The sequence below is a fragment of the Lissotriton vulgaris genome, chromosome 1_1 (assembly GCF_964263255.1).
Source record: "Lissotriton vulgaris chromosome 1_1, aLisVul1.2, whole genome shotgun sequence".
Taxonomy (NCBI): Eukaryota; Metazoa; Chordata; class Amphibia; order Caudata; family Salamandridae; genus Lissotriton; species Lissotriton vulgaris.
The window spans coordinates 1,551,333,055-1,551,405,143 of NC_141685.1; positions in this window are offsets into that span (position 1 = coordinate 1,551,333,055).

Sequence of the window (72,089 nt, forward strand, 5' to 3'; positions counted from 1 at the left end):
CGTGGCTGAAGGCGATGTCCTTGCTGGATGAGAAGACGGGGTTGAGTGTGTGTCCGTCGTAGTGGGTGGGGGTGGTCACCAGCTGCTTGAGTCCGAGGTTAGCGAGGTTGTCCAGCAGGGTGGTGGTGTTGCGGTCGTTGTTGTTCTCCAGGTGGAAGTTGAGGTCCCCAAGGAGGATGTAGTCAGCGGAGAGGAGTGCGTGCGGGCTGATGAAGTCGGCGATGTCTTCGCTGAATTGTGTGCGTTGTCTCAGGGGTCATTAGATGAGGGTGCCTCTGAGGGTGGTCTTGGGGTTGATGTGGACCTGGAAGTGAAGGTGTTCGGCGGTTGTCAGGGTGTCGTCGGTGTTGGTCGTGATGCGGATGGTGTTCCTGTGGATGATGGCGATGCCTCCTCCGGTCTGGTTGATGCGGTCCCTTCGGATGATCTTGTAGCCGTCTGGGATGGCGATGGCGATGTCGGGCGCTGAAGAGGCGTTCATCCAGGTTTCCGTGAGGAAGGCGACGTCTGGTGCAGTGGTGTCGAGCAGGTTCCAGAGCTCGACGGCGTGTCTGTGGACGGAGCGGGTGTTGAGCAGGATGCACTTCAGGTGGCTGCTGTTGTTGCTCGTCTTGGTCTTGGTGGGTGCGAGTGTAGAGCAGGTCCGGATGCAAGTGAACTCGCAGGAGCGGCAGCTGAAGGGTCCGTGGTTGCGTCTCGGTGTGGCTCGGTAGCATCCCGAGAATCGGCCGGTGTTGAGTGCGTTGAGGGTGGCGGCGTCGTACGTCTAGCGGGTGGGCTGGGGTCTGCGGGAACCAGGGGTCCTGGCAATGGGCGCGGTCCAGGCGCGGATGGGCTTACCTTTGGCGCACCTTCGGCGCTCAGTCGGCGCTCCCGATGCGCGTGTCCGCTGCGCGGTCGCTGAGGGGGCGTCATAAGAAGGGAGCTGGGAGGGCGGGTCAGCTGGGAGGCGGGGTCGTGCTAGCCAATCGTCTGGCGTGGGGGCGGGGCCGCAGGCAGGCAGCAGCGGGACAAAAACGGGTGCAGGCAAGCGGGGGCTGGGGCGCTGCAAGCGGCGTCGGCTCTCAGCGGCGATGTGCTCGGTCAGCAGGGGGTCAGGAGCAGGAGAGGAGAGGAGCGTGGGGGCGACCAGGCCAAAGGCGCAGTGGTCACTCCCAAGTGGCAGGCAGGGTCCCCTTAAGAAGGGAGCCAGGAGGGCGGGTCAGCTGGGAGGCGGGGTCGTGCTAGCCAATCGTCTGGCGTGGGGGCGGGGCCGCAGGCAGGCAGCGGCGGGACAAAAACGGGTGCAGGCAAGCGGGCGGCCCAGCGGGGGCTGGGGCGCTGCAAGCGGCGTCGGCTCTCAGCGGCGATGTGCTCGGTCAGCAGGGGCTCAGGAGCAGGAGAGGAGAGTAGCGTGGGGGCGACCAGGCCAAAGGCGCAGTGGTCGCTCCCAAGTGGCAGGCAGGGTCCCCTTAAGAAGGGAGCCGGGAGGCCGGGTCAGCTGGGAGGCGGGGTCGTGCTAGCCAATCCTCTGGCGTGGGGGCGGGGTTGCAGGCAGGCAGCGGCGGGAAAAAAACGGGTGCAGGCAAGCGGGCAGCCCAGCGGCGGCTGGGGCGCTGCAAGCGGCGTCAGCTCTCAGCGGCAATGTGCTCGGTCAGCAGGGGCTCAGGAGCAGGAGAGGAGAGTAGCGTGGGGGCGACCAGGCCAAAGGTGCAGTGATCGCTCCCAAGTGGCAGGCAGTGTCCCCTTAAGAAGGGAGCCGGGAGAGCGGGTCAGCTGGGAGGCGGGGTCATGCTAGCCAATCGTCTGGCGTAGGGGCGGGGCTGCAGGCAGGCAGCGGCGGGAAAAAAACGGGTGCAGGCAAGCGGGCGGCCCAGCGGCGGCTGGGGCGCTGCAAGTGGCGTCGGCTCTCAGCGGCGATGTGCTCGGTCAGCAGGGGCTCAGGAGCAGGAGAGGAGAGTAGCGTGGGGGCGACCAGGCCAAAGGCGCAGCCCTGACATCGCCATAGCCACCCTGGACGGCTACAAGATCACTCGAAAGGACTGCGTCAACCAAACCGGAGGACGAATCGCCATCATCTACAGGAACACCATTGGCGTCACGACCAACTCCGAAGATGCCCTCACCACCACCAAACACCTACACTTCCAGATCCACACCGACCCCAAGACCACCCTCAGAGGAACCCTCATCTACAGACCCCCGGGCCCACGCACACAATTCAGTGAAGCCATCGCTGACTTCCTCAGCCCACATGCCCTCGCCTCATCAGACTACATCCTCCTAGGTGACCTGAACTTCCACCTGGAGAACAACAACGACAACAACACCACCACCCTGCTCAACAACCTTGCCAACCTCAGACTCAAGCAGCTGGTGAACACCCCCACCCAATACGCCGGCCACACACTCGACCCCATCTTCTCTGCCAGCAGCCACGTTGCCTTCAGCCACTCCACCGGACTACACTGGACCGACCACAGCTGCATCCACTTCACCTTTGAGAAGACCACATCCCCCCACCACCCGCAACAGATCCCCCGCAGATGCTGGGGCAAAGTCACAACAGACCAGCTAACCACATCACTGAGCTAGAACCCACCAATCAACACTACTTACACCAATGACGCAGCCCGCAACCTCACACAGTGGATCATCAACTGCGCAGACGCCCTTGCACCACTGAAGAACCCTTCAGGCAAGCCCTGCAACAGGAAAACCACATGGTTCACCGACGACCTCAGAGAATTGAAGAAATACTGCCGAACCCTTGGGAAAACCTGGTGCCATGAACAGACGACAGAAAACCTCACAGCCCTCAAGAACGCCACTCGTAAACACCACCAGCTGATCTGCACCACCAAAAAGACATTGTTCAAGGAGCGGCTGGACAACAACACACACAACAGCAAGGAACTCTTCAGCATTGTAAAAGAGCTCTCCAACCCTAGCGCCAGCAGCAACGACATCACACCGTCACAAGACCTTTGCAACTCCCTCGCCACGTTCTTTCACCGCAAGATCGCCGATATACACAACAGCTTTGTTGCCCAGACTCCACCCCCAGCCACCGAACCAACGCCCCCTACAACCAACCTCAGCGCTTGGACTCCCATCAGCACTGAAGACACCGCCCACGCTATGAACACCATCCACTTTGGCTCTTCTTCCGACCCATGCCCTCACCACATCTTCAACAAAGCCGACACCATCATCGCACCTCACCTACAGAACATCATAAACAACTCCCTCGCATCCGCCACCTTCCCAGAGAGCTGGAAGCACACAGAGATCAACGCCCTACTGAAGAAACCCACAGCGGAGCCTAAAGACCTCAAGAACTTCCGCCCCATCTCTCTTCTCCCCTTCCCTGCAAAAGTTATCGAGAAGATCATCAATAAACAGCTGACTGCATTCCTCGAGGCCAGTGGCTTCCTCGACCCATCTCAGTCGGGATTTCGAGCCAACCATAGCTCCGGGACCGGCCTCATCGCAGCCACCAACGACATCAGGACACTGCTTGACAACAGGGAAACAACCGCCCTCATCCTCCTAGACCTCTCAGCCGCCTTTGATACAGTCTGCCATTGCACCCTAATTACCTGCTTCCACAACGCCGAGATCCAAGGTAAAGCCCTGGACTGGATCACCTTGTTCCTCTACGACAGAACCCCGAGAGTCCGCCTCCTTCCCTTCCTCTCCGCAGCCACCGAGATCATCTGCGGCGTATCCCAAGGCTCATCGCACAGCCCAACCCTCTTCAATATCTACATGAGCCCCTTGCCGCCATCGCATGCAAACACAACCTCAACAGCATCTCATACAACGATGACACCCAGCTGATACTCTCCCTCACCAAAGACCCAGACACCGCCAAACTCAACCTCCAGGAAGGAATGAAAAACGTCGCGAATGGATGAAACTTAGCCGTCTGAAACTGAACTCAGACAAGACGGAGGTCCTCATCCTCGGACCATCCCCATCCGCCTGGGATGACTCCTGGTGGTCAGAAATGCATTCGATTTTTTATTGGTTTCTTCCATGCAGGCTAGCAGGGTATGACTGCCTATGTGGCTTCTGGTAAGTCCAACTAGACGTGGGCTATTTTCTGGAGAAAGCTTGCGTCTTCATGGTGGGCATTTATTTACTCCCTCTTGGCACATATGAGAGGAGGAACAACAGAAAAGAAACTGATCCTTGGTTCTCAAACTTGTATGCAGTGTATTATTTTTGCTTTTTTGTTCTCCTGGGTCTTGCCCATTCACTGTATGTCTTCTGTTGGTTGATCTCTGCATTCTGTTCCATCTAGATTGTCCCCCATGCATTGAAGTTCCTTGTTGAGGAGAACCAACATGCATCTTGAGAATCTCCCTTGGTTTAGCCTTTGGTTGGGTTTATTTGATCCTGTTTGCAGCTTATCCAAGCTTTTCCCTGGTCAGTAAGGTACTGATTTGATGATGCTTCAGTCCCTACAGGGAGGCAGGAGGATAGGAAGCTGGGATATTATCGGGCGAAGAAACGGCAGGAAACAGAATGTACTGGGCTACTTCTTAAAAGGCCCAGACCAAGTGCTCAAACAGATAAGCCCACAAACAAAACACAATTAGCTAAATTAACCAAAGCAAAACAAAATAAGGCAAGACAAAGTGAAATACCTAAATGTAAGCAAACCAAAGCAGGAGCAAGCTTTAAATGGAGGTCTCAGTCCAGAGGGCTTCCGCACAGCATACTTAAACTGGCAGCTGTAAGGACTGGGAGCAGTGTCCCCGTCTCAAGGACCTAGCAGGAGGGGGAGTTGCAGAATGACCAGGAGAGGTTTAGGGCTACTCACTGGCACTGCCATTTGCCATTGTGCAACATTCCGTACATCAAATTATTTTTTTGCATTTGTCAACCCGAGTGGGACTGTGTAATGATGAGAAGTCCACACGTTGAGTAGTATTTTGTGATGCTTTATTTCAAGTTGTAAAGAGAGACCCCACCAGGAGCATCCAGCATGGTACTCAGCCCAGCCAACTGTAATCTGTCAGGCAGATCACCAACATTCTGCTAGATGCATCACATCAACATTCCAATAGAGGTAGAGAGGGATAGCATAGAGAATACCAAGATACTACATCATCCTCTCTCCTTAAACAGAAAACAAAAAGCTTAAAACAGGGACGGAGAACAGGAGAAAATGAAAGCGAGTAAAATGAGCAAAAGGGGAAAAAGAAGAACAGTAAAGAGGAAACACCTTAAAAAAACATCCACCCTTCTTACACCATATAAACCATCCTCTCTTCTTACAGAACTAAAAGGAAGAAAATAAAGGAAGGCAAAAGAAAAGAGAAAGAACAAAAGAAACTTTCATTTCGAGAAGATGAGGAAAAGTAGAAGAGAAACTTCATCAAAACACTATAACCACTAAGCAAAATAGAATAACATAATGCAAGAGATAATAGTGCAAAAAGTTGCAATAAAAATACATCAGATCTGAACACATGTAAATCTGAACATATTTAGCAAAGAAAGCATAAATGCACAAAAATAGTAGACATAAGCTAAATATGAGGACACAAAACTTTTAAAATCTAAATGTGAAAGTGAACAAAATAGTGCTATAGGACTATAACCCTAGCATAACTCCTCTGAAGGAGACAAAAAAAATAACGCACACCCAAAAGGGCACAAAATAAAAATAGACGAGGTCCGTGTGGACAACTGACCTAGTGCCAGGTGGGACTAAAACCCACAACAACAAAATGGGACATGAACCCCATAGCAAAAATATTAAATTAAGTAGATGGGACTAAAATCCCCTACAAACAAATGGGAATGTAACCCACCGCAAAAAGAAAGAAAATGCGCAAGTAGGACTAAAACCCACTGCATGCAAATGGGACTTGAACCCATCGGAAAAACATTGTAAAGTACATAAATGGGACTAAATCTCATAGCAAACAAATGGGACTATAACCCCTAACAAATTAAACTAATGGGACTGAAACCCATAATAAGCAAATAGGACTAAGACCCAATGCAAATTAAACAGGTGGGACTGAAACCCACAGTGAGCAAATGGGACTATAACCCAATGCAAACATTTAGGAAACACAGATGGGACTAAAACCCACTGTAAGTAATTGGGACTAGGACCCATCACAAACATATAATCTACACAGGTGGGACTAAAACCCACTGCAAATATATCGAACATATTATGCCAACTGGCATACTGGGGTGATGGGACTTAAAACCCACCCCCAACACAAAAAAAAATGTTTCAAAAAGGAAATGGGACTAGAAACCCACCCCTATGCTAACCACAGCCAGAAAGGAGAAAATATGTGGAAACTAGCATAATAAAGCAAATAATTCACATAAACCTTATAAATAAAAGATTTTTCAAAGAACAGTTACATATGCCCGTGAAGAAAAACATATTCTTTACCCCCAATTCTAAGCGAAAGCTTGTAAAAATGTAATGACAGTGGCCTGTAGGGAGGAGAAGAACAAAACTACACTTAAAAGCAAAAGAAACTAAGCAGAACTCTTGCCACCCTGCGCCCACACAGTGCTATTCTAAGGTATGTAAACATTGCATTAACAGAAAATAACGAGCTGCTAGATGAAAAAAGAACAGCACAAGAGTGCAAACATTAATGTTTTAAATCACCGGAGCTTGATACTTGCCCCAAGTCTTAAGAAACAGTGTTGGTTGTGCAGACAAGTACAAGATAGATGTGATACATCAAACCAATGATTCTTCGCCTCCTTCAGATTGAAGTATCAAGTCAAATGGCATTATGCTTTCTGCGCTGCTCCCATCCCCTCACAATTATCTACAACTTGCAATAAAATAACTAATAGCAGTTTTCGGCCATTAGACCTCTTCTCCACACCAAGCTTCTTCATAATGTTGGTGATTCCTATGATGTAATTACTGTGATGAACAGACTCCCCATTAAAGTCGAACTGGTCAACATGTTGCTTCTTTCCGAGAGCAGACCATCCCTACTTTCACAGGATCAGCTAGTTCTTTCAATCCTCCAGCCATTAGCTTTTGATAGGGTAATTTTGAGGGCTTTCTGCTAAACTCATTAGAGGGGACTTTCTTTCTCTGAAACTTTAAATCTGAGAATAATTTAAAAAAAATGTTTCCTAGCTCAGTCCAGCCATCATTAGTGGGATCTTCAAGGGTCAAACTTGGCTTCCTTATACAGCCTTGATTTATCTCTACCAAAATGTTAAAGCAGAATTACTCTGTAGTCCTATGTACGTAGATGGTTGGAATGAATGGCCCACTTTTAGTAACATTCTGGATATCATAAAATAATTATATGAGAGTAGCAATGTGAGCAGTACATATTAGAGCCAGGTGTCCATCAGAGGAAAATGGTCTGACGAAAAGAATAATGATCCTGTAAATTGCTTACAGATTTTTGTTGCTACATTCATGCATTTGTCTAAATACTTGCTTTCTTCTCCATGCTTAATTTGAGTTGGTGTTTGCAAGGGGGGCCCACGGACACACATGTTCGTGGACCAGCACTTATTTTTCTGAATATGCCATGTTACATTGCATGCTTTTTTAAGCATACCATTACAATGCGGTCATTACAACGACCGCGTTGTAACAACACATGACATTACAATGCAAGCCATGACAATAACTTGTTCTAGGAGGGGGTGCTGGATGTTGGAAGTATGTGCAACAATAGGGAAGGTGTTTAGAAGGATGAAAGGCGGAGTGGACTCACAGGATTCTAAACTGTAACCATGTTGTAAAACTGAGATTCTTTGAGTGGATTCATTAGTCCACCGAGCCATCAGACTGAACTGTCTGGAGGTAAACCATCTCATAGTAAATACTGCCCTTATATATTCTAAAACACCTGCCAATTGCAGAACATAGCTCAACACATCTCTAGTATGTCATAGTTGTTTCTTAAATGAAATTATAAATCGAGTGTGCAGTTCTTAAATTCATTGGCTACAGATTTGATGGAGTTACAGAAGTAGCACCTATATTTAGAACATAACTAAATGAAGTATTCTTAAAATAACAAATGACTTTCACATCAATAGATTTGTTTTGTATAATGAGAGTTCCAATTGAAGCAGTATATCAAAATTAGGGCTCCCGGTTTTATGGTATTTATTTTTTCTACTTTTCCGTCTGTATTTACCCATATTTATTTTTTGCTAATTTTGTCTGTATTTATCCATTTCTATTTTGTGTTTTCTGTATAAATGAAGCTGCCATAGGTATTTTTTCACATTTATTTGACTGATAAATGTACATTCGCATCTGGATGTCCAAAAGGTTTCAGCAGTATACAGTGCAATAGCGTTATATCAAAACACCTGCATTGCAGATTAGCATAAATAACTGTAGATCTGCACTTAATTAGGCTTAATTAGGAAATGTATTGTCTTTTTTCATCTCCCCTACCTCTAAATCTGTACACCCACTGACCTGGCACTCATGATTGACAGTAGAAAAAAACATCCAAAGAAGACATATTTTCCGTATTTTTATGTATTTAAAAATAAATACTGACAGGAAAAAATTGTTTTCTGTCTGTATTTATCTGTAAAAATCAGTAAAAACAGAAAACTGGGAGCCCTAATCAAAATCCATTGTGTACGCCAGAATTCTTTGCACATATAAGGTTACTGTTCTCAAGTAAAGAACTCTCAGAGCATGCGATTTTGGTTCTCTAAATTTCAGCCAATCTCAGGAAACACATGTTTCGTCCTACCAAACTTCTTCTGGCTATAAATCACGCATATTAACATACTAACTACCCATTTTAATTTGAGATGAGACATTCTTATGCAGAAACCATGTGAACCATCACTATCAATCAAAATGTCCAAGGCAAAAGGACATAAAAGAAAGATCTTCCACTTCCTGTGAAACTAAAGTTAGCTCATCTTTAATTTAGAACTTGATTATTAATCTGAGCGTGAGAAACTAACAAAATATCATGCGCCATTAAACTGTACCCAAGTTGCATAAACAGGTGATAAGGCCAGCAGGGCCATACTGGGAACCCAAAGCAGCCCAGCCAATTTTGACAGCCCATCTTCCAGCTGCTTTTGTTACTTGTACCAATATAGCAGTACTACTGCAAAACCGACCCACTGTACAAAAAACAGCACCCACCACTGCAAAATCTGCCCCCACCCTTCAAGCCTCCTGGAAAATGCCTGTAGCCGCTATGGCCGGTCGGGCCCTGAAGGCCAGTGTGAAGTGAACACTACCATTGGACAACTGCATGCAACAAAGTTGCAAAAGAAATATACCTCTATGAAGCAAGGCAGGCTCATTCAGGTGTACATGGTAAAATTGATATAATTTTGAAACTGGGCATGTTTGTCCGATATAAAATCGTAAGCATTGTTCTGCATCGAAATCATTGCTACGGTTAAACTGGAAAGTAATGCTCACTTCCGAGGCAAAGGTGCTTTAAGTCACATCTGGATATCAAAAACAAATAAGGAGCCAAGGCCATTTTGTCAACATCTTTAAGACTTTAGCAGTGAGTGATAGTCACATTTTATTTTTTTAAATGACCACCACACCATGGGAGAAAACTCCCTTAGTTTTTTTTCCAAAACAACCCTCCACTTTGGGAGTTTTTTTTTTAAAAGTAACACTTTGTAAAAGTTTGACGGCCACCGATCTTGTTTGACAGAGACATCCGTCAAACTTTTACAGCATTGACATGGAGGACAAAAACAGCCTGCACTGGCGAAACTATTTTCTTCCAGTAAAAGCGATAATCTATTTGCTATTACTTTAGCTGAGATTTTGTTATCGCAGTATATTAGTGAGTCCTTATCAGGGTTAACGGAGGCAAATTGGATAACATTATAATGCATGCCTTGGCTTTGCCCAACATAAATACCTGAATTCATTGAATCACAGAAGGCCAGACGTGCCTCAGGTCGCATATTTATAAGCACCTTTAAGTGTTGGTCAGCTATTTACTTCTACTCTTTGTTTACTTAGTATGATCTGGCATATGTCATTAACATGGGTGGGAGGTACTGTGAAACACATCTATAAAAAGGTAGATTCTGGGGGGCATGGCTTAGCACCCACGGGGCATGGCGGCTTTCAGGTGAGGCTCCCGATGCGACGCAGAGGTTTACTGCCTACAGTCAGCCAATCACACCGAAAATACACTCTAAACGCATTGGAGGACTCCGGGACCATCATGCGACATTCAGTGGACTGCAGCTCTGACAGAAAGGCTGCAATTATAAGTTTAGTCCGGCTCTCTGTGCAGCGATAAAAAGGCCGGCATTTAGTTTTTATTATTGGCTCACGGAGCTCATGGAATACGGAGATGGCTGCTGTCTTCTTCAAGCAGATTAGAACTCTCCCTTAACACTCTGGATTTTTCTTAAAAAGGAGAGATCGACTTTGCTATGATACCCAAGGAAATGTGCTGAGATTTATATATACACCCCTCTGTGGATGTTTACTGAGGAGATCTGTTATGGCAGCCATTTTGTGTTTCACACTATCAAACCAGTTGGTGAAGTTTACATTTTTAATTCATGGTTTTCTGGATTTCTTTACTCAGGCTTTCGAGAACATGTGCGCCTGTGCATATTAATCACCCCGTATACATGTTGGTAAAGTGTATTAAATCAAAGAGTTGTGTTTTTTTCAGAAACCTTTTCTCTCACTGTTTCACCTGCTCTCTCCACTCCTCATTTTATGTTTGCCCATGCAGAGCACATATGATACATTCCTATATGGTTTGCATATAGATGCCTGCACGTCTTTTATTGATAGGTTGACTTCATGCTTGCCTGGTCTAGTGACTACTGTGCTATTGCTACTGCAAGTGTCTTTTGTAACTTATGGGCAGACTCAAAGGAACTCTTTCTGTGCATTCCAAACCAAAACATTTTTTTTAAAGAATTCAAAACTTTTTTGTGAATTTTCCAAATTACAGGATACTTTGGCTCCTCCACCGTTGTGTTCTGGGGCAATGATGGACTCCAATCCTGCATCCTCAGGGAAGGTACTCACCAAGCGCCTGAAAAAGGATCCTCCGTCCCCACCTAAAGCGGTATCGCCAGTCTCTATGGAGCTGTTGCTAGACAAAATAAAGGCACTTTGATCTTTTGTGGAGGAAACCAATTCTAAAATACAGATTCTTACTGACCAATGGTCTAAACTTGATACAAGGCTAGCGACAGTAGAAAACAGCATGTTATCTATGGGAAATACTTTCACTACTGTCACTCAACTCAAATCACAAGTCTCTTCGCTTCAAAAATAAGTCGAGGACCTTGAAAATCACAATTGGCGGAATAATCTTTGCATTTATGGTCTGGCAGAGGGAGTCGAAGGAGCGGACTCTCTCACGTTCTTCAAGACCTTCCTCCCTAAGTTGCTTCATCTACCAGAGGATTCAGTTCGTAACATACAGCGAGCCCACAGACTGGGCCATCCTTCACCCACTGCTTCATCTTTTAGACGACCGAGAGGAGTCATCCTATACTTTTTGGAATGTTCAGATCTGTTAAAAAGTTTTAGCAGCGGTCAAATCAACTCAATGAATAACTTGGTCTAGATCCACGTTGTTTTTTGCACAGGACTATACCAAGGCAACTGCAGATAGACGTAAGGCATGTCTCAACATGCGAGCTGATTTTCGTTCAATGGGGGCCCGTCATGGCCTCTTTCATCCATGCCTCTTCAAAGTAACATACAATACCAGAACCACAAAGTATGAAGATCCGCTCTGCTTACAAACCTTCATCAACTCCTGCAAGATGGATACTATGGAGGCATCAGGATCCTAGTCATGCTTATTGCTTAATCTAATTGTTTTTTTCTCAATTTCCTTCCAGGTTCAATACATTTTGTTTTATTCCTTGTAATGTTTTACAATTCTAATTCACTTTTCTCTATTTATAAAAATTTGTGCCAGTTTTAGAACGTATTACGTTTTCTGTTAGTTTTAGATAGCTTCACAGTATATGCCAAATTATTGCGTCAAATAAGCTACTCTGCTACGCAATGTTATTCTTTGTTTCATTGTGGGTTATGTTCTTTGTGTATAAGATGTTGTTATTTATCTTCACAGATATCCCTCCTCGGCGGTGACTCCCTCTGCGTCTCGTCGTGTGGTCTTGCCCGGTTGTACTGTCTGCTCCATGTGGTTCCACCCTCTCTCCCGTTCTGTACTACCCTCATATCCTCGTTCCCTTTTCGTAGGTATGTTATTTGTTTTGTTCCTTGTTATTTGTTTTGTCTTGCATTCTCTTCTTATCTTCTCTTTTGGTGTCTCATTTATTTACATTTCTCATCTTATGTCTTTATCTATTAATACGTTTGTTATTGCTCAACTCCTTGTGTTTCTGTCTTTGCATTACTTAACTATTATATTTCTTTTTTCTTGTAGTACCAGTGCTCTTTATTCTTGGTTTCCATCATCAGGCTTTCCTATCTTCCTCTCTCTTGTGTCTGAGCTTACTATTTTTTTTTCTCCATTCTCTTTATATATTTACTATGGTGGCTTTAACGAATCAGATATATATATCATATCGCTTATGTTTTTTGTTTTTTTTCTAACATTTTATGTCTTTAAAACTAGTTTCGTGGCACGTTAGGGGATTACATTCTCCTATTAAACAGCAATGAGTCTTAACCCATCTAGCTAAATTAGATTCTGATATATATTTTTTACAAGAAACGCATCTTACAGAAGTTGAATCTTTAAAGTTAAAAAGAGGTTGGGTAGGGGAAGTTTTCTTTTCTCAAGCGGACGGCAAACGTAATGGAGTCATGATACTTTGTCGGAAATCACTTCCAGTTAAACTCATATCACAAGACTCAGATGCAGATGGTCGATGGTTAATGTCAAACTATCTCTCAAAGGTGTTCCTGTTTCTCTTCTTAATATTGACGCACCCACTGGAGGTGATACTATTTTCTGGCACACCATAGCTAAGCAGATTACTCATTGCATAGAAGATAATGTTATATTGGCGGGCGGCTGTAATCAGATTAATGACCCATTTGTGGACAGATGTTCTAAAGTTTCTTTTATCCCCAACAAGTCTCATAAATTTTTTGTTCACACAATCACCCAGCATAAACTCCTTGACGCATGGCGTTTGTGTAACCCGGTTACCAGAGAATACACTGTTTTCTCGCCAGCCCATCAAACTCAGTCATGAATTGACTATATATTTGATTCACATAACATCTTGCAAGCTCTCACGCATGCAGAAATTGGTCCTATTCTCTTGTCAGATCATGCCCCTGTCTCAATTGGACTAGACATACTAACTAAGAGTAATGCACCTAGAAGGTGTTGTTTCAATAATTCTCTCCTCCTAGATCTAGTTTTTACATCTTCTTTTATTGCCTTTTTCAATGAGTACTTTGTTTTAAATCACAGTGAATCCCTATCAATCTCAACTGTTTGGGATGCTTTTGAAGCCTTAGCAAGGGATTTTATTGTTGGATATGTAGCTAAGAAATGAAAAATAGCACGCAAAATTACAAATGATCTCCTTCTTGACATTAAGAGATTGGAACATAAGTACTACACATCACACTCAAAAGAATGTTTAACAACTCTTATAAATGCTAAATTGCAATTTAACAACAAATGTAGGTAAATAGTATTTACCGATTCGTAAACACCAAATTTTACCGATTCGGTATTTACAAATCGTTAAATGCTCTGTAGGTATTTTTACAGAATAAATTACCGAATCGTTAAAATTCGTAATTACCGAATCGGTATTTACTGATTCGGTAATTGCCATTGATTCCTATGGGCCTTGAGGCTTGTGTGCCATGTGACACACATACATGCCCTTAGGGTGTACCTGCACAGATGTGCATGTACACAGGAATTCGTTATATACCATCAAATAGTATTTGATGGTAAATAACGAATTCTTAAGGGCCTGTGGCACTGTTTTCAGTGCCACCTACATCTAAATTTACAGATTCGGTAAATTTACCGATTCGGTATTTTACTGATTCGGTATTTTAACTAAGCATGGGCGGAAAATCCGTTACGCTCGCGGATTTTCGGTAAATTCGCAATCCGCGAACGCTCGCGAATTTACCGAAAATCCGCAAATTCGCACGCAGCGGATTTTTTTTTCTTGGTGATACAATTTTGCGGCGTGCGGTGTAAGTTCGCAATTGCGAACATGTAGGTGCGGCCTGCAGCAACAATCTCGCACTCGAAAAATTACAAAAATTGCAATTCTGCACAAGAAATCTACTAGCAAGCAGCATAGACCTTCTGAAAATGATGATTTTTATCAGAATATCTCCTCAGGTTGACATTTGCCTGCACTTGTTTGGATTTGAGGCCTTTTGATTTTCTTTGGATAACTTTTGGATTAGAAATCAACTTTCTCATATAAGCTTGGTGGGGCATTACAGTTGCTGTAATGCTGTTCTGCAGAAAAACGAGTTTTGCAAAAGTGAAAGCAGGTTCAAAAGTTCAAACTCATCATTAGTAACCGTTCCCTGTAGTGCTTCCTGACAAGGGCCCCTCCAGAGTTCAGTTGCTAGTTGCAACAATTGCATGACCCTGCTCTGACCCTCACAGCAAGCTCATAGAATAGCTACAAGTAGGCCACAAAGGTCCTGGAAAAAAAAATTGCACTGCAACAGAAAGCAAATTACAGATAAGGAAGCAGGTGCCAGACTGGAATTTTAAAACAGTGACACATTAATAAATCAACCCCAAATTAATTCATGTCAGTTGAAGCAGGCAGGTGTGCTTGCTTTTTCCCCCATAATCTACAGTGATGATGAACCAGAGGGTGGCATTGATGTACCAGAGGGTGGCATGAGTAAAACAGAGGGTGGCAGGGGTGAAACAGAGGGTGCTGGGAACCTGTGATGATGAACCAGACGTAGAAACAACATAATCGTGACCGTTGCGAGCCGACATGTAAGTTCGCAATTGCGAACTGGTACAAAACCCTTGCGAACTGTCAGAAATCCTTGCGAACACAAAAAAAAATCTCAAATTCGCGAGAATTCGCGGATTTTGTGGATTGCGAGTTCGCAAATTCGCAAAATTCGCGAACGCCAGATTCGCAAAATTCGCCCATGCTTAATTTTAACAAATCGGTAAATTTACTGAATCGGTACACTTTATGCCCCCTACATGTCAAAAACCAAATACCGAAATCGGCCGTTACCGACCGGTATTTGGCGACCTACATCGGGCCCTATATCTTTTAAAGTCCAGTTCAAAATTTTATGGAGGCAAAAACAAAGCAGGGAAAATACTGGCTAATTATTTAAAAATTTGTCACAACAAATTGAATATTGAACCTATATACGATGAACATTCTGTTCTAAAATTTAAAGATGCTGAGATATTGAATGAGTTTTCTCTTATTTATAAATCCTTATACACATCCTAAACACATCTGACCGACCAATCACTGTCACACTTTTTTCCCAATATCCAAGAAAACTAGCTTTCTCCTGTTGACCTCTCTTCTCTGGAAGTAGACTTAACACAACTCCTTAAAGCACTCCAACATCTCCCTAGACAGCATTGATTACAATTTTCTTTCCAAAGCATTAGCTATATGCTTAGACTCCTATTTACCAAACCTATTGGATAAAGAACAGTCTGGTTTTGTTAAGGGGCGTGTCATAACAGATAACACACAACTTTTCTTTAATATTTAATCTAAATCACCCAACCTAAAACAACCCCTTGCAGCTATAGCATTGGGCGCAGTTAAGGCGTTTGATAGAGTTGAATGGAATTACTTGTTTTATACTCTCAAATGGTTTGGCTTCGACCCTAAATTTGCGTCTTTGATATCCCTCCTCTATTCCAACCCTCATGCTGCAGTTTTTACTAATGACTTAATTTCTTCTTTGTTTGATTTAGGCAGAGGGGTACGTCAGGGTTGCCCCTCTATCCTTTTTCTTTTTAATTTAGTTCTAGAACCATTTCTTTACAAATTGCGCCAAAACTCAAGTTTATATGGTTTTCAGATGTCTAACTCCCACATTCAACTTGCAACTTATGCTTATGATATTTTGATTTTCATGTCAAAACTGAAGAGTCAATTCCTGTTTATGTAGCAGAAGGGAAGTCTTACTCTCTAATCTTCGGATATAAATTGAATAATGACAAATGTGCGATATTGCCCTTCACTGAGTACACTTTTAAGTCAGATTTTAGCGCATCTAATTTCACTTGGAGTCCTGACCATATTAAGTATTTAGAACTCCACTTCACCGCTTTAATATCGGACACAGTTATATTGTGCATGAATAAGTGTATTCAAAAAATTGCAGAATTGACTACTAAATGGCATCCTCTTTTCCTATCTTGGTGGGGACGCTTAGACACCATAAAGATGATGCTGACACCCATAGTCCTATATACTATATCTAACATCTCAATCACTGTACCTGCTAATTTATTTAAGAAAATCAACTCCATTCTTCCCTCCTTTCTCTGGAGCAATAAGAAATCTCGAATGTCTTCATTAAAACTAACTAGACCTTAATCAGAAGGCGGAGTTAATTTCCCAGACTTTCCGGCATATCAGAAGGCTTTCCTTTTGCGTCAAGCCTCCTTTTGGTTTCTTGACTCCAAAGATGAATGCCCTCTATGGACTTCACTTTAAGGTCGATTCTTATCTCCTTTTTCCTTTCGTGAATATCTTTTTTTTCTCCCAAACCTCTGTCCCTCTTTACCCCCATAATTAAGAATACCTCCAAGCTCCTGGAGTCAACTTTTAATTCCACTAATAATACCTCAAATTCCATTCTCAACTCACCAATTTGGCACAATAGGAACATACTCATCCATAATAAGCCTTATTTTTGGAAAACCTGGAGACAGAGGGGACTATCATGGGTTCTTCAATTGTTCTCAGGTCCTGACTTTCTATCCTTCACCTCACTTAGCACATTATTCAACCTACCTGCCTCATTCATTCATAAATACAACCTACTCAGGGACGCAGTGATGGATACATATGCCCAGCTTTCTACTATAACTGATACTCATAGTACTCTAGATACCACCTCACACCTCTACACTTTGTTACAGTCCCGGCTAAAGGCTTCCACTATTTATAACTATCTACAAACCACAAACTTAGACAGACCGTAATCCAACATTGAAAAACCATGGGAGCGCGATCCATGACATCATGGCTGTTATCGCTCTAGACCAATATTTGGATCAAAGTACGTAAATCTTGCAGAGAAGCCAACACAACACAAACACTGTTCTTTGTGTATAACAGACTTTTATTCACGCCAGTCACTTTAAGTAAAACTTTTCAACTGTACCGGATACTTGTTGGACATGCTCGTCTCCAAATGCTGATTTATTCCACATGTTATTTTACTGTCCATGTGTATATATCTTTTAGCAGCAAGTTTGGTCCCAAATTAATCAAATTTATGGTACTAAGTTTACTTTTTCCTTTATTCATGTTTTTTAGGAAGTTTATCACATATTTGGGAAAAGTGTACGTTGAATACCAAAATCATTGACTTGTCAATTGCGGTTGCTTTTCAGCAAATCACCACAAACTGGAAAGACTTTACAAAAATTTCTTATAAAGCTTGGTGGTATGCTGTGTGTCATAAACTTAGATTAGATACCTCCTTTGTTTATCCAATACAATTGGCAACAAAACGCTTAAATCTATGGTCACCTGGTATAATGTATATTGATGCAAGCGCTAAACAATTCACCATGCCACAGTCACTCCAGCAGGAGGTCCTTAAACCACCTTGATAATCCCAAACGTTCTTAAAGCTATTTATACTCTACTGATGCTCATATTCCACTTTTATTGTTTTACTATCTCTTTGTTACTTTTCAGCCCGATCTGTGTGATCTTTTTGAGATGGATTTATAGTGTAATGACAGAAATGTAATATTTTGTATTGTATATGACACCTTTATTGTTTCAAGAAACATTTTCTGAACTTTAAAAAAAAGGTAGATTCTGATATCCCCGCATCCGATAAGTTACACCCCATTTGAGATGGTGCATCAAAGATTTCCACATGTAATTTTCCAGATCCTGAAAGTTAACTGAGACTAAATCTTTGCCCTTGGGAGAAAGCTAACTTTGCGATACGTATCAGAATTGTTGACCATATGTTTGCTTCCTAGTTCTGTGTGCCTAAGCCCAAGTGTGTGGTTCCTTGTATACCTGCATCAGGGGCGCAGAGGACCATACTTTCTTCTATCGGGAATTGACATGATGGGTGCATTACCCAAAGGACTTTTTTTTTATTTCTTTAAATGATTGCAATATTTGAGTTAGTGCAAGTGCATCTGGATTTGAAGGGGTTGCTACATAAAAAGTTCAAATCTCTAACCACATATAACAAAGATGCGTTTTGGTTTTTCGCTTTTTTGTCAGACTTACAAAAAAGACAGTAGCCAGAGCAGATCCTGCCCGACGAGCAGGGGACACACACTCTTGACTGATCTACAATGGAGGTACTGTTGCATGTAAACTGGATGAATATCTCTAAACCAACACAAACTCCTGCGTTATAGTTACAGGATATATGCCTACCAACATCACGTTGATCCTACTCACTCCCTTAAATGCATACATTTTGGGCCGATCATGCAGGCTTCCTACATCTAGCCCTTTATTTTTTCCTATTGGCAAATAGTGCTAAGAGCACTTTTACTAGTACTAGAGCAGATGACTGATCAAAACGTAGAAGCTAATTTACTTATAACTCTCCTGGGCTATGCCCGTGATGCACAAAAGACCATTAGGTGCTTTACAGCACTGGCACTAGTACTAGTCAAGAGCACAGTAGACCTATGTAGGAGAAATCACAAGACACTTTGGGCATATTTTTAAGCCTCTGGCACCACCGGAGCGTCACTTTTTTGACATTCTGGTGGCGCTCTTTGCTAGCCCATATTTACAAGGCTGTGCTAAGCCACTTTGCGTTACTTAAAAAAACCTTGTAAATATGGCCAGCTGCAACAAAGTTTTCTGTGGCAAAAGAGCATGCAATTGGTGTTGTTGTGGTCGATCCCAGCAACACCCATGGCTTTTTGACACTGCTCCAGATTTACAAGGATCTGTAAATCTGAGGCAGTGCCAAAAACTAACGCCTTTCTAAAGGAGGCGTTATTGTGGCACAAGAGGAGAAATACTTTTATTTCTCTTCGTTTTTTGCTCTTTCTATGTGTGCTGCATTCTGCAGCACACATAGAAGGAGCAAAACGACATTAATGATTGTTTATCTGCAGTAAGGGATCCCTTCCTTCACAAACAAAATCGTCCCTGTAATTCAGGCACCGTTGCATCATGGTGCAAGGGTGCTTGCATTGGTGCTAGGGGTGAGCACAGAGATGAGCAATATTCTTGTTATTATGACACATCCCTGCATTTTGAAAATGATGCAGCTAGGCACAGCAAAAGTGCTTGCAGCACTGTGCTGTGTCATTTAGTTGTAAATATTTCCCCCAGAGTGAACAACTGGCTTTGTGACCTCACAGTCTGCAACGCACTTACCGAAACCTTTGCATTGGTGCTTCCAATAACCTTGTGAACCGCGGATATTAGGGACCTGCACCACACCTTCCAGGGCCGGCGGAATGCGGAGGCTCACACGGTAGACCAGGGCAGTGATGACTTTGCAGAACCCAAGCGCCACCATCCCGGCCCCTTTGTAGCTACCAATTTCTAGCCCTTCCTTTTTAGGTTGAGCTAGACAATGCAGTAGTAATTTCAACAATGGTTCTTTCAGGTATCCAAACAATTGCTTTAAATCATATGCATGCCTTCAGCAGTAATCAAAACATAGCTTCAATTAATATGCTACATTAATTATCTTTAAAGTGCAAAACCAAACACAAGAAAAAGGGTCAGAGTGATTTTTAATTAAACAGTTATTTTTTCTTTTCTTTTTAGTTTTCAACTGACACCTTCCGTAAGAGCATAAAAAGCAATTTTTACTTTTTTCACAAAATACAAAATACGGCGCAACAATTCGAATCAGTGTAAGAAGTGACTTAGCGTGAAATATTGTGACATTGTGACATATAAGTGAAGGTCTATATACAAGTGAATGAGTGATTATGAGAAAGAGGGGAAAGGTTTTAAAAGGCCAATTCCTATCTCGTTAATACTCGAGACCAACACGCTATTTCAATTAGCTATGGTGTGTTGGACACGGTAAGTTGGTCCTTTGGTGGTTCTGTCGACGTTTCGACCCTATGGACACCTTATTTATGGGTCACTGGCGGGTCTTCTTCAGGACGGGGACTGGGAAAGGATTATTGCGCCTGTTGGTTTAAAAGGGATAAAACCATCAGGTTTGGGTTTTGCACAAGGAATTATTATTGGAAGACGTTGTTACAATTTATTACCAGGTCTTCACCGAGCAGACATCCTTATATTCTACTTTGTGCGGGTGTCTTCAGCAATCTTGAATCTAAATAATCAAACAATTAATATTATTGGACTAATTACTCCACATTAATCATATAAGGAATTGGATCAAGCCTCACGAGTGTATTACACTCACCTATTAAGGATATCCTGTGGCATTAATCAAGGATATTTCTATTTGTAGGATGGCTTTTCTCTCTAATCACCACGATCGTTGTGCATTACTTTCAACAATCTGCAAATTAATATTATTTACAAAGTATTAGTGGAGTGTTTTTCTGGTATTTATCCAGGAATAGAAGTCTTTCAGTTCCATTGAAAGACTTCTATTCCTGGATAAATACCAGGAATAATGATATCCAATTTACGATGACTAGCACCTCAGAATCCATTGATTTCTTGGATCTTACATTTAAGGTTGAAAATGGTCAACTGTATACTGATTTGTTCCGCAAACCAATGGGAAGAAATACACTCCTGATGTATGGATCACATCATCCCAGGAACCTAAGGGACAATTTACCCTACGGACAGTATCTGAGGGTAAGAAGGAACTGCTATAGACGACAGGACTTCTTCCAGGCTGCGGAAGACCTGACATTGCGACTGAGGAAACGTGGATATCCATCGAGCTTGCTTAAAAAAGCAAGAAAACGCGCATGGTACCAACCACGTGAACAATTGCTGGAACCAAAGGAGAAGACGGATGGCACGAAGAACTTAGTATGTGTAACCACATATAACACTAAAAGTGCGGATATTAAAAAAACTATAAAGAAGTACTGGAACCTGGTGGCGAGTGACCTACAGATGGAGGAGCAGCCACTATTTGCATTCAAACGAGGAAGAAACATCAAGGATGTAGTGGTCAGCACTTTTCTCAATCCGCCTAAGCAACAAGACCTAAGAAGTATGTTGAATCTGCCTCCGTTGGTTGGCAACCACAAATGTGGCAGTTGCAAGGTGTGTGATCTCTGCCAGGAAGGATCTAGTTTCACACATAACTCCAGAACATACAAATTGGCACAGTTTACGAATTGCAACAGTACCCATGTGATATACACCATCAGTTGTCCATGTGGGTTGCTTTACGTAGGACAAACTACACAAAAAGTCAAAATAAGAATTTTGCAACATATGAGCCGAATTAGATGCAACACTATTGGGGCCCCACTAGTTGAGCATTATAACACCTATAAACATAAGCCTGATGAGATGGAGTGGAGAGTTGTGGAAAAGGTAACCGTAGGCCCAAGGGGTGGATCCTTAGCGAGGGCAATGAACTATAAGGAGTGTAGATGGATACATTCTTTGAACAGTGTCTCACAGGGGCTTAATGAGAGAGAAGAAACAGCGAGACAAATGGGACAGCTGTGAATGTTTGGCTATGTGTATATCTGCTGTCTTATTTTTGACCCAAAACATTTCTGAATAGTTTAGCTTAAAAGTATTACACTGTTTTCGCTAGCACAAAGGAAAAAGAAATATAACGTTGTATGTTTTTCAAATATAATGTACATGGATCACGTTAACTGATTGTTTATATTAATTGTGGCGAAACAAAAGGCTATGGAAGTGTTTTGATTTTGTCATCGAGATGTGTTAAGTATCCTTTTCACTAAATTCCTCTGTGTCTCGACTTAAAGATTGAACTATCTTTTCTTCTAATCCTCCTTAAAATTGTCGTAATCTCCCTCCCGAGTACCGAATAATGAATAATGCATTAGTCCCAATACCTCGATTTAAAATCTCTAAAGCCTTTCTTGTAAGGATTGCCTAGCAACGAGAGGCGTCTTGAAACTGACTCGGGCAGAGGTGTTTCTAACACAGACGGGCTGACGTCACTCTGACGCGTGCCTTGTCTCGCGTTATGTTGCTTGGCAACGCTGACGTCCTCGAGGCGAACGCGGAAGTTGATAACTACCGCCTTCTGGGACCCGCGTTGAACTAATCGGCACTGCTCAGCCGAGCAGACGAGTTTTGAATCCCAGCTTGACGAAGGAAACGGCACCTTAAAAGTAAGCGCGGCAATCTGCAGACCTACACAGATTCTAATTCGGTCTGTGTGGTCAAGTGATTTGACGGACTTTTCCGTTTTTTAATATTACAGAAATCCCACATTGAATGCGAGATGGCATAATGATGGCAGACAGCAACCTTGCATTATTTGAATATAGAAACACGCAGATACAAATGGTGAGTGCTGCTAAGAGAACATAGTGGGGTGATTAACCATGTTTATACTTTCCCAATGACCCCTTTTTTTTTTTTTTTTTTTTTTTTAAAACACTCCACTAATACTTTGTAAATAATATTAATTTGCAGATTGTTGAAAGTAATGCACAACGATCGTGGTGATTAGAGAGAAAAGCCATCCTACAAATAGAAATATCCTTGATTAATGCCACAGGATATCCTTAATAGGTGAGTGTAATACACTCGTGAGGCTTGATCCAATTCCTTATATGATTAATGTGGAGTAATTAGTCCAATAATATTAATTGTTTGATTATTTAGATTCAAGATTGCTGAAGACACCCGCACAAAGTAGAATATAAGGATGTCTGCTCGGTGAAGACCTGGTAATAAATTGTAACAACGTCTTCCAATAATAATTCCTTGTGCAAAACCCAAACCTGATGGTTTTATCCCTTTTAAACCAACAGGCGCAATAATCCTTTCCCAGTCCCCGTCCTGAAGAAGACCCGCCAGTGACCCATAAATAAGGTGTCCATAGGGTCGAAACGTCGACAGAACCACCAAAGGACCAACTTACCGTGTCCAACACACCATAGCTAATTGAAATAGCGTGTTGGTCTCGAGTATTAACGAGATAGGAATTGGCCTTTTATAACCTTTCCCCTCTTTCTCATAATCACTCATTCACTTGTATATAGACCTTCACTTATATGTCACAATGTCACAATATTTCACGCTAAGTCACTTCTTACACTGATTCGAATTGTTGCGCCGTATTTTGTATTTTGTGAAAAAAGTAAAAATTGCTTTTTATGCTCTTACGGAAGGTGTCAGTTGAAAACTAAAAAGAAAAGAAAAAATAACTGTTTAATTAAAAATCACTCTGACCCTTTTTTTTGTGTTTGGTTTTGCACTTTAAAGATAATTAATGTAGCATATTAATTGAAGCTATGTTTTGATTACTGCTGAAGGCATGCATATGATTTAAAGCAATTGTTTGGATACCTGAAAGAACCATTGTTGAAACTACTACTGTATTGCCCAGGTTCTCAGGGATACTGGGTTACCCCGTAAGAATTATTCGAGCTAGACAATGCAGGCTGTTTTTTCAAGACGTGCTGTAATCGGTGTGTGGGCTTGAAGTCCATTCCCTTTCTTGTCGTTGCTTTTCATTTGTCTATGTCAGTGTCCTTAAAAATCCCTGCTTGCTAGTGGTCATTTCTGCCTCTTTGTCCCTCCTTTCTCTCTTCTGTTCCTCCCACAGAGCAGGGACTTAGTACTGTCTCATACCACTGTGGTTCTTTATCTGTTTCTGGGGGGACTATTTATTCTTGGTTTCCAGCGTTACTGTTTGTCTGTGTTTAGCCTCAGCGCCTTAGCTGCTTACATTCAAATATAGCATTCTTCCTCCCAACTCCTCTTAATGTCACAGTTGTGTAACTGCTACCTTTTTTACTGCTGCCTCCCCCACCGTGACTCCCGCTCTGTTCCTTGTTTTAATTTGCAGCCTGCATATTTGTTTTCTAAATGATATTCTCCCCTTGCCACTGTTTTCTTCAGCTTGTTTCTGAATATTCCTGTTCCACTGTTTTCTTACACTCTTGTTTAACATGTTCCTTTTGTTTGGGTTTCGTGAACCTTGTGCATGACCTTTTGTATGGCTTTCGAGTCTTGGTGGGAGGCTCAACATCCTGTAATTGTAAGGAAACCACTTTATCTCCCCATGCCTAGTGAAAGCTTTTTTACATGTACTGCCTTTTTTGTCACATATGCACGTTTTTTCCAGAATGGTCCACAAGCAGGAGTGTCAGGAGCAAATTCATCAAGTTGCAAACCTGTTGGCTCCTGTTAATTTCATCTAGGTCAGTGATACTCAAAGTACGGTCCGTGGGCCGCATGCGGCCCTCCTGACCTTTACATGTGCCCCCTGTGCTGCAGCAGCGCCGGGCTGCTGTTTCCTTGACTCAGCTCTAACATTAAATAAACATTATCAAACAGCAAGCACTAATTTAAAGGTTAATTGTAAGCCTGGGCGGAGTTTTCGGAGTTCCGCATTGCGGAACTCCATGAAGTACAAAAAGAACTCCCCGTGCTACGTGGAGTTCTGCAAGTGGCAGAGTGCTTTAGAAAAATGCAGTTTGCAGTAATTTTCAGCGCTGGGTGTTTGTATGGGCTGTGAAATTATTGCGAACAGCATCATGTGTAAGCGGGCGCAAGTGGTCACTGATTCTTTTCTGCCACTCAAGTAGATTTTCTACTCGTGCGGCAGCTTTCTCAACACAAACTGACAGTTTCTCAACTGCTCACAAACTTGTCATTGAATGAGGAAAAATCTAACTGAGAGGTGGATTTTCCTCGCAATTTGATGCAGAAAACTTTGCAAAATCTGCGAGCGGAGTTTACTGCCCAGGCTTAGTTATTTGCAGTTAAAGAAAGAAAGTAATTGGACCCTTAACTTTAGGAGAGCCTATATTTTTAAAGACAGCAAACTTGTGAAAATGTGATAGTCTTTTTAAAATTCAAAAAGGGGTTTATAAACCCATAGAATCATTTCAGCTTCGTAAATCAGGTTCTAGCAGTGCTTTCAATAGTATTTTTTTTTAAAGGTGATGGTATTCAACACTTTAGAAGCGTTCATGCTTCCCGCCCCCATCCCCTAATCCCGGCAACAATGACATTAGTGATTACATTCAAACACAGGTGAAGGCTTTGTATAGCCCGCATCCTGAAGTCATGTATTTTGAGGTCCTCTTATATGCGAAAATGAAGAAAAAGGATGGAAATTGAAATGCAATAATTGCCCTGGCTCACACATTTTGGTCAAGTGGGGAAGCCTGGATTCATCCCAGAGTTTCTGATTTCACATTGTACAATTGTTTTCATCCACTAGATGTACACGCTTCTCTTCCCCATTACCCACTTTACTCCCCCCCTGCGCTGGCATTAGTGCGGCCCTCGGCCACACCAAAGACCAAACTGTTCGGACCCCAAGAAAATGTTTTTCTCGTGCCTCACTGAGTTGCAAAGTGAGTAGCGTACGGCAACAAGTTTAATGGTCGAAAGACTTTCTTTCTTTCAGAAACTGAGTGCGCCGGTATATTGTTTTCATCAGCCACAACTCGTTTGCAGTCACTCTATTCCTTGGTAACAAATTGAACAGATGTTAGTGACATTTAAAAATGTATCCGTTGAAGTATCCTTTTGGCTGTGTTTTTTTAAGATATTATACTCACAGTGCAAAAAAATCTGCTTCATTTGGAATAAAAGAAATTCTATTTTATATTTTATCTATTGCGTCGGAATACTGTTTTTCTGGTACATGACTTGCTTTTAGACTCACTCCTGCCTGTTTTTACCGAGTGACTTTTTTTGCTACATTTAGCACATAAGCACTTTCTAATGTTTACACCTTACATTCTTTGTAAACTGAGAACGATACAAGTCTGCAATCCCAGAACAAGGTTCAATACTTCCTATTTTGAGTTAAAAAGGCAAAAGGATGTCATTAGTATAACTGTTACGCGGTGGTAAGACTGGCATATGTATGTTTTTTAGTGGAACGTAAATATGTTGCGAATTGCCCTAAATCACCATTGGGAAGCTTTCCGCAGTAGGGGACTTACTTTTTAAGATGCTTATTTATTTGGTGTAACTCGCAAATTACATTACTGTTTTGGGGGTTTATTTAATGTTTTGCATTATTGTAAAAGACAGAAATATTTATTTAGGTACTGGTTCTGTTCCCAAGTAGCGTTAAATACATTGCGCCTAGAGCACCGTTTGTGTTAAACATGTAGCGCTTGGTGTGTGTCAACCATGCCACAGTTGGGCTTATATAAACTTTTACATTACTGTACTGTAAGAGACAGAAATATTTCTAATATAAATGTTGGAAATACAACATCCATCCCATCAATTACACATGACGTTTAGTGAACTCTGTGTAAAAGACAGGCACAAATAATGTGCCTTGTGCCCTTTCTGAGGCGCACAATGTGACTTACTTTTCTCCAAAGTATAGTATGCTGCTGTACATTTCCCAGCAGACAATACCTTTTATACAGTAGAGGAGATAGTAAGCGTTAAGATAAAAGTACCTGTTTCGCCGGTGGGCAAAGGAGCCCTTTCCCCATCTTTGGGGCCGATTAGGATGGCGGTGAATCAGCATCCTCCGGGCCGGCGGAAGCCACCGCCGGCCTGGAGGATGCGGATTCACCGCCGCGGCCACAGAAAACACCCACTGCCAGATTAGGATGGCGGTGGGATTGCGGTGGGACCAGCGGCGGATGGCAGGTCCGTCTGCTGCTGATCTGCAGGGTGTGGATGGCTATTTGGTGGCAGTGTCTGCAAGACACCGTCAGCCAAATTACGATCAGCTTTGCAACATGCTTTTCACCATGGAAAAGCATGTGGTCTTTGGTGTTGCGGGCCCCCAGGGTGTCGGGGTGGGGGGTGCACATTGGGGGTACCTATGGTACACCCCAGCATTTACATGCACAAAGCAGCAGGCACCAAGCGGTGCCTGCCGCTTTGTGCATGTCAATGTAAAAGATGCATTTTTAACCTTGTGGCAGGTGCTGCTTCAAGCAGCACCCGCCGCAAGGTTAAAGATACAGGATGTGACCGCCAGGGTGGCGGTGACATCCTAATTGCACCGGAGGGACCGCCACTGCCCCTGCGGACAGTCCCTCCACCTGGGGGTGGCGGACGGACGCAGGTCCGTCCGCCATCCTAATAGGCCCCTTAGTTTGTTTCTGCTATCTATTTAGCATGCTGTGTGTATTGCAGTTGTGTGTTTTTGTAATGTATCATGTTTTCTAGCTTTAGAATGAGCGGCAAGAGGCAGTGAAAGCCCAGTCACATTGACTGGGAGCTGTAGTGTCCTGCCTGGTACACAAACACGCGGACACTTGTTATAATTTAGGAGCTTCTTTATTTGCCTCCTTGCTCATCCTAGTACAACTGCAAACTGCCGTCCCTGGCTCCTCCCTTTCCCCCCCCTCGTTCCCCTCTGGCATGTCCTAGTGCCCCATATGTATGGACATCACTACATCTCCCCCCTCTGTAAACAAAACAAAAATAGAAACAAAACACAGCAGTCTGTTTACACCCCTTGTTTTCACGTCGCTGACTATCTCTACTTAAAGTTCTTCAATAAGGCGAGACGTTTTCTAATGGTCCATCTGGGGCGCGACTGAAGATCAGGACGGTCTCACTCATGCTCGTCAGTGATTTCCATCAATGCCTGACTGCGGCTGGGCAGTGTCTCTGGTTCTCTTTTCTCCACTCTCGGTTCAGTCAATAGTTCTTTGACATTGGGACTGCACTTTTTAAAGTGCATCACATTCCTGGTAACTCGTCTTCCGTCAGCTTCTGCGGTGATCATAGTTCCTTTCTGTTGCACTACCTTCAGTGGGGTCTCATGATACCTGCAGTCAGTCTTTCGGTGTGGCTCTTGCCACGCCAACACCCAGTCTCCTTCTTGGATTTGCGTGGGAGAGGCATGTCGACGTTCATCCGCATAGTCCTTCATCTTTTCTTTCTTCATTTTATCCATGGCCACAATCTCTTCTTGGTCGGAGTCGGGATACTGTTTACTCGCTGCAATACTCATCATTAGTAATCTTGTACGCACTGGTCGTCCTAGCATGAGGGTGGCAGGGCACTTGCCCGTGGTGAAGTGGGGCATGTTTTGGTATGCTGGTAGTACCTCGTTTAGTGCTGTCTGAATGTTCTTTCGGGTGAGTTCCACTTGCTGAATGGCTTTCTTGAACGTGGTCATGAAACGTTCAATCATTCCGTTCGCCTGAGGCCATAGTGGTGTGATCTTCCGGTGTTTGAAGTTGAGGTGTTGAGCAAACTCAGCGAAGTCATGGCTGTTGAATGGAGGTCCATTGTCCGACTTCCCCACTTGAGGAATGCCCCACGTGGTAAAGACTTCCTCTAAGATCGGTATGGCGCTGGAGGCCTTCGTGGATGTGCACAGTTGTGGGATGGGGAATTTGGAGTATTCGTCCATGATGACCAGGACATATTGGTCCGACGTGTTGACAGACACCTTCTGGTAGTGGAGACATTTGTAGCGGTGCAGGGGAATCTGGACGGCTCACCAGTTGACATTGTGGGCAATCTTTCAATGTTGTTTCCACCATTAGGTCCAGTGTTGGGAACCATACTCTTTCGAGGAGTACTCTTTTTGTGGCTACTATGCCCCGGTGTCCTTCGTGTGCTAGAGGTATACCCCTTGTTTTAGCTGTTGTGGGATCACAATCAGGGTGTCTCTTAGGAGGAGACCATTTGTCGCTATTAACAGTTCGTTGTGGACATGTTTGAATGCTGCCATCTCTGGTCGTTTTGTCTATTGATTTGTGAATGTCGCCAGCTGTTGGTTTGTATCCGACGTTTCACTTCTTGTAGGGTGACGTCAGCCTGTGTCGCCTCACAGATGGCTTCCAGGGGAACGGCCGGAGGTCTGGCTTGATCTACTACGAAGTGGATGTATTCGTCCGCAATCGATTGTTCTGATTTGCTGGATCTGGTGGGGTGTCTGGACATGCAGTCTGCGGGGTTTGCAGCTTTTCCTGGCTTGTGTATGATGGTGTATGTGTATTCTTGTAGCCTTAGGCCCCATCTCTCTATCCGTGGTGGCATTTTTGCTCGGGGGTTTCCGAAAATTGTGGTCAGAGCTTGATGGTCAGTGACCAGGGTGAAGTGTTTACCAAAGATGAATATGTGGAATTGTTCACACGCCCATACGACAGCTAAACTTTCTTTTTATGGCTGGGAGTATGCTCTCTCCATGTCTGTTAGACTCCTGCTGGCGTATGCAACTATGTGCTGCTGGTCTTCTTCCCTGTCGTATTGTGCTAGGAGGGCTCCTAGTCCTACGGGGCTGGCATCTATTGTTATCTCTGTCTTCTTTTTTGGATTGAAGTAGGCCACATTTTTAGCCGACTCCACATCTTCCTTGATTTCTCTGAACACCCCCTCACATTGAGTGGACCACTGAAATGGCTGTCCTTGTTTGGTGAGCATTCTCAGGGGATGACTTATTGTGGCGTAGTCTGGTATATATCTGGTACAGTAGCTGGCCATGCCTAGGAACGATCGTATGTCGCCAACTTCATCTGGACTCGGTGTGTCATTTAGCGCTATAACCTTTTCCGGGTCTGATTTCATGCCATTTCCGGAGAATATGTGACCAAAAAATGTCAGCGTTGGCTTGTGAAATACACACTTGTTCTGGTTGAGTGTGAGGTTGGCTTCCATCAGTGCATGACAGACTCGATCTAACGCCCTGTCGTGTTCTTGAGTGGTTGCTCCATATACCACGATTTCATTGCTATAGTTTAGTACATTGGGAACATGATGAATTGTTCTCCTGATTGCTTCTTGAAAGATTTCTGCTGCTGAGGACACCCCAAAACTTAGTCTTTGTATCTGAACAGCCCCAAATGCATCGAGAATGTCATAATATATCTTGACCGCTCATGTAGTTCTAGTTGGTGATACCCTTTGTTAAGGTCTAATTTTGAAAATATTTTAGCTCCATTGAGTGACGTGATAATGTCACTGATGTGAGGGCCTGGATGTCTCTCTCTCTCTATCGCTGTGTTAGGCACTCTCATGTCCACGCATAGACGGACTCGGCTGGTTTCTCCTTTCTTTGGGACCACCACAACCGGGGAGACCCATGGTGTTGGTCCGTCCGTTCTCTCTATGATGTCGGCCTCTAGTAAGTCTTGAAGCTCCTTCTCTACGGCATCTTGCAGGTAAAATGGGATTTTTCTGTGGTGTTGTGCCACAGGTGTGATTGGTTCGTTGATGTGCAGTCTGATTTGGCAGTTTTCATCTTCCCAAGACCTTGGAAAAGCTTGGGGAACTTTTGAATGACGTCTAGTTTGTCATCCACTTTGTATAATATGTCTATCAACTTTAGTCGTTCTGCAGTGGCCAGGCTTAGGAGGCAACCTGCCTCAGGCCCCTCGATGGCGTGAATGTATGCTTGTATCGTGCGATCTTGATATGACAGATCGGTTGCGAACTTCCCAAGATACGTAGTGGCTTCTTTGACATCCACATATATACTTGCACATGGGCATTGACCAGTTTGGGAGGCGGCCTCATTCTTTGATATTCTGTCACCGGTAGGTAGTTCAGTGACGTCCCACTGTCCAGCACAAACCTGGTATGATGTGAACCCATTCTGATGTCTAGGCGTGGATATTCTTTTAGCCGATCGGGATCAGCCACAAAATATATGTATTTGTCTCTGTTTTGTGAGATGGGTGAGAGTGATCTTGACTCTCTGGATGACGACCGTCGAGATTGATATGTCCTGCAGGAGTGACAGCTGGACTGTGACGTCCCCGTGGATGAGTCTCGTCTATCTTGGACTGCTCTAACATGGTGTCGGCTGCTTGAGGGACGATGGTTCCTGGCCTGTCCTTGTTGATCGCTCGTGTGCGACGTCTCACACATGCTTTCGAAATGGTTGTCTCTACCGCATTTCCGACATTGTTGGCCTAGTGCTGGGCATGCATCTGCATTCGGGAAATCGTATCCGCATCTGTAGCATTTCAATTGTTTTTCTGATTGTTTCTTGGTGTGACTTGTGTTTCTACGTGGACGACTTGACGTGTGGTATTGTTTCTTGGATCTGGAGGAGCGCGCTTGAGGTGGGGACCGCCCGTGCGCTTGTCGAGACTGTATCCTGAACGCCTGTTCATGTTTCTCGCTTCTCCCCGCTTCCATCTTCTTCGCATGTTCGTCGGCTTGCTCATCGACTCTAGTCATTTCTTTAATCTCTTCCAGCGAGTAGCTTTTCTTGAGCAGTTTGCGTCTCAGAGGCTCTGAGAGACAACCTTCTGTAATCCTCAGTGGGAGGGCATCGTCGGTGGAGAAATGATCAAAGTCACAGTATCTTGCCAAACGTCTCAGACATGTGACGAATGCACCCATTTGTTCAATTTTCTCTTGTGCAGCCAGGTTAAATGTTTAAATGTGTACCTCTCATAGTCAATGTTCTTTTTGTGCAGAAACTTGCAATTTAGTGCTTCACAGACTTTATCATATGAACCAGCGGACTCCGTAGGCAGCTCTTTTATGATCTGTCGAACTTCTTTACCTACAAGATTCTTGAGAGCGATTTCTGTTCGACATCAGTCACCTGCGACCCTTTCATGAAGTCTGTGAAATCTTCTAGCCATTCTTGCCACCGCAGGCCCATACCCCCGCCGGATTCAAGAGCGAGAAGCAATGGGCGGTGCAGGAACGAGACTCCCAACATACCCATGGGAACGGGGTCAGCCATCGCACGATCCTGTTATCCCAGGACGCGCTGATTAAACCGTTTCTTGCTATTCGTTGCACTTGCCAGTGCTTGTTTACTTTGTTCGTTGCACTTGCCAGTGCTTGTTTGTTGTGCCCTTTGTGAGAGCACGCGATGCGGCAAAACAAAATGGCCGCACCCCCTTGAGCTCCCCGATGTCAGGCGGCGCTTCGTGAAGAAGGACTCGTTCTTTGCCAGCGTTTTCTTTGCAATTCGGCGGATTTGGAGATGCTCCTCTTCAGCTGGGTATGCTTTTTGGGGCGCCAACTCATTTTTTCACATAGATAATTGCGGAAATGCTCCTAATTTGACAGCGGCCGCCATTTTGTTTTTCACTCGTTTTTTTCTCCAAAATGATCTTTTTTTTCTTTGTTCTTGCCTCTGACCATCCAGTTACCTTCATCTCTCACTTATTGCTGCAAATACTGGCTAATTTTCCTAATTGACTTGATTCAACAATGCTTCTTGGAATTATTTTGCCTCAGCATTACTCCTTTGAATGTGCGTCACTGGCATATGTGGTATATCCCTTGGTCTATGTAACAGCGCTACCTTTCTCTCGCAGTTTGCTGTATTTTTGAATGCTTAATCTTCTTTGTGTGCTTTCCACTTGACTGTTGTTGCTCTTTGGGTCAGCTTATCACTTACGTGCCCTGGTGGTTTACTTTCCCTCTACCTCTACACTGGTCCTCTCAGTGTTCATCATAATGGAGCACGCACACAACTCCAAAGCTTCTACTACAGCTTCCTCTACACGCAAGGACCCTGCTTCCTCTGGTAAGCGCCTAAAAAAAGATCCTCCCTCTCCCTCTAAGTCTCCACTTCCTGTTACTCTAGAAGATATCATGGAGGAGCTACGCCTTATACGCCCTTTTATGGTTGATACCACCACTACCTTACAGAGACTGGACGAAAAGTGGTCCAACTTGGATAAGAGGGTATCAGAAGTTGAACAACAGATCAGTGATGCCCAAAATATTGTTGCTATGGTTGCCAGCATTACAAAAGAAGTTGCTGTGCTCAAGAAAACCTCTAAGGATTTGGAAAATCGGAATAGGCACAACAATCTGCGCATTTATGGTATTCTGGAGAATTTGGAGGGGTCAGACATCATCCAATTTTTAAAGGCTCAAATCTTACCTATTACTGGCCTTCCTAGGCATCTGGATGTGAATATTCAAAGGGCGCATCGTCTTGGACCAAAAAATTCTTCTGTATCTTCAAAACCCAGAGGCCTCATCGCCCATTTTCTTCTCTACTCAGACCTTATGACTATTCTTCACTCTGCCAAACAGCACAAGCAGTTACTATGGTCTGGTCACAACATTTTTCTCACTCAGGATGTTTCTAAGCTGACTGCTGCGCGACGCAAGGATTTTCTGGACTTACAACCTACACTACGATCCATGAATGCCAGATACGGCCTCATTCACCCTTGCTTTTTCAGAGTGACTTATAAAGAAAGAACTTTCAGCTTTGACGATCCAGCGGACCTTCGGACGTTTATTAACACTCATAAAGAAGACTCCATGTAACATAGTAGTTCTTAATGTTTCTGTGTTTTTGCTTGTTGTTTTATAACTTCTCGTTATTTTGTTCCTCATGGTAATGTGTTCTTGTTTTTCTCACCTTGTTTTTTGGGTCTCCTCTCCAATGTTTTAGTTTTATCTTCCCTTCATTGTGCTGTTCCGTTGTCTTTTCTATGCATCCTAGTACGCTGCCTTCCTTCCCCAATTGTTTGGTAAGTCTCCTTCATTTGTTCTACATTGTCGTGTTTGGTCTCCTGACCCAATTGTATTTTTTCTTCCCTTCTTGTATCCAATGTTTTTGAGGCTATACATTTGACGTTCTCTTTTGTTGTGCGGCTGTTTGCCCTTTGCTGCTCCCGCTCTCACGTTATTGTCCTATGTGCTTTTGACCTGCATGGTTGAAGCATTTTGGCTTTTCGCCATTTTTTTTTCTTCACTTTATCTCAGGGGAGTTTTGATCTCCCATTCCTCTCTTTTTCCTGCTATCTTTTCTCTCACTCTATTTCTTTCCTCATGGAATTCTTCATTTAATTCTGCTCTCCTTTTTCTACTTCCCTTTGTTATTCATTCCCAGATTCACCTAAACCCTTTCAGTTTTTTTCACAATGCACTTATTCTCTTTTTCCCTATTGTGGTAGTGGTGTATTATATTTTCTGGCTTATGTCTTTAATTTCTACAGTCTTTACTTCTTCTCCTAAGCTGTTTATCTGTTGCTTATTTCGATCTCAGCTCTCTTCATTTTTTCTATCTTTAAGCATATCTTTCTATTTTTTTCTTAAATGAATGGTCTTCGTGTAATATCTTGGAATGTTAAAGGTCTTCGTGACCCCGGTTAAAAAACAATGGGTTTTATCTAATTTAGCAAGATTTAAATGCCAAGTTGCTTTGTTACAAGAAACTCACCTTTCCCAGAAAGACCTTTCCTCTTTACGCAAACAATGGGTGGGTGATGTATTTTGTTCGCCCTTAGCTTCACAAATCTCTGTCACTTCAGTTAAAAAATGAGATTTTAAAATCAAATGGCAGATGGTTGTATTTGGATGTTACGGTCAATAACTCGGATTTATCCTTTTGCAATGTTTATGGTCCCATTGGTATTGATCTCACTTTTTAGAATGACTTCTCCAAGTTTCTTTCCTCTCACACCAGTGTTGATTTAATTGTTGAAGGTGATTGTAATCAGTTAATGGACCCTTTCCTGGATCGTAAATCTCAGACCAGATATATTCCTAACAAAATGCAAAAGTCCTTTTACAAAGCAATCTCTTCTAGTGGTCTAATTGACTCCTGGGGATTGTCTCACCCGGATACCCTGGAATTTTCCTTTTTTTCTCCTGTCCATGCATCTCATTCCCGGATTGATTATATTTTTCTCACTCAACAAACTTTTCAATTTATGACAAATATTGAAATTGGTTCTATTCCCATTTCAGACCACGACCCTGTTATTCTAGACATTGATTTACCTTCACCTACTTCCAGCTCCCCACGTTGGCGTCTCAATAACTCTCTCCTTCTGGACCATCAATTTGCTGATCAATTTATTCTTTTTTGAAAGAATTCTTTCATAACAATCTTAACTCTACTTCCTATTTCCATTTTGTCTGGGATGCTTTTAAAGCTTCAGCTCAAGGCTTTATCATTGACTTCGTTTCTCGTAAAAAGAAGCAGGCCCTTTCCAAATACTCCCTTATCATTAAACAGATCAAAGATCTAGAGCATATTTTTTATACTTCCAACTCTCCTGAAGCTCTTTCTTCCCTTATTAAAGCTAAACTTCAATTTAATAAATACTCTTGTGATGCGGCCTGCAATCACCTTTTAAAATGTAATTCTAAAATGTATGGCGGGCGCAATAAAGCTGGTAGATCTCTTGCAAATTACCTTAAAATTAAGAAACAAAAATCCAACATAGCTGTTATTACTGATGCTCATGGGAATCGTCACAGCACGGATGATAACATTCTTGATTGTTTTGTTCAGTACTACTCCTCTTTATATACACTTGAATCGACTCCATCCCCTTCTCAAATAGACCTAAATCCTCACCCGTTGATCTTGACTTCTCCTCTCTTGATGCCCCCATCTCTGAAAAGGAGATTTTGCAAGCAATCACTCTTTTACCCAAAGATAAGTCTCCCGGCCCGATGGTTTCACTGTCCGCTTTTATTTTCATTTTAAAAATTATCTAATACCACACTTATCCTCATTGATAGCTTCCTTTCTCTCCATGGGTGAATCCAAAGGTTCTTTTACTCAAGCTATGTTATGTTTACTCCCCAAAAAAGATAAAGATCCCTCCCTTTGCAAAAATTATCGGCCTATTTCTTTAATCAATACAGATTGCAAAATGTATGCAAAAATGTTAGCCGCCCGTTTGAATACTGTTGTTCCGGACCTCATCAACATTTATCAGTCCAGCTTTGTTAAAGGCAGGTCTATTACGGATAATTCTAGAACCCTCCTCAACAATATTCATCTCGCCTCCAAAATGAATGCCCCTCTTGCTGCCATCACCCTTGATGCTGAGAAAGCATTTGATAGGGTTAATTGGGACTTCATGTTTGGGGCTCTTCATTGGCATGGTTTCAGTCCCCATATTATTAAACTTATCCAATTATTATATTCAGCCCCCTCTACTTCTATTTGGGTTAATGGTGCTCAGTCAGCTTTCCTTTACATAGGGGTATTAGACAAGGTTGTCCTTTGTCTCCTCTTCCTTTTATTTTAGCCTTAGAACCTTTCCTTGAAAAAATTTGGTGCTCTACATCTTATTCCGGTTTTGTTTATAAAATGCTAGATATCAAATTCACAGCATATGCTGATGATATTTTACTTTATATCTCTAAACCTACTTCTTCTTTACCTGCTCTTTTTTACTTACTTAATGAATATTCCTCAGTTTCTGGATATAAGTTCAATATTGATAAATCTGAGGTGTTACCTCTTAACAAACTCTGTCTTTCACATATCACGGCTCCGGTTTTGAATGGAATCCTACGAGCATCAAATGTTTGGGTGTCTTATATGCCAATTCTATCAAAGATACCATCAAAATTAATCATAAAGATATTCATTCCACGCTCTCTGCTCTTATAGAACGTTGGTCCCCCTATTTTTATCCTGATGGAGAAGATTGGCAACTATTAAATGGATGCTTCTTCCCATTATTAATTTTTATCTCTCTATGCTGCCCATTTCCCTCCCTGCTTATTTCTTCACGCTTATCAATCGCATCCTTGTTCGTTTTCTCTGGAACAACCGTAAACCCAGGATATCCCTGTTTCGCCTTCAGCAACCAAAACATTTGGGAGGTGTAAATTTTCCCAACCTCTTTCGTTTTCATTCTTCCTTCACCTTAAAACAAATCTGGCCATTCCTTGCGGATTCATCCTCTCCCCCTATCACTGCATGGAGTGCCCTAGAGCTAGCTCAGCTTTCGCCTTTCCCTTTCCTCGCTGCTACTCATTTATCTCAACCCCGTAAATGATTTCTTTCACCCACTTTCAAACTCTCCAGGGCGCTTTCACTCTCATTGTTTCGCTCCTCTTTTTCTCAAGCGTATTTACACTCTCTTATCCCGTTATGGTATAATCATTCCCTGAAGATCAATAACAAAGCCCCCTTTTGGAAGGAATGAATTGACAAAGGTATAATGTATGTAGATAAGCTCTTTGTTAATGGTTCCATATTGTATTTGGCAGATATTCGCTCATTCTTTCAATTATCTAATTCATATTCTCCCCAGTTTCCTGATTTTAAACTAGCCTTATCTACCCTCATCTCGTACCACAATTCATTATCTGATATTGCTCCATCAGACTCTACCCCTTTAAATTTCACCACCCCACACAAAGCTGCTACTATTTACAAGATCCTCTCCCGCTCCGCTCCCGACCGCCCTAAATCCAAACCCGAACTTGCATGGGAAAAGGATTTAGCACAGGATTTTTCCTTTCCTATTTGGGAATTCATGTGGTCTAAAATTCACACCATATCTCATTCAGCTAGCACCACTCAGACTCTTTATTTTGTTTATAATCGACTTTTCCTTACCCCTTCCGACTTATTCAAGTTCAAAACCTTAAATTCCAGTCAATGTTGGTCATGTCTTCAACCTGATAGCAATCTGTTTCATATGTTTTTTCAATGCTCCTTGGTTAACTCGCTTTGGCAACAAATATGGTGCAAGCTGAATGATATTTTAAGTTCCAATCACACTTTTGACATTGTTCATATTTTTTTAGGTGGTTCTTCTCCTTTTTGGAATGTTTCATATACTGTTCGTAAATTTGTAGACTTGTTCATAGCTATTTCTTTGCAGATTATTACAACGAATTGGAAAGATACTTCAAAGATCTCTTATACCGCATGGTGGAATTTGTTACGTCATCATCACAGACTTGATCGTGCCCATGCTACGACTACCTCTCTTTTGATTAAAAGAGATTTGTTATGGTTACCTCTAACTGATTTTCTTTCCATACGTGTATCCTAATATGCCTCAATTGTTTCTTTTAATTTATCTTAATCTTCTATGTTCTGTTTTCTTTTCCTCCTCCCTCCTTCTCTCTCTTTAGTCCCTTCCCTTTCTTTTCCTCTCTTTCTCACTTTCTCTCTTTCAAAATATACATATTAAAAAAAAAGCATCTTCGCTTAGTACATATATTATGTTTTGCCTTTTTGGGATGTCTTGTTTTTTAATACTCACACTTATATTGTATCTTTTCATATCTCCAATTTTTTCCTATTGATTGTGATTATGTGCTAATGTTTTACTTGCATATTTCATTCAATAAAGCTTTCTAAACTAAAAACAAACAGTCCTTTGTTGATACATGATTAGTTGGTTGGGATGCAGCCACATTCTCCCCAAGTTACAAATACTATAATTTGCTGTAGTCTTTATCTGCGCATGATTCTTTAAGATTATGCCACCTCTGCATCTCAGTCCCCTTTTGCCTTGAGCTTAATGTGCTTGTACGTCTTCCTTTTAGTGCGAATTTGTTCTAAATCCTTCCATTTAATGGCCACACCAGTGGTTTTCGAGCTCGTCTACAATCCTTATTGAACAATGAGCTGGGGTGGCATGAATACTTTTTAATATATAACACATAAATTATAAAGTATGACTTAATGTGCTTGAAAAAGCTTTTGTAAGTATACAATACTTTCATAACATCATCATCTTTGTGCTGACTGGCACTTGGGTTAGATAAGGCTATTTGCAGGTCAAGACTAATGGAGGACAAGATATCTTGTAGAACAGATACCTGGTGCCATTTAAGACGACGTTTGCCATTTAAGGATTCAATTTCCATAAATATGAAGTGGCGCCTCTGGTTTGCAGCATGATGCACAGTATTCTTTAAAAATAGCACCCACAATTTGTGTATGGAAATGTGGGAAAAATCCTCAAAGCAGTTCAACAACCGTTGCAGCACGCCTGGGGTTTTGGAGACTAATAAAGTATCTTCAGCAAAGAATAGAATGGGTGTTTTTAACTTAGCAAGGGTGGGCATGTTTGCAAGGTGTTGAGAGAGAAATTGTACTATGCCATTCAGGTATAGGAAAAACAGTGTGGGGGCCACCCCGCATCTTTGTCAGACACCCTTGTTGACAGGAACTTTGTCTGTAATCTGCCCCTCCTCATCCCAACAAATGTTATCCTAGTACCTTCATGGAGGCGAATAACTAGGGATAAAATGTCATAGGGGATGCCCATTTCACAAAGAACGTGTCATATCTTTTGTCGGGGGACCAGGTCAAAGCTGATTTTAAATTAGTGGGCCATGAGGAGAACATTACAAAAGCAAACGTTAAGTTACATGAGGCAAAAATGACAATTGTGAGCAAAAAAAATACAGGAGGTAGCAAACGGTGCATTACAGGAGGTAAAAGTGACATGTGTACAGGTTACAACAGCGTGCAAAGTACAAGTAGAGGTATAATACTGTAATAAATGGCAGACTCTCAAGCACAAGAACAAACGTTACGTAGGCAATGGTGGCACTTGTGCAAGTATCGAAAGTAAACAAAATGTAAGAGGTAGCAAACAGTGTGTTACAAGAGAAAAGTGATGTGTGCATGTTATAAACGAGTACCAAACACAGGTAGAAGGATAATACTGCAATAGCTGTCAGAACACACTGGGAAGGCACTTCCATAGTCATGGAGAAAAGGATTCTCTATAATGGAGGGTCTTCCTTCAGATAATAGAGGGGGGTGAATTATATTTGGAAGTGTCTTTGAAGAAGGAGAACTTTGAGGTCAGTTTTGAAGGCCTGGGAGGAGGTGGTGGTCCGGAGTTGAGGCGGAAGTGAGTTCCAGATTCTCACCCTGTTGCCTGAAAAGGATTGGGCCATCGATCTTTCCTTCTTGAAAGTGGGAGGTTCAAGCAGTAAATTTTCAACATAACGTGATGGTCTAGAGCCTCCAGAGAGTTTCAGTTTATTCACCAGGTAGCAAGGAGAGGAGGAGTGCAAGGCTTTGTGGGCGATACAGGGAGTCTTGTAGATAGCTCTTGCCTCAATAGGAAGCCAGCGGAGGGTGGATAGCATGGGTGTGATGTGGTCGCTTCTTATGGCCCCATAAGTGAAGCGAGCTGCTGAATGGACAATATATTTAAGGGGGGACAGGTAGGATTTGGGGAGGCCAGTGAGAAGAGATTTGCAGTAGTCCAGTCTGGAGAGGACCAGTGATTACACCAGAGTTTTAAGGTCTTGCTCCGGGAAAAAGCGTCAAATTCCCCAAAGAAGGCGCAGTTGGTATCGAGCAGACTTTGCAATGGAGTTGATGTGGGAGATTAGATTGAGATTTTTGTCGGGTATGACACCCAGGGATTTTGTGCTGTCAACAATGAGGGGTTTATTGTTAAGTAGATTCAACTGATCCATCCATGTTTGCACCGGGGGAGGAGAGAGTGAGAAGGAGAGGAGGAGGAATTCAGTTTTGGAGGGATTCAGAATCAGTTGATGTGTTGACATCCAGTTTTGAATGGAGTTCAGGGTCGAGCTTAGGACGGAGAGATCGTGAGTGGAGGCAACTTTGAGGTAGATTTGAGTGTCGTCTGGGTAGAGATGATAGTGGACCTCGGATTTACTTAGGAGATCTCCCAGTGGATCTAAATAGAGATTGAGCAGTTTGGGTGCAAGTATAGAGCCTTAAGGAACACCTTGATCTACCGCCGAAGGAGGTGAAAGACTGTTCGCTATTTTGATAATTTGGGATCTATCAAGGTATGTCAAGCTGGAGGGGTTACGGGGCTCGTGTTTCCCAGCGGCGATCTCAATGGCTCCCCAGCAGCAATGTTGGCATCCAAGCAAAGTGCTTGCAGGGCAATGGGGCTGTGTCTGGGCTATATAGCGCAAGCTGGAGGCACATCAACCTGCAGGGGTAATTAGAATTCATGGTCTCCAGCGGCAATGAGAAGCTCCACAGCCGCAATGTTGACGTTCAAGAAAAGATCATATTTAAATGATGTCTCCTAAAGGATCGAACCTGTTCATCTTTCTCCTCTAGGAGCAGACTATCTTTTTGGCTTAATAACATTATACGCAACAGTTACCGTTATCCTACCTAGTATGCAAGATGCTATGGTCAAGAATAAATTGATCTAGCATCCCCAGAGGTTTTGTTTGCTGTTATCAATATTGAGAAAACATTATGGATTCCACAAAGCGTCTGCAGGCATCCCACACTGTAGTCACCATTTAGTAATGAGGGCTGTGAATACAGGAGACTGTTATTTCCCAGTGCCACTGGACCATGAGTACCTCTCAGAATTGTCACTTATGGAAGTGAAATGAGCAGCAGTGACTTTTGGGGAAGGTGTAACCTCTGCAGTCAAACAGCAAGAGCTTCGAAGAACTAGAAAATGTGGAGAAACAACATTATTATCTTTAATAGCAGCACGTGTTAATCTGTCATGGACTTTGTTAAGTGGCAAATAGGTAGAGGATCTTCAATGTTGCTTCATCAATTGAGTTAGCTATTGTAAGTTCAAGGGTGTATTTTTATGTACTGAGTCAATTAGCAAGAGATAATTAATTTGAGCATTAGTGCTAGATGCTGATTAAGTATTTTACTAGTTAACTGACCTGCAATATCTATTGAACATGAGCGTAAGATTCAGAAGGAAACCATTAGAGAAGGATTTAAAACTACCAATATTGGTTCAACTTCCTAAAATAACAAAATACCCTATTTCAAATGAGTACAGAAATGTGGCTGGGATTCTGGCCATCATCCCTTTGTCTCTGAGAGTCTGCGCATTTGCAACATACTTTGACCCTCATTTGTGGGATTTTGCTGTAGGGCAGCTCAGCAAAACACCTTGCTGCGCTGCCCTATGCCCAAGGTGAAAGGGCAGTATTGCACTGTATTTCTGCAATACAGTGCACTCCTGTCCTTACTCCCTCTGCTGGCGCTGTTTTGGCAGCCTAGCGCCATGTAGGCAGCCATGCAGACACTATTATGTTTGTGCTGAAAGGGACACCTTACAGCACAAAAACAATCCTAAGAGGCACTTTCCTCTATGTATGTGTGCTGCAGAATACAGCACACATAGAAAGAGAAAAACCAAGGAGAAATAGAGATATTTCTCCTGGTTACGCCTCACCTCAGGAGGCATACAGATTTGGCGCTTCCCCAGTTTTAGATGAATGCCTCCTGTACACATTTAGTAAGGCGACACAGTAATTTGCGTTGCATTGCCTTACTCAAGATTTATGAGGCAACTCAAAGCAATACAGGGTGGCTTTGAGTGGCTTCGCAAATCTGATTGAGAGCCCTGCATCATGCATGTACCACTTTACATGGTACAAAAGTAACGCAGGGCTCTCATAAATAAGCCTCTTGGTGCACCGGGTGCTTTGTGTACAGCAGCTGCAGTCGGTAGTGGGAGTACCTGCTGGGCGGTGATGTGGGGAGGGGAAGGGGTAGGGTGGAGGGAGTAAACTATGGATTACGGAGGTTCACAGGTAAGTAAACATATAAATAAAACGAATTTTGTTGCGTGCACTGCATCCCCAAAGGCGATGCAGTGCCCGCAACGAACTTCGTTGTATTTATTTATCTGTTTACTTACCTGTAAACCTTCGTAATTCATAGTTTACTCCCCCCACCCAGCCCCTCCCCACATCACCACCCTGCAGGTACTCCCACTACCGACCGTGGCTGGTGTACAGACACATTGTTAGTGCTCTACATCTGAGTGTAAAAGAGGCAATACACTTGGACAAGGCTAAGAAGAGGCTTGACAGGTGGGGGGCAATGAAGCCAGGACACTGGAAAGGGATTAGACAATCCCTCGATTGACAGAAGGTGAGCGGTCCACATCCATAAAATTCAATGTGTAACTGCCACAAGAAAGTTCTCCGTAGCACTGCGAATACTGGGAAAATGGTAAAATACATTTTGGTTGTGCAATGGAAATAAATGAAAGCAAAAAAAAGTTTTTTCTATCACTTAATATTTTTTATTGTATTTATTTTTGGTTTAAAAAAGATAGTTTACATTTTATTTTTTCATTTGGCTTAATGCCTGAACTGTTCATATAGTGGATGCAGGCGTTTGTGTTTGGTGTAGCAGTAGCTATGCATGGCATTGCAATCCTGAATGAACCAGAATCATCCATCTTCATTACAGCTTCTTTGTTGCTTTAGAAATTGGACTTAAGGCATGGCACGCAAGCAAACACCAAGTAAGGGGCTGGTTGTAAATGTTATTCGCGGGCAAGTGCTGGCAATTATTACTGTGTATTTTGTACTGTGAGTTCAGTTTTATGGCATTATTTGCTGATAGTGCCTAGTGGAATCCCTGCATATTGTTTGCAGGGCTCTGCTTATGCATCTGTTATGCTCCTACTGGGACAATGTGCTGCATTTCACAGCGGGAATTTGCTTGGCTCGCAGAGCTGGAGCCCAGATGTTTAGGTCTGCTCTGTTTCAAGCACGCATTGAATAAATCAAGGCCTGTTTACTTTACTTCGGGCGGACATTCTTGCTAGCATTCTCAATTGTAAGTGGCTTATTTTACACGGTAGTTACCTCACAGAAGAGCTGGCTGCTTATTGGCTTCTTGCACTTCTGGATTCTTTCACTTTAGGTTGTGCAGTGCTTTGATGAGGAACATATGTGACAGAAGACCTGGAAGTGGAGGTTGCTGCTACGTGTGGCCATTAACAATCTGCACACTGGAATTCGGAAGCCTATTTATTTATTTGACTTTCTTAAAAGTACGTTTCAATTTTTGTGCACCAAGGGCTCGGATTCACAAAGAAAGTAATGAATCTGCGCCCCTAGCTGTAAACTTTCGAAAGGATAAACGTGTCCTACTTTTGGGAATTCACAAGCATTCCCAGTGCCACTCCTAGTTAGTTGTGTTAGGCGCTGGAATCCAAGTGTATATTTTCCAAAGGTACCCATTTCTCCCATGCAAGATTGTACATAGTGTCCATCCCCGCTCGGGAAAATGCATCCCAGTGTACAATTACACATTATTGTCCTTTTATTTTTTTTAGGTCTAGGCTACAGACAGCATTAGCCTGCTTCAATTAATATGACTGGAGAATTTATTTGGACTACCCTGGTGTAGAGTTATAAATATGTTATGGATAAATGGGGATTTGGCATTTTGAATTTTGGGTGTGGGGGGCAATTTAAAAAAAGTGCTTTGGGCCCAGTGAGTGGAATAGTACTGTAGTCCAAATGGAATCTATGCTGGATGGAAGTGGACAGTGTGGCGAATGTTGATTTGTGGACACAGGAGAAACGTGTGGTTGATGAGCAGCCAAAATAAGTGGAGTATTTTGACCATAAAATATGGATGCAGCATGTTTAGAGTGAAGAAAGGGAGTAAGTGAAGGCAATGATCTCAGCACGTGTTGAAAAAGTCAGTATACATGGAGCTCCGCAACATATGTACATTTGGAAAATTGTACATTTCGGGGGATGATGATCCACTACGGACCAAAAGCAAGATGTGTAGTCTGATGGTGCCAATCCCGAGGACGATTGTTAGTTATCTGGTTTGCACTTGTTTGTAGGTGATAGAATAAGGACCATAAAGTGTGAAGGTAGGATGTAGAATCCCAAGCAAAACCTATTGATATCCTGCTTCAGCATTTAGAACAAAATGTACCTAAGCACATCAAACAAAGCCAGCAGTGGCAGAAGGTGTGCAGTGCTCATACGAAGATTGAAGGATATCCTGCATGCCTTTCCTCTGGCATGGATCCCATCGATACCCATCATACACATGCAGCGACCCTCTGACATTAGCAAATCCGTAACTGTGTCTCTTCATTCATAATTGTTGTCAGAAAGCAAACCTTAGCTTGTTTACTGTTACACATAGAGATCCATTTTGTGATGTGAGAATCTTGAATATAGTATTCTGGTAAAAAAAGTTCCCGCAGCTGTCTCATTCACCATTGTATCTAACACATAGTCTAATACATATGACTGCTCTGTGTGCTGTTTTCAGCTTGAGCTATAACTTTATTCCTCTTTTCCTTTCTCTATTTCAATTGGTTTTTCTCTTCCTTTCATTCATTCTTCCTTTCGTTTATTGATCCCTCTCCTTGCTTTTTCTCTCAGTCTCCTTCCTCTCATTCTTTTATCTCCATCTACTTGCTTTTGATTTCTACCTCGCCTTCGAGGTACAATGTTTATTTCTGTATTTCATCCTTTGTTTTAAAAGTGACTAGTTTCTTAAAGCAGTCTATTCATGCATTAATTTGTGTCATTACTGTATGATTTACATTGTGATGGTCACTGTCGAGATATGTTTACTTATAGATTACAATGAAGTTTACATGTGCCTCGCGAAATATATCATTGCTAATGATCCTTCGTGCCCTATCAGAACGAGCAGTGCCAGATGTAGCTCTCGCTACAGAAAAAGTCGGCGACCCCTGACCTAGGGACCCTGAGCGTGAACAATAATTCAATCAACTATGAAAGCGAAAGATGGACTACACAACAGTGAACCCGAAACCACCCAGACTAAAAGACAAATGCCACGTCCATCCCTGAATTAAACATTTTCTATTCGCGTAAAGCCGAATTTTGCTGGATTCAGTCTGAAAAAAGGCACATAATTTTCATTCAGAACCGATCTGCATTTTTCATAAGAGCCATACAAATAATCGAATACTTCTGTGAATACTAATTGTTTCTTCATCCACAAATAGTCAATGATTTAAATTGTCCTTTCTGTAGTTTAAATATCCGAATCGTCTTTGATTAGTAAAGTTTAGGCAGAAGATGAGAAATGTATTTCTGTTCTACAATGGCCGTCTGTTTCTCCTAAATGAGGCTAGTGGTCTAACTGCAGTTCACTTTTTTTTCCCCTCATTGGCCCGTCTGTATTTGGGATCATTGACATAATATCGACAGTCAAAATATCGACTTGCAAAAATATCGAGGTAAAAATATTGAATGCCAGAATATCGACTTCCTATCTACAAACAGGTAAGTACAAAATTATCGACTCCAAAATATCGATAGGAAAAAATATAGACATTTTTTAAATATCTTTAAAGTAATTGAAAAGTAATATATTAATAAATATAATTCATTTAAACATACTTAAATACTTAAATAAACTTAAAATTAATAAATAATTAGTGTAACTTAAATTAAAAAAAGAAAATATATATATATATATATATATATATATATATATATATATATATATATATATATATATATATATATATATATATATATATATATATATATATATATATATATACATATTATTAATAAAACATATACAATATTTTTTCCATAGGATAGCGAGAGGGTTAAATTTACTATTCACACTCCAGAGAGTGCAACAGTAGGAAAAGCGTTGGATAGCGTAGGGGTAAAAATTACTATTCCCACTCCAGAGAGCGCAACAGTAGGGAAAGCATTGGATAGCGTGGGGGTAAAAATTACTATTCCAACTCCAGAGAGTGCAACAGTAGGGCATGCGTTGGATAGTGAGAGGGTAAAAATTACTATTACCACTCCAGAGAGAGCAACAGTAGGGAAAGCGCTGGATAGCGTAGGGGTAAAAAATACTATTCCCACTCCAGAGAGCGCAACAGTAGGGAAAGCATTGGATAGCGTAGAGGTAAAATAACTATTCCCACTCCAGAGAGTGCAACAGTAGGGAAAGCGTTGGATAGCGTAGGAGTAAAAATTACTGTTCCCACTCCAGTGAGTGCAACAGTAGGGAAAGCGTTGGATAGCGTAGGGGTAAAAATTACTATTCCCACTCTAGTGAGTGCAACAGTAGGGAAAGCGTTGGATAGCATAGAGGCAAAAATTACTATTCCTACTCCAGAGAGTGCAACAGTAGGGAAAGCGTTGGATAGCGTAGCGGTAATAATTACTATTCCAACTCCAGAGAATGCAACAGTAGGGAAAGCGTTGGATTTCGTAGGGGTAAAAATTACTATTCCCACTCCAGTGAGTGCAACTGTAGGGAAAGCCTTGGATAGCGCAGGGGCAAAAATTACTATTCCCACTCCAGTGAGTGCAACAGTAGAGAAAGCGTTGGATAGCGTAGGGGTGAAAAGTACTATTCCCACTCCAGTGAGTGCAATAGTAGGGAAAATAAATACTTCATATATAAATATAATTAACATAAATATTAATACCAATTACAAAATAATTAAAATATTTTACAATTTAATAAAACATATTAATTAATCAATTAAGATTACAAATAAAAAATACCTACTAATACTCATTATTTACCAATTACCAATAAATTAATTTACAATATAAAAATAAATAAAAATTAGACACACAAAAAATATTTAAAAAATGTAATTACTTACAATTAAATTACTTCCCAAGCTATTCCCCTATAAAAATACAACCCACTACAGAAAAGAATGTAATAAAAGTAACATATTTATCAATTAATCAATTACAATGAATTACTAATTATATTTTAATTAATTACCAATTAATAATTAATTAACAATTAATTCTAAATAATTACCAATAAATAAATTAACATAATTAATTAATTATAATTAAATTACTTCCCACCCTATTCTCCTATAAACCCACAACCCGCTACAGAAAATAAATTACAAAAATTAACATATTTATCAATTAATTACCAATTATATTTTAATTAATTACCAATTAATAATTAATTAACAATTAATTCAAAATAAATACCAATGAATAAATTAACATATTTAGTTAATTATAATTAAATTACTTCCCACCCTATTCCCCTATAAACCCACAGCCCGCTACAGAAAATAAAATACTAAAATTAATATATTTATCAATTAATCAGTTAAAATTAATTATCAATTATATTTTAATTAATTACCAAATAATATTTAATTAACAATTAATTCTAAATAAATACCAATAAATAAAATAACATATTTAATTAATTATAATTAAATTACTTCCCACCCTATTCCCTATAAACCCACAACCCGCTACAAAATTATATTACACACAAATTAAAAATTGATATTAACTTACCTTAAATTCGATATTGTTCTTGTCTATATTATGTCTAGTCGATATTATGTCCATTCTATATTTTTGTTTCGATATTATGTCCATTCTATTCAATATTAACTTTTTCTAGTCGATATTTTGGTAGTCTATATTATGTCTAGTCGATATTTTGTCTATTCTATATTTTTTACTCGATATTATGTCTAGTCGATAATTAAAAGTCGATATTTTGTCTCTATACCCTGTATTTGTTTAACCAATTCGTGGTAGCAACTGTTCTACGGCTACGGAAGCCTCTCTGTGCCTTGATGCTTCCACCTGACCCTTTCGCGGTAGCACGAGCTCAGCTGCTTGGTAACGTCAGCGCTGCCAGCGTGGAAACGGGAGAGAGCAGGCGGAAGTGCAAGCGGATAATTCAAGCAGTCGCAGCCACCCCAGGACTCCGTGGGACATCGAGATAACTCAAAGCCCCTTTCAGCATGGAACCCTCCATGGACAAGGTGAGCGCGCACAGGGACCACGGGGGCAAGAAGATTGCGCGAGTGAAGACGAACTGTTTGGTGGGGGGAGAGACACTGACAGTGACAGCTGATTTCTCTGTGAACTTTAGAGGCTGATTAATGGTGGCATATCTAAATCTTAGAATGGCACTAAATCGCAAGCACGCTGTCACCTGAAAAATGTTTTAAACATAGCAACTGGTAATTGTGTTCTGGAACGAAGACATGAAGTAATTCTATGTTAACCATTTTGAGTAGTATTTTACTTCAGGTCTGTTAGCCGGAGGTGGCGTGTCCTTTGGGGTGGGCTAGGGTGGTCGTACAAAGCATCTTAACATATCGCCACTATCTTCAAAAGGGAGTGGAAGCCGAGACTTCAGGAATACAAGCCCCGTCCTTTTTGGATTGGGGGCATGTTTTGGACGGATGATGCCATGGATAGAAAGGACAGCAAAAAAACACACCCCTCAATCTGAAACGGATGGGGCTTAAAGGGACAGTCAGAGCTCTTCTCCAATGGCTGGCCGCCGTTTAGGAAGCCAGCCAATGGAGAAGAGCTGGCTCGTTTACCTCCCTACTCTAAGACATAATTTCTCGCCCAGCGAGACTACGCAAGCGCAGCCTACGCAGGCTGAGACCTAAAAAGAGAAACATACACATAAATTAGACAAGCATTGCAAAGCAAATAGGTCTCTTGCTTGAATTGAATCGACTTTTCATTACTGAACAACACAATGAAACGATAGGAAGAGCATTTGACATTAAGACTAGCCTATTCGCTGGTCATTCACTACCTTAAATAGATCTTTAAACAGGAGGAGCTGATATCGAAAGACACAACAAACAAGTCAAAACTGCGCTGGACCGTATAGGAAGAGTGCTCGAGTTTGGGACTAACCCACTCACAGAGCATAACTTAACATTAAACATAATTGAAAAGTTCTAATACTGTCGATGATGGATTTATGACATGCTGGATGAAACAAGGGCATCCCCTGTTAGCAAACACAGTAATTCGCTGCGGTCACTTACCAAAATTGTAATCCCACATTGGTAACTTACTCTACGCAGAAAACTATTTTTTTTATTTTCTTTTGTCAATTTTTTTCAAATTATTTTTTAATCTTTTTCATTTTTACATTTTTTTATTTTTCATTTTATTTTTTCATTTTTTACATTTTTCAAAATAGTTTAGTCATTTGTTTTTCATTTTTTTTCATTTTTCGAAACATTTTCCCACTATCCTTTAACCCTCTGACTACCATAGATGCACAGCCTCACAACAACATTCATTTTCTAAGGATTATTCCATTTCCACCTGCACCCCCCTGAGTGCCACATGTGTTTCCCTAGATGATGCAGATAAAGCAAACCGTTACATCTGTATGTTGTTGTTGTCCTTCCTGATTGTAAATGAAGTATATGTTATGTAGGTGTGGTTTGACTTTGTAATGGATACACTGTATTGTTATTAATTATTTATTTATAACTGAAGTAACCACACTAAATTATATTGTGTTTGTCTGTGCTAATTCAAATTGCAACAATGCCATGTTTTGGTAATGTTTTTCTTGCTTGTTTGCTTTTAGGTGCACAAAAGAAGAGACATCACTCATGGAACTACCAGACAGAAGGCTTGAACATGTGACAAATGACAAAACAACAACATGTAACATCAGTCCTCAAATCTCTTCAAGTTGTGCAGCTAACGGCCACTGCCAACTGACAGCTTCAAGATGGCCCCCAAAAAAGTTGCTGCCAAGAAAGTGGCCAGTGAGAAGAAGCAGCTTCCCACCAATGGTCTGTCGACCCAAACTTTTTCAGGCAACGTTATGTGCCTGACGCTCCGGCCTCCAGGGAGCAAGCTGGGAGCAGCACTCCCACATCAACGGCTCCTCCCAAACCATGGCCTAAGCCCATAGCTGTCACAGAGGCAGCCACTGTAATCACGACAATGCTGATGAGCAGTGACGTTGAATTGAATTTGCCTCTTTGCCAAAGTAGTACCCAATACTTGCTGGAAACTCAGCTAAGTGGACAACAAGAGCTACTGAACAGGGATCACGCTTCCAGCTGAGCAGTAGAACCCCAGCTTTCAGAAGCTTCCAGTTCTCCAGCAAGAAAAAGGAAGGGTGGGAGGGAACATGGCAGTCTGCTAACAAGCCGGCTGGGAGCTTATTTCCGCCGCCCGTCACTATGGATTAGGAAACCTGCCACTTGCAGCCAGGATAATGGATCTGTAATGGACCAGCTGCTCACCTATTTCCTGGTCATCTATTTTCATGGATGTTTTCCCACATTGATGACCACTCTCAGCCAAGTGTGTAGTTTTGGCGTTCTTGGCGCTTTCACCCATATATGCAATTTATTGGTCTCATTTCACTGCAGATACCTGTGGTGTTCGCGTCTCATTTTGGTGATTAATGTATGTGGGCATTGCGTTCTTTAGAGCCGCAAGCACACTCAGAGTATCATGGGCAGCGCTTCGTGCTCTGTCACACCCTGGAGATACCAGCTTCAGTTCCCGGTTCAACCTCGATAGAGTCAGCACTTGTGGCTCCCCAGACAAATTCCAGGGATCCTGTTCACAATCAGACAGCTGGCCCCCTCGGGTAGTTTTGTCTTCATCTGAAGTGTTTCAGCTTGGTGCTCAAAATACAGCACAAAACAAAGGAAAGCAGGCAAAGGAAATATGTCAGAAGCACGGTGTGTGCTCCTTGCATATGAATATAATTTTAGATATATCATCCCAACCACTTATGAATAAAAAACATGCCATTAAATGGTGTTAGCCAGTAACTCAATCTAAGGAGGGAGGTTTACCCATTGACCCTGAAAGTGAGGTAACACTCGGTAAAAGGTATACATTGAGATCTAACACCTTTTTGGGTAAAGTGTCTGTTTCCCAGACTGAACTGCAAGCCAGGCAACATTTAACTCTGTCGCTGGGTAAGACCAAAAATAAAAATCTCTCTGTTAAACAGACAGGTTGGAAAGGCTGGAAAACAACTTCAGAAGGAATAACATTTGGATTCTTGACAATAAGGAGGGAGCAGAAGGGAGTAATGTTAAAGATTTTGTAATAGACATTCTGACCAAAGCCTTTCCACAAGGTGCCTCTACTTCAGTTTGGGAAACAGAAATCCAACTAGCACAACGGGACCCTTTTAAACTTAACCCCAGTCGGAAGAAGCCTAGGAAAATCCTGGTGTACATACAATTGTATACCCTCAAGGATAAACTACTAGGAGTGGCTCTTAAACAGAAAATTACTCAGATTCAAGACCTATCATTTAAAATAAGGTCCGATATTTCATGAGTGACAGAAGATAGAAGGTGGGAGCTGGGTAAGCGTATAGATCCCCTGAAAGGAATGGGTGCTCAAGTTCAGTTAAGGACCGCGGCATTCCTCAAGGTGATGTGGGCCAATAAGATGTATAACTTTCAGTCTCCAGAGGAAGCAGACAGCTTCTTGTCCCATAATAAGACATCAGCAAGTTAATCTGGTTAAAATGTTGTTGGAGTGGTGGGGGCTAGTCTCTTTTTCCCTATGAGATAAAATATATGGGTGGCGAATAGCAGCTCGAAATGGTAATTGCCAATAGGTAGTCAGGAAGGGTTCCCAGGGAAGGATACGAGGTGGGATGGGGAGGGCACAAGTTGTGGTGGTAAGCATTGGAGTAAAAAAGAAGAAAAAAAAAGAAAAATGGTCCTCATCTTATATAACCAATACCAGCAGATGTAGTTCAATCAGGAGTATTGATGATGGGGGATAGGGTGGGTCCTAAGGGAAGAGAATGTATGGGCACATTATGTTGGAACGTGAATGGTTCAAGGGTATTGAAGGCGATTGATCCTTCAATATTTTAAGGATAGTTGCGCTAAAGTTCTTATGCTCTAGGAGACTCATCTTTTAAGATCAGAATGCTTAGCATTGTTTAGCAAACTAAGAGGGGTGGATAAGGTTGTATCTACAGACCAACAATGTTGCTCTAAAGGAATTGCCATAATTATTAAGGCAAATGCTGGAATTGAACTAGGTAAAGCACAAGTAGATTAAAAAGGGTGTTGAGTGGTAGCAGAAATAAAAATAGGTGGTACTTCTTATGCGCTGGCTAGTTATTATAGTCTGAACGAAGATGGCATTATGCCTTTGAATACGTTTTGTTCTTCTTTGCTCGATTTTGAAGCCCCGTTGATAACTGGTGGGGATTTTAATTTATTTCTAAGTAATAAGCTGGATAGATCTTCACCTCAAAATGGATACACCACGAGTTAAAGCCTGACCTCTTGCTATGTTACGTAATCTGAACTTATGTGATGTATGGCGAAAGAAAAAGCGAGATGTAGGAAACTATTCCTTTTTTAGTAAGAAGAACGCCCCTTCTCAAGAATTGATTACACTTTTATGGATCTTTCAGAAGTGGATAAGGTTAAGAAAATAGAGTATCAGTCCATAGACTTATCAGATCATGGAGCTACGGAATTAAATATTGAAATTCCCTTAAAACCTTCACTCAGGAGGTGGACCTTGAATAGAATATTGCTTCTGCAACCAGACATCATGTATAAGATTTAACTGGAGACAACCGTTTTTTAAAACCAGAATTTAGCTTCAGCTCCTCAACATATGGTTTGGGATTCATTTAAAGCCTGGTTGGAAGGGACTTTGAAGGGTGCAGCAGCGGTCTGGGTCAGATCGGAAAAAGAAAAGATAGCCTCATTAGAGGAGTGGTTAAGGACAGCCGAAGTAAATTTAAAGGCCAGCCATGTCCAGGGGGCAGAAAAAGAGAGCCTAGTAGGGAAGGTTGAGGATTTGCAGAGGGAATATAGATTGGTATTGGAAGGGATAATGCTACAGAAGTGAGAAACACGCATTCTGAGAGAGTTTGATCAAGAAGAGAATTGTGGGAAATTACTAGCAATGAAGAGCAGAATGGATAGGTCCCATAATTTTATTAGAAAGATCAGACTGGAAGACGGCTGCCAGTATATTGACAATAAAGTGGAAATAGAGTTGGCGTTCAGTAAATTCTTCTAGGACTTTTACCAGGAGAATTTAGTGGTAGATGAGTCTGCCCTAGACCAGTGGCTTGGGGAAAAACAGCTCCCAAGGATGAGTCCTGATAGCTTACTGTTCCTTAACCAGGATATAAAAGAGAGCAAAATGATGGCTGCCCTTAATAAAACTAAGAAAGTTAAAGCAGCAGGTCCAGACTTGATCCCTAATGAGATTTATGGTCTATTGGCAGAAGTAGTCATTCCTATTTGGATAAGATTGTTTAATGAAATATTGAGAAGTTTTTACCCGCTGCCGGATTCATTGAATGAGGCAGTCATAACACTAATTTTAAAGCCAGGGAAAGATCCTACACAATGTCAATCCTACCGGCCAATTTCATTATTGAACTGTGATTATAAAATCTTCACTGGAGTATTGAATTCTCGTTTATGTAAAATTGCTGGGTCCATTATCCATGAAGATCAGAAGGGCTTCCTCCCTTGGTGACAGATGAAAGATCTAGTTCTTACTCTAATTGGTTCAATAGATCTGGCAAAGGCACATAGTGTACCATTATTGATTATTACCTTAGACAACGCAAAACCCTTCGATCAAGTCAACTGATGCTATTTGAGTAGCGTTTTGAAGGCTTTCGGTTTCGATGAGACCTTCAGAGAGGTCCTTAAAAAAATCTATAAAAACCCTGGAGCTCAAATTGTAGTGAATGGCAACCTCACAGCCCCTGTAGCAATAGGGCACTGCAGCAGACAAGGGTGTCCTTTATCTCCTATTCTTTTTTATCTACATACGGAGCCCTTAGCTCAAAGTCCAGTGCAAAATATAGAAATACCCCCCTTTTACAATGGCTTCTCAAGGAAGTTAGCCTTGTATGCTGATGACTTGATCATGTTTATTCCTTTCGCTGTGGGGGTTATTCCCCCGCTGTGCTGGGGGCAGGGGTGTGTGCACAGTGCCCGCATGCTCATGACAAACTCAGCTCGTCATGAGGCACGGCGCTCCTGTGCTCATGATGAGCTGAGCTCGTCACAGGTGCATTGGCTCCCGTGAAACATTCAGCACAGCAGGGGAATTCTCCCCGCACCTGAGCGTTCCACGGGCCATGACGAGCTGAGCTTGTCATGAGCACCGGAGCGCCGTGGCTCATGACAAGCTCAGCTCGTCATGAGCATGGTAGGGTTATGTCTAATGCCAATCAAGCCCTACCAGAACTATTTAGAGAAGTGCAGGCTTTTGGGAAAATGTCTGGGTATGAGGTTAATAGCAATAAGACTGAAGTTATGACCTGGAATATGGCAGTGCACATAGTTAGGGTATCAAAGGAGATAAGGCATCTAGGTATAATCATAAGACAAGAGTTAAAACAACTGCCCAAAATTAATTTGGAGAAAGTCTCTAAGGAAGTAAACATTCTTTTGAAAAATTGGCAGAATCTTCCTCTCACACATTATGGGAGAACAAACCTGGTTAAAATGTGTGTACTGCCTAAGTTTGCGTATCTCTTTAATAATATTCCCTTGATGTTTGATAAAAGCATTTTAGCTAAAATTCAGGGAAGGATCTCTGCTTTTATTTGGGATGGTAATGGAATCAGATTATCATGGAAAGCGCTTAGGCGGAAGTTTTCACACCGTGGCCTGGGTTTACCAGACCTGCAATTATATTGTTGGGCTTATCAATTAAAGAACTGCAGGATGTTTTGCCTTAGGCAAGACGGTACTTTGATTGGATGCATGTTCAAGGCTAGGTTGATGGACAGCCCAGAAGAGGGCTTCCTGTATAAATTTGGTGCCCCAATTTTTTTTTCAAAAGTCCAGCTGAAGGTCTTACATACTGCTGCTAAATTATGGTTTGGTCTAGGTATACCCTACTATAGCGAATGGGCCCCCGTGTGCTTTTGAGTGTCTGCCGGACACCTTATCTCAGCCACTGAAAGCGGGGGGGGTCACGCGATGGGGCGATATAGTTGAAGGAAGTCATTGTTTGCCCTGGGAATTTAACCAACGGCAGACTATCTAGATTTAAACATTATCAGATTGCAATGTGGTGCAAGAACCAGCAGTGGTACCACCCAGTGGACAATGCAATGGAAGATGACCTTCAAGATCAAAACTCCCCAAAAAAGGAAGTGGCACTCTCGTACAACTATCTCCTCACCGCTGCTGACAGGAAGCTTGAGGTCCCTCATTTGGAGAAGTGCTTTCTGGATGAGGAGCTGAAAAACTTAAGGCAAGTATCTTTAGACATGCTATACCCAATGATCAAAGTGGCTGCACTAAGGAAAATTCACCTCTTTACACTTCATAGGATATACTGGTGGAGAAGCCAGATGCACAAGATGCGGATCCCAGGTGGCGGACGACATCCACATGTTCGCTAACTGTTCATTGCTTAAAGACTTTTGGGACAATGTGGGTAAGGCCCTGTCAGAGGTACTGGGTACAGGAGCTGAGGTAAGCCCTACCTTAATTTTGTTTAGTACTGTCCAATCATTTGAAGGCGAGGAGGGCTTTACAGGTCTGCAGAGTAAACTTGTGTTTTAGTTCATTCTCTTAGATAGAAGAGAAATTTGTAAGTAAGGGCGCCAGGCAGCACCTCCAACATGGAGGGGCTGGTGGAACTCACTAAGATATTTTAGAGATAAAGATCAAAAGGTTAGTCTCAATAATAAAAGAAATGAGCTTGGGTTATTTTGGAAGTTACTAGACTCCGAATAGAAGGTTGTGGTTGTAATAAAATGTCTAATGATTACAACTCTTGGTCTTGGTCAGCTTGTGATGTATAATGCGGGTTGGATCCCACAGAACATCAGCTGAGATCAGACCCCAAGATATAAGCAATTGGGTTGGTCAAGACTGAAAGGGTGCTTATTACATGGCCGTTATATGAGGACTAAAAAAAAGACAAAGGAAGGGTACTCCACCATCTTCTCCAAGCCCCACTCCTGATAAAATGAACGTGGGTTGGCACCTGCCTCAATCTGAGACATACCCAGAGAGGCAATGGAAAAGGAAAGTTCAAGAAAGCCTTAGAGTTATGGATGAAGAAGAGACGATGATGAGCCAGTCACATGGATGCTACCCCAGCCCCAGAGGAGACCGACATTACCTCTCTTCAACTTTGTTCCAAGGCATTTTACACTGATACCACCACCAGTGCCAGCTGACATATTTGCAAAGCCCCTGTGACCCGCATCCACAACTAGCTCAGTAGAAGTACGAACTGCAGAGGGGAAATCATCGACATGCTCACCAGCCTCCACTTCTTCGGACAGTAGCACCAGTGTCCCATGGAAAAGTTGACCTTCCCAGTTTGGGACTTCTTTACAGTTAGCAAGCAGGAGTCGTTCTGGAGGCCACATGAACCATATGAAAAAAACATCACACAATCCACTGGGAGGCACACCTTAAAAAATTGCTGCATGTGGTGTTGTTGAAGGTGATGAGAGCAGGAACTATACTCTGATCATGGCAGAAGATGAAGATGATGAGGAAGAGGATGACATTGTTACGCAAAGCAGCCCTGTCCCTAGCAGTGCACAAGTATCATCCACATCAGTAACGTCAAAATGGCAAAAGACTCAGGGGTTCATTAGGATGGCAGACGGACTGTAGTCCGTCCACATTCCTGGTGTAAACCGGGACCGTACACCATGCATGCGGCGGTCCCGTACACCAGATCAGGATGAGACTGCCACCGTGGCAGTCGTATCCTGCAAATTAAAATTGCGGCGGTTGCTGCTGACAGCAGTACCCGACGCAATGGGAAAATGCCATGTTGTGCATTTCACAGCACTGCATGGCAGGCACCACATGGTGCCTGCCATGTAGTGCTGTGAAATGTAGGGGGGTACCATGGGAATCCCTTAAGTGCACCCTGGCCTCTCCCAAAACATGGGGGGTTCGCAATGGGCCCCAAACCCAATCCCGCCAGCCTTTCCATGGCGGTTCCACTGCCATGGAAAGGCTGTCTCCGGCCTTCATCGTAATTTGGCGGATGGTACCGACTGGGCACCGCCGCCATTTTACCGGTGAAGTCCACTCCACCAGGCAATCAACAGGATTGCCTGTGGCGGTTCCATGGTGGACGGTCTTTGCGACCACCACGGTCACAGTGAAATTCCCCCTACCATCCTAATTTGATGGGGGAAACTCGCGGTCAGTGTATGGAAGGACCGCCACCGCATGGCTGGCGGTGGAGGTCCTTCCGCCATCCTAATTGATACCTCAGAGTCAGATTGAGACACCACAGCAACGACATACTGTGACTCCTGTGAGACACACATTGAGTCTACCACCTTCTTCCCTCCAGAAGTCGGCTGTGTCAGTGGCATCACAAAGGAAACAATTGCAGGCTACTATTGCTTCCATGTTTAGGTAGGAGAGGCAGTACGAAAGCAACCACCCAATGGCACATTTGTGCAATGACAAGGTGGCTAAAATTTTTGCATTGAACCTCCTGCTTTTTTTCTTTTGTGTAAGGAGTGGGTTTTCTAGAACTTGTGGAAGCCATCTGGCCTAAATGGAAGGTTCCCAGCCGGACCTAATTTGCCAGATTTGGTGTTCCAGTGCTCCATCACAATGTCTTGGAATTGGTTGGACAAGCTTTACAGCACAGTGCTGTTCACACTATCCACTAGATGACAGACGTGGACCAGTTGCCAAGCCACTGATTACATGTGTATTACGGCACACTGGATCTCTTTTGTGGGGGCTAGATAAAAGATATCTGCAGGTGTTGACACTGCTGAGATTGTTAATGCCACTCAGAAGCATGTGACATTAGCCATGCTCGCCATGGAGAAATCCCATAATGCTGCAAACATTTTGGAAGACTTTAACAACAAGGTCTTTGAATGGCTGCGACCAAGAGGGCTTGAGATTAGATCTGTTTCAACAGACAAGGGTAGTAATATAGTTAAGGCCATGGCCGATTGTGGTTATTTCAGGGTCCAGTTTTTGGCACACTGCATCAACATCATCGTACAGGACTTCCTAAATAAAAGACCAAGTAAGGAACCAACTGTTCACTAGCAGAAGAATCTGAACTCCTTTTAGCCATTATTTTAAAGCCCCGAAGCAGCTGAATATCTTTCAGGGTGATAATAGAATGCCAGTTAAAGCCCTCATAAAGGAGGTGCCAACATGTTGGAACTCAGCCTATGACATGTTGCAACATCTGTTTGAGCAGTACAGACGGATCGATGATTATGTCATGAAAAGAGGGGATACAACTGGGAGAGGCATAATCATTGGGATGGACAAATGAGACCTAGTCAAATGTCTGACAGAGATGTTGCTTCCTTTTGAGGTTTTTACACAGGAAGTCAGCAAGGATGACAGTACAATAGACCAAGTTATCCTGTTGCTGCATATGCTACAAGAAAAGCCAAATAATTTGTCTGAAATGTACGCAGGTGTAGACGCAAAGAAAGATGCGCATGAGTAGGTGGAGAGTTTAATCCTTCTCTTGGCGGATAATTTCAGGCTGCAAAGAGATATTGTGTCATCAAAACATTACATCTGTGCCACAATCCTTGATCCATGGTACAAAACGTTACTGGCCATTTTCATTCCTTTTTCCAAAAGGTTGTTTCACAATACAAGACGTGGATCGCTGAGCAAGCCAATGGCCTGGAAGAAGAACAAGTGAAAATTAGTGTCCTACTCCTGACCAGAAGTTCTTGGGTGATGCCTTCAACTTTCCGTAAAGGCAGTCCTGTTGTCTCACAGAAGCCAACACCAGCAGCAAGAACCCCAGCATCAACAACAACCACAGGAGCATCAGTCCAACCTCTGCAATGGCTTGGCTTCATGTGGCAGGTCTTAAGTCCCATGCAAAGGTGAAGACTAAAAAGGATGAGCAAGTTGCACTACCAATTACCATTCAGAGGATGGTCCGAAGAGAGGCCTATGTGGACCAAACCCCATAGGTGTATTGGTATGGGAAGAGGCACCAACGCTCAGTGCCCAGCAGGCTTGAAATAAAGAATCTGGCATGACCAGTAGTCAGTGTGTCTGCTGAGCTGTATTCAGTGCAGCTGATGTAGTGGTCACAGTCAGAAGGACCCTTTCCTCACCTCAAAATGTGGAGAGATTGACCATGATCAGAATGAACCAACACTTTATACCACCAAATTCCACCATACCCAAAACACCACAGGAGGAGGAGGAGGATGCTTGGTCATACTCAGGTCATACGAATATATGATGTTGCAACGCAAACAAATACAATGCATGCTTTTACAACACAACTTCTACAACACAAGTACCAGTAGATCACAAGTTTTTACAACGAATACCATTACAACGCAAATGTAGTATACTTAATAGAAAGGTCCATAACAACGCATACTGCAATAATGCACACATTTACAACGCAATATATTTTTTTGTTTTTGTATAATAAACTCCTGCAGCGGGATGTCGGGAAAGCAGAGGTTTTGGGTAGGGACGTGTATTAAAAAGTAAATAATAAAAATGTATATACATTAAATTAAATTAATGCTTAGGTATTACAATTATTACTTTGGTATTAAAATTAATACTCGTGCACATTTTAATTATTTGAATAATTAAACTTTTTTATCAATTTATTAAAATAAATAATAAAACACATAAAAATGTATAACACATTATACAATAAAATTACACTAAATCCCCGAAAATACCCGGACAACAAAGTTAATACTCGAGTACTTTTCCATACATTTTTTTCCGATTATAATTATAAAAAGCATTTCAATAATGCATAATACACATATAAATTAAACATAAAACTAAAATTATTATAAACTGTTTTATTTACAACGTTTTAACATAACATGCATTTAACTAACAATTAAATAAAACTATTATTTCAACTAAAAAAAAGCACAAACATGAAAAATATATTTAATAATATAAATAAAACCAGTAAAAATTTATCGTAAATTTACACATAACGAAAGCAGTATAATACACAGCTAATACCAACAACAACGGAAAAAGTGCAGTTTTAAAAATAGGGAAAACATGTCCTATAACTCTTTCAATGCAATTACTTTGACCCAGAAATAGTCAAAACAGATGTTAAAAAACAGTAAAATAAAAAGTTACGAAACTATATAGAAATATATAGCTAGGTAACACTTTTTCGAAACGCAAATAATGTAAACTCAAACATACTATTTGTTTTTCAGCTTGTTTCAAAACTTCACAACTTCCAAACAATTTTACTGAATAGACTATTTTCAAAAATATATAACAAAAGTAAGTCAACACATTTTGTTAAAACAAGATGTAAAATACTTGCTTTATAGTAAATATTGCTAAAAATAAAGTCACTCCAAACAAAAATCATAATCATACTTCACTTTACAAAAAATATTCTAAGTTAAACTAATATTGCAGTTTAAATAATTTTTACACTTGATTTAAAAAAAAACTGCAGGTAATAATATATTAATATTACTTGTCTTACTCCAAAGGGTTTTTCCCTCATAGAAAATGCTGGATAGTGTTTAATTTAAAATAAATATTCCTACTCCAAAATATGCTTGCCTAAAACAAAATGCTAGATAGTGTTTAGTTTAAAATAACAATTCCAACTCCAAAAGATGCTTGCCTAATAGAAAGTGCAGGATAGTGCTTACGTTAAAATGACTATTTTAACTCCAAAAGGTGCTTAATTAGAAAAATATGCATTGTAGTACATTAAAACTACTAATCCTACTCCAAAGGGTGTTTGCCTCAGAGAAAATGCTGGATAGTGTTTAGGTTAAAATAACTGCTCCAACTCCAAAAGATACTTACCTAACAGAAAGTGCTGGATAGTGTTTAGGTTAAAATAACTATTCCAACTCCAAAAGATAGTTGCCTAATAGAAATTGCTGGATAGTGCTTAGGTTAAAATGACTATTCCAACTCCCAGAGGTGCTTGATTCTAAAAATATGCAGAATAGTAGAGGTTAAAATTACTATCCCAACTCCAAAGGATGTTTGCCTACCTCAGAGAAAATGCTAGATAGTGTTTAGGTTTAAATAACTATTACAACTCCAAAAGATGCTTGCCTAATAGAAAGTGCTGGATAGTGTCTCGGTTAAAATGACTATTCCAACCCCAAGAGGTGCTTGATTCTAAGAATCATTGACTGCAAAAGCTGCTTGTATAAAAAACATGCATAATATTAAAATGTTTACACTACTATTCATACTCTATTTTTTTATATCAACAATTTATTATAATACAACACCAAAGTTAAACAACACCTCAACAAAGAAATCTCAAAATACACTGGACAACAGCAAAATCCTATTCCAAGGTAATGCTCTCAAATGCAACAAAGTAAGAAAAATAAATGTTGGATAGTGATAACATTAAAAGAACTATTCTTACTCCAAGAGCTGCTTTGTTCTAAAAACATGTGAAATATAAAAAAGTTAAAACGTCTATGCTTACTCTAATTTTCTTTTTATATCAACAGATAACTTCAATACAACATTAAAAGTCGAGAACATCTCAACAAAGAAAGAACACAATACAGTGGACAACAGCAAAACAATATACCAAGGTAATTCTATCAAAAATAACAAACTTTAAAAAAAATACAAACACGTTATCAATATAAAATATTACCAATGTAAATTTTTTTTCCAGCTTTCAAAAGTTAAAACAATAATATGTTCTGTCCCAAAAAATATTGATAACTGATAAATAAATGTATTATACTTGATTATAAGATATTGACAGAGAAACACAAATGTAAGTATTAACACAAAAAATTATCTTTATATAATAATAAAACATGATTGTACTGCTCCTTAACCAAATAAATGCTATTATATTTCAGAGATCTTATGTAAAAAAAAATAAAACACTAACAATAATTTTCCTATATCTTTTACAGACCACAAAACAACTAAAAAAAATCTAATTAAAGGAATGAACAACTAAAACTATTTTCTAAAGGTAAGATTACAAAAATACAAACCAACTAATCTAAACAACTATGTTATTCTCACTAGGAAACTTCACCAATAAAATACAGATACCAAATAAAACTCCATATTTATTTTCTAGAAATAGACAACAACAACTAATTTATCAACACCAAAGAACATTACAACATCTAATTAAAAGGTAAGATAAATTACCTCTATTTTCTTCTTCCCAATAAAGCAGGATTGTTTATATTCAAATACAACAAAAACTAGAGATGCATGAAATGAAAAACAATAACAAAATATAGTAAATGTATACAATGTAAACTGTAAAAATAATCTTCTTACCGCCGCAGTGCTGGGGGCAGGGGGGTCCACCTGGCGCCACCATGCTCGTGACGGAACCACACCGTCATGAGCCACGGGCGCGCTGTGCTTGTGACGGAGTAGTTCTGTCATCCCTCTCAATAGAATGCCTGCGCAGACGCGGAATTCCTGCAGCGTGGTTGTGGCGGCCGCGCTGTGATGGAACCACTCCATCACCAGCACAGCGTGTCCGTGGCTCGTGATGGAGTGGTTCCGTCACAAGCACTCCAGGGGCTAAACATACTTTCATTTTCACTCTTAACAGGTATACATCACAAGTTATGTAAATAAATAACAATTATTTGTTTTTGTTTTATTACAGGAAAAAATTGCAACACTATCCAAAGAAGCTAAATACATACAAAGCAAAAGAGGGAACAGATTGCTGAACCATAGTGGGTATGTTTATTGTAAGGAGAGATTATCTGAACCCAGATGTCATTGGAGGTGTGTGCAATATTACGCAATCCATTGCACAGGCAGAGCGGTTACCCTTGGTGACACTGTTTTAAAAACAACAGACCATTACCACTTTGCCTTTGCAATGAGGATTGAAGTTCGTAAAAAAGAATCAATGAAATGAAAGATATTGCATCCACCTCCAATGAAACATGTGGTTCACTTTTAAGGGAGGTATCACAACAAATATTCCCACATGTTGCAAGTAGTATGCCCACAATACCTAATTTAGGAAGAATTATACAGACAAGTAACCCACAAAGAGTAACAACCCAAACATACTCTGACATCATAATACCACCTGAACTCTCTGTTACTTCTTCTAATGAACCTTTCCTATTGCATGATAATGAATACCCTTAAAAAACAACTTTAATATTCAGCACACCACAAAATTTAGTACAGTTAGAAAACAGTGATATTTGGATGATGGATGGAACATTTAAAAGCACACCCCATCCATTCAACCAAATATGCACTATACACGCATACATTAACAATACAGTCATTCCCTTATTATACAATTTACTGTCTGATAAACAATCCTCAACATACACTGAATTTTTATCAGTGATAAAATCTAAAACATCTAACAAAAGCCCTAGAAAAGTAATAATTGACTTTGAAATATCTATGATTAATACAAATATTAAAACATATCTAGAAACCCAAATTCAAGGATGTTTTTTCACTTTTCTCAGACATATTGGTGCAAACTTAAAAAACATCCTTAATTGAGGAATATATATCAGACAGTAAACTACAGTTTGAATGAAAAAAACGAACTGCCCTTTGCTTTGTTCCTCCTGATAGTGTAGACAAGTACTACACCTCAATAACTGAATCTGAATATTTTATAACAAATGAATAAAAATTGACACCTATACTAAATTATTTTGAAGACACATGGATTGGCCATCTAAGCAGGTCAGGTCACAGAAGACACAACCACGTTTCCATGTGGTCTGGTGGAACTGTTCTCTACCTGCTTAGAGGGAGGGCAAACACAAAAAATGCCATAGAGGGATGGCACAACTCCTTCAATAAAGCAATTGGGAAACATCATCCTAATTTCTATAATTTCTTGGAAATTTTGAAGAAGGAGCAAAGTTTCCAAGAAAAGAGATTGGCTCAATCATTAACACCTTCAGCACGGCGCGAATTTTCGCGCTGTGCTGAAGGTTCTAAATAACGGGCGTGGCCGTGACACAACAGTTCCGTCATAAGCACAGCCCAACCGGCACTCGTGACGGAACCGTTCCAGCACAAGCATCGAAGGGGTTAACAGGTAGTCTATACCCACGTATTTGTAACAGAACCAACACTTTTAAAACACATTACTTTTACTTGTCTGTTTTACCCTAAAAGAACTACTAATTCAATTTGCCATAATAAACAAATATTAACTTTAAACATTTAAGTCGGGTCTTCTTACCTTCAGAATTCTTGTATCTTCAACTCTTGGACTTACATACGATCCACTACTTCACCAAGAGTCCTTTTATTCTTTAATCTATAATAAATAACAAATAATCCATGTGAAAAATACATTACCTGATCAAAAAGATGTTAATATGCACACTAAATATGTGCATACAAATCCCGAAAATATTTTTTGGGGTAGAAAAAACGCAACAAAATCCAACAATGCAATCCAATTATAGGGCAAATCCAAATGCTTTTTGAAATCCTTCGAAATCCAAAATAACCCAAGAAAAATATCCTGAAAAGTATGCTTTTTGAAAATATAAAAAAGCCACAAATTTCCCAAAAACAACTCATCAAAACCCAAAATCCTGTAGAAATTAAGTTATTAGCACATCCAAAAGATAATATATTTTAAACAATGTATAACTACATCTAACCGCAAATATAATAAAAATGTGTTACTTATTAAACAACGTACCGCTTAACCAATAAAGTACACAGTTACAAACACTTTTGTTAAATTAAGTACCTACTATATATAACATCAAGTACTTAACTAACAAAAACTATTCTAGAAAAAAACAAGACCCAATGTGGGCCTACTACTGCAACATGTAATAGCGGAAATCAATTTGTGAAAACACAACAAACCTACGTAAAAACATTTACTAACTAGATATACCTCCCTCCTCTCTCCTTACAATAAACAATACCACTACACTATGTATTTTAATAACGTAAATGTCTTACTTTAACGCTGCTCTTCCTTCCTTCTGTCCTCTCCAGCGACGCTCTCTGTAATTATGAAACTCATGTCTACGCGTCAATGTCACGTATTTCTGTAAAAATTTAAAAAGGACAATTTCTCTCATTAAAACCAATGGAAAAGTGTTAGAAACATATTAAAAAGTGTATTATAATATGTTACTCTACTTAATAAAATGTAAAAATATTTTTGTAAAGTATTATTAAATATAATTGATTTGTTTATGTTTTTTCTGAATTTATTACAACTATTTCAAAAATGTTAAATAATCAATGAAAAAAGTGAATAAAAAGTGAACTGTTTTCTATTTCTTTATAAATGTTTATTAATGTTTATTCTAAATTAAATTTCAAAATGTATTTTGTGTTTTTAAAAAAAATGTAATATATATGTATTGTATTGTATTGCATTGTATTGTAATTGTTATTTGTAGAGCGCATTATCACCTACAGGTCAATTTTTTATACTATAACAAAAATATTTCTAAAAATATTTCCATATTAATTTCAACTGTAGCATTAATATTAATACCTGGGTATTAATTTACTCATAAATAACTATTACCAAATATATAAATATATTTTTATATTTTGTAAATAAATATAACTTACATTTTTCAACATCAATAATATAAAATTTATAACAAAAACTTACCATACTATACTTACCAATGCGTTGTAAAAGCATGCGTTGTACCTACATATGCGTAGTTATAGTATGCGTTGTAAATTCCTACCATGTAGTTGTTTCTGCGTTCTAAAAGTGGCATTGTAAAAGCATGGTGCTGTAATGCCTGTGTTGTAAAGGATATTACCCGGTCATACTAGTGTGCTGGCTGACCAACTTCTGGGCAAAACACCTGAGTTTGAGGACTAGCTGTACTTCTCTTAACTTCTCTTACTGAGTAGGGCCAGGCAACCTTCGAAATTTCTATTGTTGAACTACTTTGACAAAGAAAATTAATTTAGCTCAGGGAACATTATATATTTTGTTTGTTTTTGTCTAACACATGAATGGCCAGACTGGAGTTCTACCAGGGTGCAGTGGAGAAGCCTCCCCATTCCCTTCAAGGACATTTGAGAGACAATGCATGCCTTCATCCTGTGCCATGCTTTTTTTCATCCCCTAGTAGGACTGCCCCAGAACATTTGACTTACAAGACTGGCCAATGAGTGTTGCGGGCATCAAAGAGGATCAACAATTGTGTACCACCATGCTTGGATTGGAACAAGTAATGTAACAATGAGTGATAAGAGTAATTGTGCGTGATGATTCATGTGGTGGCAGGCAGTGAGGGAGGGTGTTCAATTATAATTTGTAAGCTTAATTGTGATGATTTTCAATGTTTGTGGCCTGGTGGCTGGTAATTTTTCCCGAAGATTATTTTTTTCCTTCTCTTTTGACACTTAGCGAAATGTGTTTATCGGATCTACTCCTTTATTATCTGGTTCACATTCCTCAAAAACCAGATAAGTCCATTTAGCTATCAAACACAAATTTACTCAAAGAAATGACTCAATGTTTTTCTTGTTGTTCATCAACAGCATTGCACTACAGGTCGATCTCTTTCATTTGGGTCGGGCTCAGGAGTCAGAAGAAAGTTGGACATGTTATTGAATCAGAGTCAGGAGGATGATGGAAATACTCTGGCAGGACTATGTGAACAACAGCCAGAAGAAGGAAGTTATCGACTTCAGGGAAACAAACATGATGAGGACTCTAAGAGGCCTACTCAACTCAGTGGACTGATGGGAGGTGCTTTGATTTGAGAAATGCAATGCTGTAGCGTTCTAATCTAGGGTCCTGATCGATACTGTGACCTTATGCCCCTATACGGCTATAAATCCATTTATTCCCTATATTGGCATAACTGTTCAAATGCAATATTCAGAAACTTGTCTCTGGCCTCACACGAACAGAGCCACATTTCAGAATTGCTTACTCTGCCACTTCCTTTGCAACCAATTAGTGCAATGATATAGCAGAAGTTACTATCTAAGATTCCTAGATTAACACTCCGAGTTCTTCAACAAGATAAAACTCAGCAACCTGGGAAATCCCCGCTTGCTATGTTTTGATTAGTAATAGAACTCTAATGAGCACTGATAGACGATCACTTCCTAGTGACATCTTTATTGACGTCTTATGTCCAAAAACCTACGTCAAACAAGGCACCTTTCAGGTATAAATATTACCAACGTTGCCTTAAGCAAACGCTGTCTCGCTGCTGCTGAAGTTGCTGTAATGCTGATGATACCATAGCTGCTATCGCTACTGCTATCGCTGCTAACTAGCGAACGATGGTGTGGTGAACCTAGGAGCTGAACAGCCGTCCCCTGCAAGAGCCCAGCAGATTCAAGCTGCCCGCGGACGCTGCCCCTCCTCCTCCTCGACGCGCTGAGAGAGACGCTGGCTTTTCTCCTGCAGAGAAATCCAGCTCCGGCGTTTCCAAGCCACTCTTGCGAGTGACTGGGATATCGACCCCCTGAAGGAGATACCAGACCTCCATCATTCTATTCCAGAGGTATAGTGTTGACTAAACCCTTAGAGAGAATTCTTGAAGCAAACCTTGGCAAAACCAACTTAACTTAAAGCTACTTACTTACTCCCCTCCCAAGTATTAGGCTTAGGTCAGGTACACTGGGGTAGGCGTAGTTAGAAGCACCAGTTGAGTATTTTAGCCTACTGTATATATGAATGTATATATGTTTTATTCATTTTAAACCATTGTATGGCTAAGAAACCATATCAATGCTTTTACAGTATTATTTCGCAATACTTATCTTACTGTACGTACTTTATAATAACAAGTCTTGCAATTGTGGCAATTCATTTCTCTTGTACGAGAAGAAAGACTTTTCAATAAATGTTACCCTTTATTGACAACGCCCGTCTCTCTATTCTCTACATATTGTGAAAGTAAACTGCACAACCACTGACTGAGTAAAATAACTGTCTATTGTTCACACGACTCTAGAGATTGACTCTTATCTGAGGAGCAAAGTTGTCATGTTGCACGGTTGTTGGAAAACTAAATCCCTTCTTGTCTGTACCAGGGAAGCTGATCACTTCCTATTCAGAGAAGAAAGTTTCCAGTGACCTCTGAGCTAGTTGGTAACAAACCCAATTAAGTTTAGCATAGTCAGTAGAGGCCTGGAAGATCCGCACTTCCACGTCGATACTACTGTTTATGTTATTCCAATGCGCAGGGCCTATTGGGAAAATAGGAACTACACTACATGGCGCCCAACGTTTGGTAAGGCGATAAACCAAAGCAAGACGTTAGAGTAACTCAGTCGTGCATTTTTCACACAGACCCCTTTCCCCCGTAAATACTCCAATAGACGTCTGGAGTGGGTGAAAGGTTAAAATCCGCCCGAACTCAGTAGGAAGAGATTCCTATGTAAAGCTCTGGTTTATTCAACGTTGAAGGATACAGTGTTCCAAATATTGGGCACCTAATCTTTGTCTCCTTGGAGACCTACTCTGCAAACCTCGCATTTATACAATGCCAGGAGAAAACGGAACCACTGGGGCCGCAGCAGATGCGACTCAGCAGGGTCCCGACACTACTACTGAACCGGGTGCGATAATCATCCCAGCACATTTGAGAAAATCTATAAAGTTAAAACTTATAGAAAATGGACTGACCACACAAGGTGGCACAGTCGTCTTCGTGATAGAGCCACACGAATATCGGCAGACAGAGGTATTCTATTCATGGATAAAATTTCCAGCGGCAAACGCCGAAACACAAGAGTTCCACTACTATAGAGTAGAGGATCCACCGGGAGAGTACGCTCCTTTCGAGGAGATCGAAATCCCATTAAAATTCCAAGAGCACCTGCTCTGGTTTAATGGCGCCCTAAAACATAATGATCATATTACCAGGCTCGGTCCACTAGGTAGACCAGGAGCAACGTGGCCGGTTCTAGCCAGCTACACACCACATCCGGACATTGCAAAAATGTCTAAAGAAGAGCTGTTAGTACAGCTAAAAACACTTATAAGAATACATAGGCAATTAGTCCAATATGTAATGCGGACTGCAACAGTCCAACCAGCTGTTAATGTACCACAGCTGACCCCTCATCAGGGGAACACTAATAAAATTACACCACAGAACATACAATCATGTCTTGGTAAAACACCCATAAAACGGGAACAAATTCCTTTCTGGTTAGCACAAAAAAATCACTCAAATAGAGGCAGTATTTCTGGATACTACCCCTATCGAGAAACACAGAATCTTGACCATTTGCCTTCCTATGGGAATCGCACCACACGTGGAGGACTGTGACACTTGGGGTACAGTCTTTGCTTCCATTTACACAAAAACACATGGTGTTCCGCCCATGGCGGTAATACCAGAAGTGCTAAAACAGATTCAGAATGAATACGGTCCAGAGCCCGCTTTAACTCTTGGTATGAAATTACTGAAAGACTTCAAGCAGGTCTCGGCTATATTATTAGCCAATATAAAGGGAGAAGCAGCATCTGTGGCGATCTGCCAGAAGTTGAGGGAAACAGATATAACAGATCAACCAATTGAGCTTGCCAGAATCATAGAGAAATGCTATGAAGAATTAGGTAGAGACAGCTTGGGTGGGAAACCAGTAAAGCCCCAACTGCTCGAAAATCCTGAAAAATTATTTATTAAAAATAATTCAAACACTCCTAAAAAGAGCTGGGATGGAAATAAACAATCCACTCCCAAGGAAAAAGTTTTCCAGTCCAGAGGAAGGTCTCCTCGACGGAGGGAGAAAACTCCGACTCGAGAACACCAGTCTCCCCAGAGGGAGCCCTCTGAGAAAAGATATAACCTTAGAAATAGGGATAAGTTGAAAAAACCTTATAGATATCAAAGTATTGATACACGTCCCTCTCGATCTTTTTCGCAGAAATCGGAAAGAAGAGGACGGTCAGACCCAGGAGAGCACACCAAGTCCAAAGACAAGGAACCTGCTCAGAGTAAAAAATCTCAATTTCCGAAAAAGAAGGTAGCCAGTATTAGAGTAATCGAACATGCCGAGAATACTGAGGACACAGTTGAAAAACGGGGAGTGGGCACAGACAATGTTAGACAGTGCAGCAGAAATCAGTATAGCCCGCAAGATCTTGATGAGTCATCTGGAGACAGTGGACACGAATGAATACATTCAGGTTGAAACTGCCGACACCAGACTTAGCGAGCCCCATAAAATATACGAAATAACATTGCGTATAGAGGGTGATAAGACTAGGAAAATAAGGGGTCTCTTTTGGGATAACCTCTCAAAAGGCTATGACATTCTGTTAGCTGAAAAAGATTGGCCCCCAGAGTTTGTCAGGGAGTGCCCTCGTGGCGAAGAAATGATTATGCCTGCCTTCTCGAATCACATTCCGATTCACAAAAAATATACTTATGCAAGGAAATGGGCAGTAGCCCAGGCACCGGCATTATATAAAAATCATGTAGGATGGGATGAGGACTCACCTCCTCACAAAATCCAATTAAAAAGTGAACCAACTGCCCAACGACAGTATCCCATTAAGCAAGAAGCTAAAAAACAAGTCAGGGAGATCTTAGATCAACTTGAATACCAGGGGGTGATTGAAACATGCACCTCTCAAATGAACAATCCTTTGTTTCCTGTCTCCAAGCCAGACAATTCATATTGTCTAGTTTTGGACTACAGACACCTTAATGCATGTTGCAAAACATTTGCAGTATAGAATTCGCATAGTGCAGCCCTGATGAATAACATAGTTAGGAAAAAATATAAAACGACATTAGACATATCTAATGGTTTCTTTTGTCAAAACATTGCACCAGAAAGCAGATACTTGACCACTATCTCCGTAATGGGGTCTCAGAAAAATTTCTGTAGGCTCCCACAGGGGTTCAAGAACAGCCCAGGACTATTCTCAGCTAGAGTAACAGAGTTACTACAAATATATGATGATGAGGCATTATCTTACGTAGATGATATATATCTCACAGATGACGACTTGGATACTCACTTGAAAAGAGTAAACACCATTATACTTGGGTTCGCAGCAGAGGGTTACAAATTCAACTTTAAAAAGTCTCGAATTGCCCATCTGACAGTATTATTTTTAGGATACGAATTATTAAGTGAAGGAAAAAGCCTAGCGGACAACTTCTTAGAGAAGTGCGCTGTACTCCAAGCTCCAAAAACGCTGAAGAATTTACAATCGATTCTAGGCTTTCTGAATTTCGGAAGAACTTACATTCTAAATTACGCAGAGAGGGTTAAACCTCTCTACGAACTAATTAAACCTGATTTTAAACAAATCACCTGGACTCAAAAACACACAGAAATTTTGAGATCACTGCAAACAGACATGTTAACAAAAACAAAATTAGATACACGTGACAACACACGCGATCTTGTAATCCGAATCATCCCAGGAGGATGCGGATTCATGTACCTGACCTCTAATGAGGGAGAAAAGGTACCAATTTCAATTAAATCTCACTTGTACACACAAGTAGAAAAAACATTCATTCACACAGAAAGAACTGTGAAAGCAGTGCAAATTGCATTAGCAAATGAACGAGAATTAGCACATGGTAAACGGATTAATATCCTCACAGCAGAATCCGCCTTCGAGGCGCTATTCAGCCCAGTAAACCTGCCTACCGTGTCACTGGATCCGAAATGGATACAGCGTAT